At 39.5% G+C, this 71,818-nt stretch overlaps 4 protein-coding genes and 1 pseudogene across 11 annotated transcripts; all 5 read left to right on the forward strand.

The window, feature by feature from the left end:
* The first annotated feature begins 9,786 nt into the window (after positions 1 to 9,786).
* LOC131326963 (uncharacterized) lies at positions 9,787 to 12,162 on the forward strand. The gene is made up of 3 exons (XM_058359894.1): positions 9,787 to 10,211; positions 10,760 to 11,102; positions 11,872 to 12,162. The coding sequence occupies exons 1-3, from the start codon at positions 10,042 to 10,044 to the stop codon at positions 11,935 to 11,937; spliced, it is 579 nt and encodes a 192-aa protein (XP_058215877.1). The 5' UTR covers positions 9,787 to 10,041; the 3' UTR covers positions 11,938 to 12,162.
* Positions 12,163 to 16,695: 4,533 nt separating this feature from the next.
* LOC131326757 (protein NONRESPONDING TO OXYLIPINS 2, mitochondrial-like) lies at positions 16,696 to 24,315 on the forward strand. 4 transcript variants are annotated; one of them, XR_009200111.1, is made up of 4 exons: positions 16,754 to 17,005; positions 17,149 to 17,309; positions 17,508 to 17,577; positions 24,058 to 24,315. XR_009200111.1 is itself a non-coding variant. In XM_058359626.1 (4 exons), exons 1-3 carry the CDS (start codon positions 16,869 to 16,871, stop codon positions 17,528 to 17,530), a joined length of 279 nt encoding a protein of 92 aa, XP_058215609.1. In that variant the 5' UTR covers positions 16,754 to 16,868; the 3' UTR covers positions 17,531 to 17,577; positions 24,058 to 24,315. The 4 variants fall into 4 exon arrangements, 3 of the variants coding, with proteins under 3 accessions (XP_058215610.1, XP_058215609.1, XP_058215608.1); XM_058359626.1 differs by having other exon boundaries at positions 17,149 to 17,267; XM_058359627.1 differs by lacking the exon at positions 17,508 to 17,577 and having other exon boundaries at positions 16,696 to 17,005; positions 17,149 to 17,267.
* A 1,878-nt stretch (positions 24,316 to 26,193) lies between these two features.
* On the forward strand, positions 26,194 to 28,933 carry LOC131326732 (small ribosomal subunit protein uS7m). Of its 5 annotated transcripts, none has more exons than XR_009200097.1 (4): positions 26,194 to 26,413; positions 26,516 to 27,123; positions 28,299 to 28,393; positions 28,655 to 28,933. XR_009200097.1 is itself a non-coding variant. In XM_058359595.1 (3 exons), the coding sequence occupies exons 1-2, from the start codon at positions 26,265 to 26,267 to the stop codon at positions 27,075 to 27,077; spliced, it is 711 nt and encodes a 236-aa protein (XP_058215578.1). In that variant the 5' UTR covers positions 26,194 to 26,264; the 3' UTR covers positions 27,078 to 27,123; positions 28,655 to 28,933. The 5 variants fall into 5 exon arrangements, 3 of the variants coding, with proteins under 3 accessions (XP_058215578.1, XP_058215577.1, XP_058215579.1); XR_009200098.1 differs by having other exon boundaries at positions 28,304 to 28,393; XM_058359595.1 differs by lacking the exon at positions 28,299 to 28,393.
* Positions 28,934 to 48,995: 20,062 nt separating this feature from the next.
* LOC131326791 (cytochrome P450 736A117-like) lies at positions 48,996 to 53,741 on the forward strand (annotated as a pseudogene).
* A 4,250-nt stretch (positions 53,742 to 57,991) lies between these two features.
* Positions 57,992 to 61,361, forward strand: LOC131326790 (cytochrome P450 736A117-like). Its single transcript, XM_058359669.1, has 2 exons — positions 57,992 to 59,092; positions 60,578 to 61,361. Exons 1-2 carry the CDS (start codon positions 58,151 to 58,153, stop codon positions 61,178 to 61,180), a joined length of 1,545 nt encoding a protein of 514 aa, XP_058215652.1. The 5' UTR covers positions 57,992 to 58,150; the 3' UTR covers positions 61,181 to 61,361.
* The last annotated feature ends 10,457 nt before the right edge of the window (positions 61,362 to 71,818 follow it).

Below are 71,818 nucleotides of genomic sequence, written 5' to 3' on the forward strand. Positions count from 1 at the left end.
AATGTAGAGTCGGCTGAGAGTGTCTATTGAATCCGTCATCTGTTTTGGTAAAAAGTGTGCAGATTTAGTTAGACGGTCGACTATCACACAAATGGCAGTGTTTGATTGTGGGAACCTAGGCAGTCCAATCGCGAAATCCATGGTGATATGTTCCCATTTCCATCTTAGTATGGGTAATGGTTGTAGGGTCCCACCGGCTTTTAATGTTGCGCTTTCACTTGTTGGCTTGTCGAAACGTATTCGGCCACGTCTCTCTTTACTCCACCCCACCAGTATTGTCGGCGGAGATCTTGGTACGTCTTGGTGCTTTCTAGGTGGACGGTGATATTGAAATGATAAAACTCCTTAAGTACTGCTTCCCGAAGAGCACCAATGCTTGGTACAAAAATTCTTTCCTCAAAGCGAAGACTTTTTATCAACATGGATTGTCTATCCGGCTGTTGTTTTTTTTCCAGTTAATAGTTGATATCTTCTACGGTTGGCTGCAACTTGAATCCGCTAATGGCTTTCCATCATCTCCCATTCTCTGGTGGCTAAACTAGCCACTTGTCCTCGATTCTTGCAACTCAGTGCATCAGCGACCTCGTTTGCCTTTCCTCGAACTGCTCTCCGTATAGATAATATCGCCAAGATTTTAGGGCGAACACTACTGCTGCTAGCTCCAAATCGTTAGTTGGATAGTTCCTTTCTTGCGGCCTTAATTGTCGGGATTTGTAATACCCGCCCCAAATATTTCGTATTTTAAACTCATATTTTGAATTGAATTAGATGTTTAAGAGGTTGAATTGTATGTAGTAGAACCCCGAGGGCCTTGTATGTGATTTGTGGGTTGGAGAATAAGTTGTATATGGTTTCGCTTGCGTGGAATGATTTTCCCTGTGTTAACAAAATATCCTGGGGAGAAATATCTCCCCCTTGCCCTTATCATTTCACATAGAGAGAGAGAGAGAGAGAGAGAGAGAGAGAGAGAGAGAGAGAGAGAGACGGCAGGAAGAGGGGAAGGAGAGGAAGGAAAGGGGATTTGCTTGGGGATGATCATTTTGTCCTGGAATTGAAGTCCTAACATGGTAATTCATACTTTCTTGTATTTGATTTCATGTTTATTATGTTTAGTTCATATGTTTGGAGGTTGAATTCGTGCCTAGAATACATGGTTTTGGGTTAATTTGGATGTGGGTTGGAGTTCTTGGAGAAATTAAGAACCTAGTCTTAAATCCCTTGAATTTGGTGTTTAGAACTTAATTTGATCCATGGGTTTTGATGTTCTTGAGTAGCTCTTTGTTATGTACGAGTTTGAGCATGATTTTGTGAAGTTTTAGTGGGTTTTAGATGAGATTTGAGTGGAGAAAAGGTTGGGAATCAGAGGATGAACAAACTGAATTTTCGCTGAAAACCCAGTCGGTACCTGTACCACTTTTTGGTGGTACCTATACCGGCAGATCAGAATTGAAACATTTGGGTCGATTTTGGGTGGGTACCTGTACTGAGTTTTTGTGGTACCTGTACCTCTCGGGTAACTTTTCAGCGACTATTGTAAAACTTTGGACGATCATATCTTTTTCATCCAGACTCCTTTCTGGGCAAATTATGTATCGAAATTGATGTACTAAAAATGTACTTTTTAATGGTGGTGGTTTCATGACCTAATTCTAATCCTAAAAGAAGCTATGGTCAAAATATGGTGGAATGGTTATAAGTTCCTATATAGATTTTGGAGATTAGGTGCTACTCTAACTTGATGTATGTTTTGGTACATTTAGAGGTCTTTGAGATGTCATGTTTAAATTCATTGGATACCGTTTAATACCTTGTTAGCTCTATAACTTGATATCAGATGGTTGTAAAATGGATTAGGGGACGTTTGGTGACCTTGTTAATCTTTGGGCATGTGTTAGCATGGTAAAATGTTTTGGAGTGTTATCATACATTTTGTTTGATCATTCCAATGGAGAAGTACGCTAATATGAGTTAGCCTGTGACTAGGTAGCAGGCTGGTCTGATGGGAGGTGTCGAAACCGTAAGTTTGGCATACTCCAGTCGAATCGAAGGTGAGTGTGTCTGATATAGTTCTTCTCAATAAGATATTGCTATGGTGGTGAGTGTATACCTTGCTAATGGTATTTTAGCTTTTGATATGATTATCATTAAACAGATAATGCAGTGAACGGGATTGTATATCAATGATATCATGCTAACCGAGGTTTAGCTATTGATAGGGATATATGTGATGGAGAATGTATATCATGCTATTTGTTGTTTTAGCTAATGGTATGCATGCTTGTTGGATGTTGATTGTACCCGCGAAAGGATTGTGGAGTGAGTCACGCCATGTCGTACGCCATTTCGTCTAATTAACGGAGGTTGGGAGCATGGTTTGCGGGACACAATGCCTTGGGTACATGGGATTGTGGCAGACGTGCCACTGCATGCTTATGCGATTTATAATCATGTTGTTGTTGATTCAATTATTATTATGTGGTTGTTTATGGGATGATATTGCTATGTTTAGAGCATGTGATGGATATAACTGTTGTATACATTCGAGTGTTTCAGTTATGCTGGAGTTGTATATTTATGTCGATATTCCTTCGGGTATTGTGATATCTTATCGAGCACTTCTATGTCTCACACACTCTGGTTTTTCTTTTTGAATTGCCAGATAGCAGGTGGCTTAGAGTGGTCCACTACCGGTCAGCGTGTTGAGGTGTACTCGAGCCTTAGCTTTGGGAGGTGTTGGTGGTCGAGCGTGCTGTAGGTAGTTAGTGAAGGAATTGATTTTTATAAGTGGTAATCAAGTCGTTGGTGGATATGTTGAAGTATAGAACTTAATAATCTTATAGTAGTTGTTGTGGTTTTTAGCTATGCAGGCTTGTGATTGGTTGATCGATACGTTGACTCATTTCTGTTTTATTGTGAGAAGTCTTCCGCTGGGTGTTTATTCCTGATAGATTGTGAAGTGTGGTTTGGTCTTTTGTGTGAAATGCCACGTGGCCGTGCTGACTCGGACCCACTTAGGGTACCGTTTGCAGGGCGGGGCGTGACAGGATCCATAAGCAACTATCTTTCCATTTTGCATGAGTACCGTACTTAATCCATCCTTGGATGTCTCGTAGTACACTGCAAACCCCACATTCCGTTTGGGAATGATTAAATGGGGGCGCTGGTTAATCCGAAAGGCATGACTATGAACTCATAATGTCCGTAACGTGTGCTTCCGCCGTCTTAGATATGTCACAATCGCTGATTCACAATTGGTGGTATCCGGATTTTAGATCAATCTTCGAGAAACAAGTCGACCCTCTCAATTGGTCGAATAAGTCGTCTATTCTCTGTAGAGGGTATCAATTCTTGATTGTGACTTTGTTGAGTTGACGTTAGTCGATACAAAGTCGGAGTGTCCTTTCTTTCTTCTTGACAAATAGGGCAGAGGCTCCTTAGGTGAGGTATTGGGTCAGATAAAACATTTTTCCTAAAAGTTCCTACAGTTGTGTTTTTCAACTCTTGTAGTTTTGCCGGAGTCATCCGATACGGGGCCATGGAAATTGGGTCGTACGAAGTTGTAGTTCGATGGTGAATTCCATTTCTCTTAGTGCGGTAATCCTGGCGATTCCTCAAGGAACACGTCCTCGTATTCGTAGATAATGTGAAGAAGATCCAACTCCATTTGATCTGTTTCTTCCAACATGAAGCTCGCTAACCATCCATAAAGCTTTTTATGCTATCTCATTTTGTGCGTCTTAGGTGCAGAAGGGTTCTGTCTACCCCCTTTAAATGAGTGAGGCTTCTCTTGCGGAAAATGACTTTTCGCTTCTCTTATCACTTTCAATAATAATGCGATCGCTAATAGTCAACCTTTGATGTCAAAGTTAATTCTTATTGTGACCTAAGAATCACAAGCTAAACGTAGGCCAAAACTCCTTCTACTATGATCTATCCATCGAGGGACGTTCGGAGCTTGAGGTTGGAGTTTAGGTGTAGTCGGTAATCGCTCATATGGGTTGCACAACCCAGTTGATACTCTGTATTGAGTCGGAGTTTGAGTTGGCATTGATCTCGGAATTCATGTAATCATTATCGTTGAAGTAGGCAACGTTGTCGTTGGCATCAAGGCTATGTGTATTGTCCTTGCTGGTGGGGTCGACAAAATAACCGTAGAGAATGATGTCGTTGACCTTTGTGACAATCTTGTAACGACCGTTCCAGGAGATTAGGTTTAGGGTCTTGAGGGTTTCTAAATATCTGATTCTCAAAAGGAAGTGCGTGCAACATCGTTTTGTCACCGATCCTACCCTATTTGATCTATTTTCAACCGTTATCTAACTAGAGAAAGGAAATTCTTCTTTGACATGTGCTCTATTTACCGAATAGCCTCCTTATCCTCTATTGTCGATATTTTGTCTCCTTGCCTTCTTTGGACTGGGGTTCTTCGTCTCATTTGATACTTCCACCAATTATAAAAGGAACAGTCCCTTTATCGCGTCCTTCTAATCAGAGTCAACGTTGATTTCATAGCTTCTTGGAGTCTGAGTCGCAACAGGTAAATAAATATTTATATGATATACTTAGGTAAGATATCTCGTGGTTTAGAGAAGTAATGCATACGGTAAACATTTAGCTACTCGAATTTACTCTGTCAAAAGTTGGTCTATCCAATCTACCCAAGGCCGAGTGTTGAACCTATGCTCTGATACCATTTGTAACGCCCTGATTTTTCGGAAGTAAAATAAAATACTTTATTAAGAAAATTTTGCTAAATAACTATAATTTTCAAAAAAAAAATAGAGGTTTAACTATTACAATCCCAAAATAGATCTACTGAATCAAAATACATTAACATCAAAGCCGACTCTAGGCTTGACACGGATCCCAAGTGAACTCGATCTCTATTCTTGGTATTCCTTTTGTGTCCGACTGCTTCTCCATTGAATCCTGCACCCTCTGGCAAATTAATCGCCGAAGCAACCGATTTACCAGGATACAGACGTATCCGTGAGTGATTAATCACCCAGTAGAATAATCCAACCCAACTATCCCTCTTACTTTACAGTTAGCAAACAATAGGATAATATTAATGTGAAGAAGTAAAATAAGAGTTTTTCACCTAAATTGGTTTATTACTATCCATTAACCTATCGTGTGGTCTAAGATCTTATCCGCGAGATCTTTCCTCCCCAACCGCTAGCTATGTTCCGTCCCATGAAATCACTTCCTTTTGCTGTCGCAGATACACCTAAGTTATATACAGAGTGTGCATCCCAATAACTACAACAAAGGGTAAGCTTATCATGCCGTTACATAACTAGGGTTTGCCTATCTTATTCACCATTTCACAATCATCACTGGACTCCCGCAAGTATCAATTCATCACTGGACTCCCGCCGATTTCAATTCATCAATCATCACTGGGCTTACTTTGTCAGTTCCAAATCATCATATCCAACTCATCACATCTCAAAATCACGCCTGCAGGTAATCTAAAAATAAAACTTTTCAATTCATCCATTACTTAGCATCGTGTAGATGAATTCTATTTGCATACCACCCCATGTCTCTAGGGTCCAATCTAGCATATAAATCAAGAGTCGGAGCAATATACAAATAATCGCAATGATAATTGAAATAAATAATAAGCATAGAAATCACGTAACGTTTTATGAATGGGCCGTTGCCCTAATCTTGTATCGCCAAGAAGTAAATTTTATTCACAGAAATCTTTATTTATAAAGAAAAATAATTTTGTATAATTACTAGTAAGTCTAGGCTTAGTTTAGTATCTTTTTAAAGTACTTTCTTATAATACTAATATAATAGATAAGCGTCAAATAATACTTTATATTATAATGACATTATCATTGTTTTTTTTTTTTTTTTTGTTACAAAACCTATTTAACATTTAAGCTGCAAAAATAAAAGTAAAACTATTATCACTATCTAACGCTTTTATACAAATAAGACATTTAACAAATAAATAAATAAACAAAACAAAACAAAACCCTTTTTTTTTTTTTTTTGCTAAAGCATAGAATTTAGTAAATATAGGGGCTTAATCGTAATTTAGTAATGACTTGGAAATTTCTGTTTTGGGCTGAAACACTACACTTAAATAGATAAGGGGATAAACTGTAATTAAAAAAAATGACCACAATGAACAGTGCATTTAAAAAAATGACGGCTATGAATAGTGCATTTACAGGAGAATGAGTTCGCGCGGGGTTTTTGTAAAATCAACGCACGGGTTCGATTCTTTTCACTTCTAAATATTAAAATTAACGTCTTAGGACCTTAATATACTTAGAAGAAGGTATGAGAGGGATTATAATACCCCGAATTTGATCGAAAAATACGGCGAACAGTTTCGGTGAAATTTGGCCAAACGGAGAAGATGACCGGAACGATAGACTTTATTTCGGGACTGACTTCGGACAAGTGGGTGACGTGTGAACCGAATTCGGGTTTAGGTGAACCGGAAACCCACCTCACTTTTTTTTTTTTCTGTCTCAACCTCCATGGGTGGAGCTTGAACTCCCACTAATTTTTTTTTTTTCCTAGTGGTGGTGGTTTGGTGTGTGTTTATTTCTAAAGGGATGAAGAGGTATTTATAGAGGTGGGGTGGAGTAGAGAGCACGGAGGAAGGAGATAAGGGGGGATGGTTTGGGGGATAAGGGGGATGGTTCACTTGGGGAGGAAGGAAGAGAATTAATAGAGAGAGAGAGGGAGAGAGAGAGAGAGAGAGAGAGAGAGAGAGAGAGACAGAGAGAGAGAGAGAGAGAGAGAGAGAGAGAGAATATTTGTTATGGAAAAAGTTAGGGTGCATGTGGGCACATAATACACACATGGAATTTTAAACAATTCGATTTAAACTAATATAAAGTACGTTTTATAATTAATTAACTATCTTAATAAAGAAATAATTTTTTTGTATAAAATTATAATTTAACTTATTAGAATTTTGGTTCATTATAACATATGGGTAAAAAAAAATATTGACATATACTAGTCAGTTTAATTATTTAATAAAATTTAAAATACAAATTTTTATTAAAAAAATTAGGGCAATAATTTGGGTCGTTATAGTGCCAAACATTCAAAATGAAAAAATGGGAATGCAAAAATGGAAAAATTGGGGTTGCCTAGCCTATTTTGTAATCAAACTAGTGCATGTCCGTGCCTGAAGGCATGGTGCAATGTATCTATAGGTACGTTGCTAGTGCATGCATGAAGACACGACTCCATGATCAGCACACTGCAAATAAATACTGGATATTGAACCCAATATATCAATCCATGTCCAAGAGTAAGATTATAAGAACTAACATCTTAAAATTTAAACATACTAACCAATGCTCTACATCAACTAAATCAGTAGGGGATGAAAAATAATAATGGAAACTCTTTTTGGTACTGATTTTTTAAAATTTAAACATACCAACCAATGCTCTACATCAACTAAATCAGTAGGGGATGAAAAATAATAATGGAAACTCTTTTTAGTACTGGTTTTGGCCTTTTGGTTTAATTTATAAAAATGAGAGAGCAATAAAAGTAAGGGACGAAAATTATCATCCTTCTAATTTGGTGTTTTTATACTCGAGAAAAAAATAATGAAACACTCAATCATGAACTATTTGTTCACACACTGCATACGCTTACACATTTTCCAACTTAAATGGATGGCCAATAGCCATTACCTGCTTCCAGAGATTTTTCAAAAACACATACAATTGAATAAAAAGTAGTTTACTTACTATAAAAATCAATTCACTACTGCAGATTCACCGAACATGTGTTGGGCATTCCATCAAACACCTTATTGGCTACATAAAAAAGGTAGCGAGTACATGAGAAGGAAGGAAGTTGGAGATGGGAACCACTAGTTTAAACAGAGCAGTGTCAATGATTTTGCAATGACTTCATAGCCGTGGTCTACTTCGTCGGACCACACTCACCCATTTCTACTGCTTGCGTGGAGAGAGGGAGAGAGAGAGAGAGATAGAGAGAATTTTTTTTAAGATTCCTCCCTCCCTCACTAAAATGCTATTCAAATGTAATGTATTTACCAAAATGTCGTGTTGTAAGATCCAATGGCTGTAACGTATTAAAAACTCAATCTAACGACTTAAAATGTGCTCATGTTTGTATGTGTACATAAATTTTAGAATATTCTCTTAAAATACCGCTCTGTTTTATAGTATAGATGAGCTCTATTTGGGCCCAAAAGGTCCAAATGTACAGTCCACTCGCACTTTTGGGGAACAAACACAAACTAGCCACTATTTCTCTCTCTCTCATTAAAAAACTAAGAAGTCAAGGGCACACACGCATCGCGTGTGCAAATCAGATTTTGATAAAATTTGCCACAATTCGATCAAGCAATAAACGGAAAGCTATTGGACAATTTTTTTTGCCAAAATCTGACTTGCGATGCATGTGTTCCAACCTCTAGTTAATGGTAACAACAATCCGTAAAGAGAAAAGGCCTCTATTTAACGGTAACAACAGTCCGTTAAAGATAAAAGGTTCAAATTTATGGTGAGTTTGGATTGAAAAGTTAAATAACTTTTTTTTTATCTTTATTTAATTTTTTTTTTGCATTTGTTTGTTTTGCGTCAAACTTTTGTGACTTATTGATTAATCTTGATGAGAAGAATCGGAAAAGTAAATTTTTTTTTATTGAAACTCAGAATTTTTTTGAATGAAGACAAAAATAAGTCTAAAAGATAACTTTTTCTTTTACTTTTTTCTGTCATTTTTAAAAAAATTATGAGTTTCGATCAAAATTTTATACTTTTTCGATTACTCTTGCCGAGACGACTCAATAAGTCACAAAAATTTGATACAAAATTAACAAATACGATTTTTCTTTAAATAAAGACAAAATAAATTTGACTTTCCAATCCAAATCCCTTTGTCTTATGAACTTAACTTAAACTTGAAAATTTTGTCCTTATTTGAATTTTTTTTTGCATTTGTTAGTTTTGCGCCAAAATTTTGTGGGTTATCGATTCGTCTCGACGAGAAAAATCAGAAAAGTAATTTTTTTATTTACTTAAATATTTTGAGAAATAACCATTTTTTAGCAAAAAAAATATCATTTTTTGCGCTAAAAAGTGGTTATTTCTCAAAATACTTGGGTAAAAGTAAAAAAAAATTACTTCTCCGATTTCTCTCGTCGAGAAGAATGAATAACCTACAACAATTTGTCGCAAAATTAACAAAATTTTTAAATTTAATTTAAATTTAAGTTAAGTTCATATAAGAACACATAACTCTTCACGCACAGACGCACTCTCTCTTTCCCACAATCGAAATACTACCACGCACTCCACCCTTCTCTCTCTCTCTCTCCCTCTCCCTCTCTTTCTCTCCCACAATCGAAATACTACATCGTACTAATGGACAACCCTAAAAAATCGATCAGCTAAACTCTCCACCTACTTTATTATAATAAAAAAAAACCCACCCCACTAGAGGTGTGCACGGGTCGGGTTTGGTCCCAGACCCGACATGTCGGGTATCAATTTTTTTTGGCCTCGAACCCGAACCGAACAAGTCGGAATAACTGTTCACGTGCCCGATTTTTTTGGTCGGGTCGGGTCCGACCACAACCTAAATCATCTATATAAATTGGTCGGTTTTGGTCCAGTCGGGTCGGGTAAGAAAAACAGCACCCCGAGCCCCGAACCGAAAACTGATTTTTTACAAAAACAAAATAAACTCGTACCCGACCGAACCACATGTTTCAGCTCCGCCCGAGACCCTTCGGATCTGGTCGGGTTCGTCATATCATGGGTTTTTTTGCACACCCGTGCTCTCCACAACTTTCTCTCTCCTCGAACCCAAATATGCACTGACAAACCCCAAAAATGGATCAGTTTTACTCTGCATCCACTTTCTATCAGCACTTTCTCTAACCCTTGCCCCTTTTTTACTCACCACAAAAAATTCGGATACACTACTGTTTTGACAAATTTCTTATTTCTCTCTCTCTCTCTCTCTCTTTCTCTCGAATCTTTTCATATTCTCTCTCTTTTTCATTGAGAGATGGAAAAATCCGGCGAATCAACGGCAGCGGCGGCGGCAGTGAGGCTGAAACCAATCGAAGCAACGGCGGAGACGTTTGGAGAATTCGGGCAGGTGATAGAGGCGTCGGCAGATGGCGAGGAGTTCGGACCTCAAGATGCTCAATTAGACCTCAGTAGAGGAATCCCAAGGTCTTCATTTCCCCTATCTCTATTGGACTACTACTACTCTTAGCCTTTTCTCTCCCCTAGCTTCTTTTTTTTTTTTTTTTTTTCGAATATTTGTTTAAAGAAGAAGCTACGTTTTGATCCTTGGAACGAATTTACCAAATTTGAGTCACTATCAGGTTTTGAACTACCAAAGCTATCTTAATTACTTAAAATTGTTGGTTCCTTGAGTAATCAAGTGCAGTTCTGAATCCAGGAAACTACCCACTCCATCACAACATATCATGTGTTGTTGGGGTAAAAAAGTATATATAGTTGTTTTCCCTAGTGGTTTTGTTTAGTCATCGATTTAAGGCATGGCGTCATGAGTAGACCTTTGGGAGAAAAAACGGGGAAAGAAAAAGAAAAAAGGATTGCATGGTGAGAACACATGTTTTTGTGCTATTTAGGCATCCTGCTAGTAGGTCTATTAATCGCAGACATGTTATGCTAGTGTCGCTTATACCCAGTGCAACCAATTTGATTTCATAGGTTTTTAAGGAGCTCATGTAAATGAATCTCCATTCTTTTAGGTTCTACATTATGCATCTCAACAACCGACCACTCAAGTTTTCGAGCATAACGTACCATGCAAGTGTTACACAGTGCCTTGGTTCAGTTGGTGGCAATGTTTGGTATCTTGGTGTTTCGAAGCCTTCCATAGTGGACTCGAGCGAAATTAATGCAGATGAGGGCTTGAATGTTGTGAAGTCACACTCTGGTCATTTTTATGTGCCCCCTGCTGTCAATGATGTGTGTGTTTTCAGAGTTTCTGGTCCAAAGTTTTTGAAGCTGAATCGTGGTACATGGCATGCTGGGCCATTGTTTAACGCAGCATCGATGGACTTCTATAATTTGGAACTGAGCAATACGAATGTAAGCACTTGTATTCCTTACTCTCCACTGAGTTTTGTGTCAATCTTTTGTTCATTGACTTCTCTAGATTTTCCGTATAATTTGAGTGGACCTTTTGGTATGTTTGCGGTACTCCATCTCGAGAATTTTGACACAATTCAAAGTTTCTTCCTTTTCCTGAGGTAGGAGTATAAAATCTATAACCTTTATAAAAACTGGTTGCAACGGAAGCTGCTGAATATGTGATGTCAAAACTTGTTTTCCCCATCAAGAGCGGCTCAGGAGTCGTGGACTTTTCGTTAAGCATTGCATCAATGTCACAGCATGTTAGGCTGTTGGTGTAATCTGGAATGACATGTAATGAGGTTGACATAACATCATATTGCTTTTTCTTTAGTGCATGGAGCTGTACTAAACTTATTTGAACTAGATAGATGTTTTCCTGTTGAATGCTTAGGAATTCTCTTTTGTACTATAATATATATAGATACAATCACACAAGCACATATGAAGTAGAATAGTAGATTTATGAAGACTTTGGTCTTTGATATAACAAAGAGGTTAAACAGGTTTCATCTAGGAAATTCTGAATTGCTAGTACAAGGCTTCATGGAGTTCAGTGGTTCGCAAAAAACGATTTGGAAGATCTTTACTTGGAAAACTTGTATTTTTGTGGTCCTTGAAAGTTCTGTGCATGTATCTCTGTGTATATGCAAAATTAAGATTGCAGTAGTGTGTTTATCATGAAATTAACAGATAATTATGTGATATGACTTGCTTCTTTCTGTAGGTTGCGGATCACACACTGCATGATTTCAAGAAGAAAGATGGGGTGGTCTTTCTGATCGACGAGTAGTATATTTTCTATTATCCTGTTTTACATGGCCAAATCCATTACAAAAGCTGTTTTATTCTACAAAACTGTACAGCACGTGCGTTATGAAAATGAATGTTGTTAAGAATAACATTTTGAGCATTGGGTGATATGAGCAGCCTGTGACATGTAATGCTGTTTCATGACATTTTTTTTGCTGCTGAACATTGTTGCTTCCGAAGATGGATATGATTCTACTGTTCTCAATCTGCTGTTGGGCGGTGTCTTTGCTGGTGTCGCTCTTGCTGGTGTCGCTCATCATCGGTTGCGAAATTGTCTTTAACATTTGGATATTGCCTAGAAATGACGAAGGAAGAAGAAAGCTTTGCCATCAGACACTGTCTAGGGGAGGTAAACGGCGGACAGTCTTTACCATCGCATTTCTTCACTATTTATGGAGAAATAGACTTTGGGCACTTAACCCGTCCCAGGATTCTGGGATTGAGTAGCTCTTGGTAACACTAGTACTATTTTTTTTTTGAAATAGTAGGGGCATTGGGAAAGAGAAGCTACAACTCGCAATGAGACTTGAACCGCGTCTCATGCATAGTGAAGGAGCACCTCACCCACTAGGCTCCCCCAAAGTCATAATATACCTAAGGGTGTATTTTTGTTATATTATAGGACTACAAGCTAATGTCGTCATATTATTGAACTACAGGCTAATGACAATAGTCAATATATTTTTGTTGCTAAATGGTATTTTACTTCTGATAAACTCACATATGGAAATGAATATTGACTAAGTAATTGCAATAGAACTCAACAGATACTGGACTTTATTAATGGTGATTTTGGTTACTATGGAGTACGAATTACAATGGATGAGAAGAAGAAAAAAATATTACACAGAGAGAGAGAGAGAGAGAGAGAGAGAGAGAGAGAGAGAGAGAGAGAGCAATTCACCAACTGCCCTCCAAGAACTCCCCTATATACGAACATAACTGTTTCCTAACAGCAAGCTTTTTATAACACCTGAACCCCTCCAATTTATAAAGTGGTGAATAGTCCTAGTCAACGCCTCTGTTAGGTAATTTTCCCAATAATATAATTAAGTATTTTATTTTGGGATGTTTCTTAATAAGTGTTTACTTTGAAAAGTAATGAGTAAAATTGTGTACAATTATTATTTTGTCATTTTTAAAAGTTAATGCATAAAGAATTAATGGGAAAAACTAGCGGATAGTTTTGAAAAATGAAAACAAAAGATGATGTGAAATGCGTAATCCCGTAATGATAATGGAGTCCGATTTTCCTCCAATCCCAGTAGGAAAAATTCCTCCAACCAGAGATACATTGCACCTCTTGATTTGCCCAAGTTCCTTCTTTCCCTACCTAACAGCAATTAACTCAAAATCTAACGTTACCTCTAAATCTTGACGTTAGCTCTAAACCACATTCACCGTTAACCAAAAAACACTCCTACTTTTTAGGAAAATTCCTCCACGTAATTAGGAAAACCGGTCTCGGGGTTAAATTTTTGCTATTGCTGTTTCTATACCATACCCTGTATGCTACGTACACGGTTTCAGTAGTTACCTCGCTAACACTGCCATATACCAATTGATGTAGTACTGGTTGTCTACAACTCTTAATTATTAGTCGAGGTATGCATATGATTGTTCGATCAGTCATCAAAAAAATCAAAAAAGAAGTGGTTGTCTACAACTTTCCCTGTAGATGGGTGATATTACGTCGATCACACCGATTTTCTATACCGAATCTCTATGATAGTATGAAAATGAATTCACAGGCAAATACAAATTTCTAGTCCACATTTATTCTTCTTTTTTCTTGATAGGCCATATTTATTCTTATGTACATAATATATGAATTTAAGGGGAGTGCTAAACCAAACCAAATCAAACCGAGTCTTATGTTTCAATCACTTGGGTCTCCTTAAGGTAATTTGAGGGGGTATTTTTTTTTTTTTTTTTGTCATTCGTTAATCCTAATCTACACTATCCTAAGAGATTTGGGGGAGGGGCATGGGGCTTACGAGAATTAAACCCTTTCCATATGCATGAGAGTATGCAAGGGGGACCAACTGCACTCCAACTCCACTCCACGTGCAAGGGAGTACTTCCCATAGCAAGCCAAATATGGTTGTGTATTGTACTATAACTTTCCATGATATTGTGATCGTTAAAGTAATAGTACTGTAGTACTACATAAGAGTTAATTTCTTGATAGTTGACATAATGGAATGGTGAAAATTCTTTGAGCCGGCTCGAATTAGTTGCGACTAAAATTGAGTGACATGGTTTGCTTTAATTTTAGAGATTTCTGTGACTGAATGAGTTTGGTACTTTGCGTTTTTTAGAAGATAAAAATAAAGAAACTGAAATTTCCTAATTACATGGAGGCTAGGAGTTTTCCTAAAAAGTGGGAGTTTGTTTTTTGTTAACGGTGACTGTGGTTTAGTGCTAACGTTAAGATTTAGAGGAGAGTTAATTGTTGTTAGGCAGGGAAAGAATGCTATATATGTCCTTAGTTGGGGGAATTCCTCTTACTGGAGTTGGATGTATTTTTAATAAGTTACTCCCTCCGTCTCAGTTTGTTTGTCCAATTTCGACATACGTGACTTTTAAAAAATTGTTCATATCTCACAATCTATAATGTTTTACATAATTTCGAAAACATCATATTTTAAATCCAATTGGGATCTATCTAACAAGATCCATATTGCATATAAAAAATATTACAAATTAAAACATATATCTATCTAACAAGATCCATATTGCATATAAAAAATATTACAAATTAAAACATATAGACAATTTTATAAGAGGTCTCAAATAGTGAAAAGGGACAAACAAATCGGGACGGAGGGAGTAGAATTATAAGGCAGGACACTTTAAAAAAGACTGAGACGGATCTATACATGGGCATATGGACGCCACGGCCCCACGTTGTTTTGGGGTTTATTTTTTAAAAATTCAATGTTAATATTAGTTGTTTTTTGTTTGTTAAGAACGCCTAGATATTGTATTTTTGTATTGGATGTTATTTAGACATTTAAATACTTTAAGAATGTGTTAATTTTGGGTCCCAAAATCCAATCTCTTTCTCTCTCTGCGTACGGTCTTTCATAAGTTTTTTATTCAATTATTAATCTTATTTCTCTTTATATCTCTCTCCACTTATTACCAAAAAAACTTCCTCAAAACCTAAACCAAACAAACTATTAGATTTCCAAATCTTGAAATTTTAAAATCTTATTGTTCATAATTTGGCCCATGCGTTCTCGGAATCGTGATTTTGTTCCCTGAAGGAGTAGTATCCTTTTTTTTATCCTTGAAGGAGTAGTATCTAATAAGGCGATCCAGGCACGTCGAAACGTATCAACCCCATTGCAACTTCGCTCACCCTCGTGAGTGTGTTCTCATTCTCTTTAAAATATACCTCCACGATCGAAATTGTTTATTTTCATAAAATTCATTTCTTGGAAGATCATGCAAAAATTGAGCTTAATTGAACATCGACAAAATACTCGATTCAAAAGTATATTTTTGACTTTGAAATTCTTTACTCAAGAATTGAATTTGTAAATGAAAAACTGACCAAAAATTGATTGAGTTTAATTTTTGCATGGTCTCCTATAAACTTGCTTTAGTTAAAAAAGTAAGGTCTCGTTCTGCTAAGGTTCTTTATTTTTCGCTTTGCGAGATAAGTTATTCTCTCATAATATATCACCTTTAATTCAACAAATTCAAATAAGTATTTATTTCCTTAGTGGAGTGGAATGGGCCTAAGGGGGTGTTTCCGGTAGTGAAAAATTTATAAATTTTTATTTGTTGTTGAAAAGTTGTTACATATTTTCGGTAGTGAATAAGTTATTGAGAAATGTCATTTTTTTTCTGGTAGAAAAAAAGTTTTTGCTGGGTATGTGAGTGAAAAAGTTATTGAGTTGGTAAAAACTTTTTTGTTAGTGGAAACTAGTTAATAAAATGTGTTAGTAAGTTTTTAGTATTTTTTGTTAATGAAAATGAGATAGTAAAATGCGTAATTTTTTTGTGATTTTTTGTTAGTAGAAACGGGCCCTATTAGGCCTCGTTCCAGAATGCCAAAAAAGTCATTATTTTTTAAGAATGCAATTTCAATTTCAAACTAAAAAATTATGAATTTATTGAAATCTAAAAATATCTAATATAGATCTTGTTTGAAAGATCTCATCGAGATTTTTTATACAATGCAAAAAGAATTAAAAAATTATTTTTTATTTATATTATTTTTTAGTTTGAAAATGTGAAATAAATTGCTTATTTTTTAAGAAGGTTTCTGGAACGGGCCTAAGTATTTTTTAAACAGAGAGTCTACAGTTCCCGATCGGAATCCCGACACCCCACCGGGCACGCTCCGGCCATTGGACGGCCGATCCGAGCCGCCCAAAAATTCTAAAAAAAAACCGAGTGGGCCCATGCAAGAATAAACGGCATCCGACGTGTGTAAGTGGCCGATCCAAGCACTCCATTTTCGGTTGATCCAAACACTTCATTTTTGGCCGATCCAAACACAAAAATGGAGTGCTTGGATCGGCCACTTACGCACGTCGGATGCCGTTTATTCTCGCGAGGGCCCACTCGGTCTTTTTTTTATAGAATTTTTGGACGGTTCGGATCGGCCGTCCGGTGACCGGAGCGTTCCCGGTGGGGGGTCGAGATCCCGATCGGGAAGTGTAGACTTGCTGTTTTTTAAACCTTCTTTAGCATGAGAAATTTTTCATGGGTACGGCTGACAGGCACCGATAGATTCGGACCGTTTAAAACACCTATGGATGATCCAGATGCCGAGCGTACACTAAGTAGTCCTCAACTGAAAAATTTCTCCTCTGGCACACCTTTCATGCGCAAAGTACTGCCCCTTGAACCCTAACCCAACAAAACCTTCAACCTTGCTCTAAGGGAGAGAAAATGGCATGGCGTGGTTCGCTTTCTAGATCCCTCGTATCAACCGCCAGATCATCAACCCTCCGCGCACCGCCACCACTCCCCCGCGTCCGTCCTCCGCCGCTCGCCTCCCCTCGCCGCCTCTCATTCGCTAATCCAAGGTTTAAGACAAAAAAACCCCGCATTTTAGTCTCCAAATACAGTTAATTGATCTTTTTCTTTTGAGTCCTTAGATCCAAACCTTAACCCTTCATTTTCTCTTATTTTCATCTTATTGATATTGGTTGTGATGTGGTTTTCAAAGGAATTTGGGAGAGTTAGGATGTGTTCAATCCCTTCTGCCGCTGTACAGCGTGGTTGCCGGAGTTCGCCTCACTTCGCACTTGGTCGTCGATGCGCGGGCTTGCTGCGAGCTGTATAACGGTACCTCCCGCCGCATTTGTCAGGATCGCTAGTAGTCTCTTTGTGAGTCTTACTGTTTCTAGGTCGAATAACAAATTAAAAATGAAAAGCGTTATCGTTAATTTCTAGTATAAATTCAGTTTCTGATGTTCGGTCGTTGGTTCATTGTGATGATTGATTGAGTTGGGGGTGGACTGATTAAGTGCTTGTTAGTTTTTGGATTATTGTTAATTAATAAGGATTTGGGATTGGGATTTATAGGTAGGAATGGAAAAGATGGTTGATGCACGACGCACTCGGTGATTAAGAGACGGGACAATGATGCCACGTTGTAGGTTCCTATTTCTGTTTCTAGTTAAATTTGTTATGTGCATACATGAGGTCAATCTAGTCATCTTGTTAATGGAAAATGCTCAATCAAAACAATAGAATAATTGCGAGGTTTGGGTTAATTAGTCGTTTTGTTGCACACATTACTGTTGATCCACTTGTGTTCTGCATCCCCTTGCTGTTTATAACTTCTTGCATTGGCTAATAGACTGACAGTAGACAAATTACTCTGTTGGGATCGGTATGTTGAAGTCAAATTTCAATAACTTACAACTTACAAGTAGTTGTTTTTCACACCTAAATCATTGACGTAATGTTTTGGTCTTCTTCACCAAAATGTTGAGCTGCCATGAGTTCACCATTCAACCAAACACATTGCAGATGTGTTTTGACATAAATTTGACCTTGTATGATACTTGATTTGTTTTTTATTGGAAGTTTGAAAGAGCCATTGCCTTAGAATTTGTTGACTTGAGTTATTCTCTTTAAAATGGTCTATAAACCATTGAATTGCATTCTGGAACAACTGAAATTCAATACATGACAGCATGTAATTTCTGTGATTCTTAAAGTGATGCTTTCGCTTTGTTACTATGGACTATGTGGTCCTTCCAAAAAAGGTAAGATTAAAAGAATGATAGTCCATATGGGAGTGGAGAGTGCAATCAGACAATTTATTTACACTAAATTGATAAATGGAAAGTGGGGATCAGATTTGTGCTTGTGCCAGTGCATCAACCAAACAGTTTGTTAGGATCGTCACACACACGCACACGATTTACGAGTATAAAACAGTAAAGAATCAACACAGAGATTTACGTGGTTCCCCAAAAACCGGGTACGTCTACGGGAGCGAGAGCGGCTGCTGTTCTTTATTATCACAGTATATGGTATTAGGGTTTTACATTAGAGAGCCTTTATACTCGAACTATTCCAACCCTAACCCGTTACTTACTGCTGTAGCCCTACATCTGTAGGGCTGTAGAGCTACGCGCGTCCCTGGCCAACAGCTAGTCCCATCTGTAGGCCCTACAGAAATACCCCGTAGCCCTACCGCATTCACTAGCAGTCCTTTTGTCGACTTCTCTCTTCGACATCCAACACGCCTATTCTTGGAACTCCTCGGTACCTCTCATACTTGACATATGAGCCACAGTTCCAACAATCTCCACCTTGGCGAATACACACTCGCCCCTTTAGGAGATAAACCCCCCACTCCCATCCAGTCAACCTGTGGGGGGCATCTCCGATTGCCTAGCACCTGGAGACATTAATCAAGTCCAAACAATACTTGAACTTGTCCACGGTCGCAGTCTTTGTTAACATATCAGCTGCATTCTCAGAAGTATGCACCTTTTCCAATATCACATCACCCATAGCAATCAACTCTCTCACTTTGTGAAATCTCACGTCAATATGCTTGGTCCTTGCATGATACACCTGGTGCTTTGCCAAATAAATGGCATTCTGACTATCACAATACAACTGAACTCCACCTTGATCGATGCCCAGCTCTTTCACAAACCCCTTCAACCACAATGCTTCCTTACCGGCCTCAATCACTGCCATGTATTCAGACTCAGTAGTAGATAACGCCACTAGAGGTTGTACCATGGATCTCCAACAAATCGACCCACCTGCCAATGTAAACACATACCCTGTCGTAGACCTCCTGTCATCCACTCCTCCAGCATAATCCGCATCCACATACCCCACGACTGAAATCTGACCCTGTTGCCTAGCAAACAAAATCCCATGGTCTGAAGTACCTCTCAAGTATCTAAAAATCCACTTGATCGCCTTCCAATACTCTCAGCCTGGATTTGCCATGTACTTACTGATTGTGCTGACTGCATGTGCCAAATCGGGTCTCGTACACACCATCGCATACATCAAGCAAGCAACCAACTGCACTCGCATAAGACACGTTTGACATGTCCTGAATTTCCTCAGCAGACTTTGGACACTGTGCTCTAGACAACCTGAAATGACTAGCCAAAGGAGTGCTGACCGGTTTAGCGTTAGCCATACTAACCTCTCCAACACTTTCATAACATAGCCCTTTTGGGACAACCACAGTTTTCCAACTGACCTATCCCTGCATATCTCCATCCCAAGTATTTTCCTAGCAGCACCCAAATCCTTCATGTCAAACTCCTTACCCAACAAAACCTTCACCTGTTGATTTCAACTATGCTCTTCGCAGCAATAAGCATATCATCAACATAAAGTAACAGAAAAATATAGGAACCATCATCAAGACTCTGAACATAAACACAACAATCATACTCACAGCGTGTGAACTCAATTCGGATCATGAATGAGTCAAACCTCTTGTACCATTGTCTTGGGGACTACTTAAGTTCATAAAGCGACTTATACAACCTACAAACAAGGTGCTCAGTCCCTGGCTGCTTGAACCCCTCAGGCTGCTCCATGTAAATAACTTCCTCCAAATCACCATGGAGAAAGGCTGTTTTCACATCCAGCTGCTCTAACTCCAGATCATATCTAGCCACCAATGCCAAGATTATCCTAATTGAAGTATGCCTCACCACTGGTGAAAAGACTTCATCATAATTGATTCCCTTCCTGTGCGAGTATCCTTTTGCTACCAATCGAGCCTTGAACCTCTCCCTTTCCTTTTCTGATACAGCCTCTTTCTTCCTGTATACCCACTTGCAACCCGCTGTCTTTTTTCCCTCAGGCAGTTCTTTCAACTTCCAAGTCTTGTTCTTCTGTAATGACTCCATCTCCTCCACCATGGCTTCTATCCATCTATCCCTTTCAGGACTAGTGATAGCATCCTGAAAAGTAGACGGATCCCCACTGGTAGTCGATAATGCATAAGAAACCATTTCCTCAAACCCATACCTTACCGGTGGTTTGATAGTGCACCTGGGTCTCCCTGTGGCTATACTTTCCCGCTGTTGCTGATCAAGATGTTCCACTGGCTGCAAGTGTTGGGATTTGTCCCACATTGGTTAATTATCTCCTCCAAAACTAGTATATGAGCCTGGGCGGCCTGTCCACTCTTTGCCAATTGGTTTAGAGTTGGATGCTTTAACATGGTATCAGAGCTAGGGTTTCGGAGAATTTGTTCCCCTTTTTGTGCCATAAGTGCACCGTTGTTTATTGTGATCCAAGTGTTATGGATACTTTGTTTACCTCTCCACGTGCGAGTCAGGGGTCGCACGTACGAGGGAGTGTTGGTATTTGTCCAACATTGGTTTAGAGTTGGATGCTTTAACAGCAAGCCTGTGTCAACACTGTCCATCTCAATCTGTACGCTCTACTGCTTGCTGCTGTTTTCCCCTGTCTCAGTTTTCTGAACACCCTGATGTGCCTTGACCATAAAAGCCTCGTCAAATACCACAACCCTACTGAACACTACCTTTTTTTATTCTGGATCCCAAAGCTTGTATCCCTTAACTCCTTTTTCATATCCAAGAAAGATACATTGTTTGGACTTTGCATCAAGCTTTGACCTTCATCACTGGGAACATGAACATAGGCTGGACACCCAAAGATCTTCAGAACTGAATAGTCTACCTCCTTTTCTGTCCACACCTCTTCTGCTACCTTTCCACCCAGAGTAGTACTCGGCGACCTGTTGATAATGAAACATGCCATACTCACTGCCTCTGCCCAAAACCTTTGGAAGCCCTGCATTCAACCTGATACACCGTGCCCTTTCTGCTATGGTTCTGTTCATCCTTTCTGCCACCCCATTTTGCTGAGGTGTCTTTCGAATTGTAAAGTGTCGCAGAATCCCATGCTCCTCACAAAACTTCAGAAAAGGCTCATTCTTAAACTCTTTATCATTATCTGTTCTGAGGCACTTAAGCTGTTTTCCTGTTTGGTTTTCTACTTCAGCTTTCCACACTCTGAATTTCTCAAAAACTTCAGACTTGTGTCTCATGAAGTACACCCAGACTTTTCTCGAAAAATCATCTATAAAGGTCACAAAATACAGAGATCCTCCTTTAGAAGCTACTCTCACTGGCCCCCAAACATATGAATGTATGTAGTCAAGAATCCCTTTCGTTTTGTTCAAACCCTGCTTGAACTGCACTCTACATTGTTTCCCCAAAACACAACTTGCAGAAATCTAACTTGCACGATTTCACTCCTTTCAGCAAGTCCCTCTTATGTAACTCTAGCATCCCACGTTCCCCCATATGTCCCAACCGCATATGCCACAAGAAAGTATCATCAGTATCCTCAGTTGTGGTGGCAGCAGTAACTCCACCTACAACTGTACTTCCTATCAAACAATAGTTAGTACCCTTCATAATCACCAAAGCACCTTTCGTTACCTTCATGACTCCACCTCCTGTTTTATACTCACAGCCATTAGAGTCTAAGGTTCCCAACGAAATCAAATTTTTCCTCAAATCAGGAACATGCCTAACATCACCTAAGATTCTCACAACACCATCAAACATCTTGATCTTAATTGTGCCTATTCGAATGACTTGTCATGATGCATCATTACCCATTCAAACATTACCACAATTCACTGACCTGTAGGTGTCAAACCATTCTCTGTTAGGCGTCACATGAAACGAACATGCTGAATCCAGAATCCATGAGTCTACCAAGTGATCCGAACTTGCTGAGACCGAAAGCATATCACCATCATCTGACTCCTGCTCCACAACGTTTGCAGAAGTTGATCCATCTTTCCTCTCCCCTGCCTTTCCCTTCTTCCGGTCAGTTCCCTTACCCTTCTGCGGATAGTCTTTCTTCATGTGTCCCGGTTCATGACACCTGTAACATTTGAACTCAAACGTGCCCTCGGACTTGTTCTTTGACTGGACCTCCCACGCCCCGAAACTGATTTACCCCTCTCATTCTTCCTGCCACGATCCCCGTACCCCTTAACCACCAGACTCTCACCCTGCAGCGATTCTGTTTGTTGCTTGCGTCGATTATACGCCAGAAGGGCTGCACTGACTTCCTCCAGTTCTAGGGTTTCTTTCCCCCATAGTAAGGTTGTAACTAGGGTTTCGAGAGAAATCGATAGTGAACACAGTAATATCAGCGCTTGATCTTCCTCCTCAAATTTTACGTCAATCTGTTGCAGGTCGCTCACAACCTGATTGAACGTGTTGATATGCCGAATCAGATCAGCACCCTCAACCATCTTCAACCCAAACAGTTTCCGCTTCAGAAACAGTTTGTTTGTCAACGACTTTGACATATACCTGCTCTCCAGTTTAGTCCAGATCCCAGCCGGCGATTCATCACCCAACACGTGATACATGACTTCGTCTGCAAGACACAAACGAATCGTACTCACCGCCTTCATCTGGAGTTCTTCCCAATCGTCGTTTGACATAGTTTCTGGTTTCGCCTTCAACCCCTTGTACAAGCCCTGCTGCGCCAACAGATAAACCCTCTATTGCCACAATCCGAAATTCGAAGTTCCATCGAACTGCGAAACAGATGAACTCGATGACATCGTTCTTCTGTGTGATCTAAAACCACCTGTTGCTTTGATACCACTTGTTAGGATCGTCACACACACGCACACAATTTACGAGTGTAAAACAATAAAGAATCAGCATAGAGATTTACGTGGTTCCCCAAAACCGGGTACGCCCACGGAAGCGAGAGCGGCTGCTGTTCTTTATTATCACAGTATATGTTATTAGAGTTTTACAATAGAGAGCCTTTATACTCGACCTATTCCAACCCTAACCCGTTACTTACTGCGGTAGCCCTACAGATTAAAGCTGTAGAGCTATGCGCGTCCCTGGCCAATAGCTAGTCCCATCTGTAGGGCTACAGAAACAGAAATACCCCGTAGCCCTACCGCATTCACCAGCAGTCCTTTTGTCGACTTCTCTCGGCGACATTCAACACGCCTATTCTTGGAACTCCTCGGTACCTCTCATACTTGACATATGAGCCACAATTCCAACACAGTTGAAGATATTACACCGAGACACACTCCTTTGTATTGAAAAAGAAAAAAGGTCGTTAGGAGGAGAACGGAAAAAGAGAAGGAAGTTCCATATCAGACAAACACACACACACAATGACACAACGAAGTATGGTTGCTACAGATGTTGCTGCAATTTGTTTTGTCATTAGTCGCTCTTTTCTTTCTGGGTTCTTTTCCTCAACTTAGGCCTTGTATCATAGTAACCTTTTCCTTTAACATATATGATCACATTTTCTTAGTAACAGAAATGCTTTTTTCGCATTATTTTCTTGATTTTTGAAAATGAAAGAACAGCACATCCTTGAAGCTTTGCCTAGATATTGTTGTTTTCATGTTTTGTGATACACGAGTTTACCTCGATTTTGTGCTTCAAGTTGCATCCCTACATCAAACAGGGTAATTATGCACAGTAGATTTTTAGTCTGACCTCCGCTCACTGTGGTTCTAGTCTACGATCCCTTCAACGCCATATTTTGGCGGATTAAAGCTGAAACTGACACAATTTGCGTGATTATTGTATCATTGCAGGTACTTGACCACGAGAGGGATCAGCATGGTGGGTGCTATCCATAAAGTTCGGGCAGTCATAGCAAGTCAGTGTAATCAAGTGGAATGTTTACATTGAGAGTTGGAAAAACTAATAACCTTATTGTCTTTTGCGCTCTAGCCTTATTTTCTTTTGCTCTCTAGCAAACTCAAAATTTCCCAACTTTTGCTTGGTCAACACATGCACATCTCCTTCTTGTGAAAACCTACATCTGTTTTTGTAGTATTCTTTCTGGATTCCATTGGTGTTCTTTGTTTGCACCTCCATGGCTATTAGGTTTTTTGCATAGGCGATTGACAATCTATGACTAGTTATTTTGCCTAATAGCTTCCTTTGAAGAGCCCGTCAGAGTGCTCTAATTTTAATTTATTGCACGTAAATGACTCTTGGGTGCATATATTTATTGGTACGCCCTTGCACTTACGTCACTTGGCCAGTCTCTAAAAAGCCAATTTTTTGATGGAAAGTTTACCAATTTTTTCGGAAGTTCTCTTTCCCTCGTGGATTGAACTTTTTGGTCTAATAATTATGTTGGGTCAAAATGTTTACCGCCTAAATGCGCTGAAGTTGAAAAATTGGGTACCGACAATCAGGAAAAAGTTTTTTTTTCCATTTTTCTGGGTGTTAATTAGCTTCCGTTTTTCTCTTTCATATGCGGTCCGTTTCTTTTACTTGCTTGATTCTGTCAGAGTCAAAAACTGATCAATGACGGGGAAAAGGAGATTGGTGTTCTAAACTTTACTTTACTGCCCTGGATTTTTGAGCTGACTTCTTAATCATCTTGACGCGAAGGATGGAGAAAATGAAATGTAATACGTAATTAAGCTTTGAAAAATGTCCTCTTAAGGCAAAGAAGTCCAGAAAATCTTCCATTTTTGTAAATTGTAATGAATATGCAATAACAACATGAGAAGTGAAATCAACAAAAAGCTCGAAAAAGTTTCGTCGTTCTATATATCTGTCTGGGATGCAATAAAAAATGTTCCTCCCAAAACATTAGTTGTAGGTTCTCATTCAATGACTTATTTGCCCTCTTGTACACTTGTGACCATTCATCATCATTTTACTTTACAAAACTACTCCTAAATGGGTAAATCTCTACGGGATTATTTATCACTTTATTGAAGTTTTCAATTCTTCCTGCTCTAAAACCTTGGAAGGTTCAACACATCTGTCACTCTAATGTCAATATCATTCAGTTTATTTTCTTCACTTTCATAATTAGGTTGGTTGATTCGTCCTCTTGCTCATTAAATCTACATTTTAAAAAGTTTAACTTTTTTTTTTTAATAAAAAATTTCATAATAAAAAAAAATGACTTATAAATAAAACACTTAGATAACACTCTCCATCCTGGTAGAGCAATAAAATTGAGTCGCAATAAACAGTAGAAGAGCAATAAAATTGAAGGAAACTCAAATAAAGAACAAGTGATTCTTGAATGACCGTGTTAATAGATTAATGCATTCCATTCAATCCTTTAATTCTCACATCTTTGAAGTAACGGGATTAAAACTGTGTACAACCCCAAAAAGATAACTAGTGTTTAGAATGTGAAATGAAATTTAAAAACAAGAGAACACGTTAAGCCATAAGGGATTTCAAGGGGCAGCAGATTTGTAAAAATGAAATTTTGATGAAAAGTAAAGGAGGGCAATTAAGTCTTTCAATGAAAAGTACAACTTGGGTTTTGGCAGGAACAATTGGGGTTTTGGCATTATCAGATCCCTATGTAAAGTGAAATTTTTGTGGTGCAAAATTTATTTCTAACATTAACATGGATCAAGGTAACAAAGTATTAAACCACGTAGGTGGGAAAGAATGTGAAACAAATAAAAACTCTTTCCGAAAACATCTTAAACATTTAAAGTTCGAGAAAGTGAGAATTAATAACGAAAATATAAAGCAAAAATTTGAGGCTGAGTTTCCCAACGAGGCTAAATGGGATTATTTCTCTTTGTTTGTAGTTTATGAAGAAAAAGATGCCCGTTTAGCCCATTTCGCAAGTAAACTCGGTTTGAGAACGTGAACGAGGAAGTCCTACAAAATGATAACGAGACAAATAACGTGAGCCCAAAAGGCCCAACAACCTTCAAGTCCATTCCACTCTTGGGAGTCGGGCTGAATCCTCACCCAAACCCTACTCCAAAACCTTCGCCAGAGAGAGAGAGAGACAGAGAGAGAGACAATGGCATGGCGCTGTCCCCTTTCCAGATCACTGATCTCCACCGCTAGGGCTTCAACCACCCGCACACTGCCGCCGCTCCCCCTCCTACGTCCGCCGCCGCTCGCCGCCCCTCACCTCCAATCTCGCCTCCTCTCCTTCGCCAGTCCCAGGTACTCGAAAAGTAAACCGCATTTTGTTTCAAAAAACTATCTCCAAACTCACTTAATTGTATGTTTTTCCCTCATTTTTCTTAAATTGCTCAAATTTACCAGCGTTTTTGGTCTGAATCAAGAGAAATGCTCCACGCCACCGATTTTCGATCACCGCCCTCTTTCAACTCTCTCGTCATCAAAATCAGCTTCCAATAGCTCCGAAATCCTCAGCTACATGGGGGGCATAGACGGTGATCAAAAGCAATTGATTAAAAAACTAGTCAATTTCCGCATGAAGAAAGGCAAAAAAACTAAGGTTCGTTCCATCGTGTACCAGACCTTTCACCGCCTGGCTCGAACCGAACACGATGCTATCAAGGTCATGGCCGACGCGTTGGAGAATGTGAAGCCAGTGTGCGAAGTGGAAAAAGTAGGAATAGCGGGTACTCTGTACGACGTCCCCGGGATTGTGCCCAAGGACCGGCAGCAAACCCTAGCTATTCGTTGGATCCTTGACGCGGCGTTCAAGCGACGAGTTAGTCACAGGACGAGCTTGGAGAAGTGTTTGTATTCTGAGTTGCTGGATGCTTATAGGAAGAGGGGAATCGCGCGTAAGAAGAGAGAGAGTCTTCATGGGCTGGCTTTGACCAATCGAAGTTTTGCACATTTCAGATGGTGGTGAAGTGAGACTATGGAGAGAGATCTTCCTCGTTCAGTCGGTACAATAAGTAAGATATGATCCTTTCAGTTGATTCCATCTTTGATTACGGTCGTGTGAGTAAAACTTTAATGGAATCGTGTGTTGTCAATTATGCTGGGAAATGAGACCATTATAGTCATCGATAACATATAGCAACCCTCTTGGATGAATTGTGGTCTTCTTCTTCTTACTATGGGTTGTGATACCGATTTATATCAATTTGGATGATATAAGATGTGTGCAACTGTTTCTAGGACAAATAAAAAATCGATGATGAAAATATTGAAATTCTATCACCATGCATTGATGCTTCAGGTAGTTTTAGTTCCAAATGGTTGATTATTTGATCACTGTGTCAAATTGGTTGACGCAATAAGGGCTGGACTGATTAAGTGTTTGTGAGTTTGCGGATTGTTGTTAATGAGAAGGAATTTGGATTAATAGGTGGAAATGGAAAAGATGGGTGACGCACAGAACTCTCAGCGATTATAAGGCGGGACCATGATGCCGTATCATCGGTTCTTATTGCTGTTTGTAGTTCTTTTTTCCTTGTTGCATAGATGTGGTCAATCTTGTTCAACGGCATATGCCTTAACAAATGTAAAATAAAAGAGTACTTTGCAATCAAGAGGCATTTAGCGAACATCAAAAATTCGTGCACAAGCTATGATTAAACCCATTGTGCTTTTTTGCCTGTCCCAGAATATGATTCTATGCTGAGTGTCATCTAAAACGTAGTGCTGACCACCTATTTTTGAGCCACTGAATTTGGAAGCTCGAGTGGATTCTTGGTGGGTGATAGTCGAACCGGGACTAAAACAAACCAAACCTTGCATCGAACTGTATCTATTTTGTAGTCTTACATCAAATTCATTATGTCTATTGTTTTATGGATCCCAAAAATGTTGGCTATGTGATCTTTGTCTTATGACTCTTATTTACTTCTTCTCTAGCATGCACAAATATCATCATGCCATTTCAGTTTCACAAAACCTGTCCACATTTAGGGTAACTGAGAATAGATCCACATCTGACTCATATATTCTGCAAAGAATACTATGACTGGTTAATCATTGTATTGTAGAACGTTGGTCTAAAGAAGATGGTTGCAGTGCATTAACATTTTGAATCTCTCTCTAATCTTTGAATACAATAATTTCCATGCCATATGACGTCTGAATGGATACAATATCATCGAATCAGTGCAGGGTACTTGAACATACTTCAGCTCAGCACTCTGGGTGCCATCTATAATTCATTAGACGAGCTTTGGCAATTCTAATGCCTTCATTATGATGGTAATTCATTCATGAAACATCATCTTTTGATTTTGTAATCCTCTCTCTGCTTTTGTTGCTAAAGCTTACGTCTATACTAGTAGTGTACTTGCTGGATTACATTGAGTGTCCTTTTTTGTACCTGCATTTGCAGCTCACATATTATTCCTTCCGCGGTCTATTTATTTGTTTGCCACTTTACAAGGAATTTTTTAGGAGTTATTTGGAGCTAAGTTGCTCTAGTATGTCTAAGTTCTCTTGTTTCATTCCCACTGTTTTCAGAATTTCACAGAGCATTAAAACGTGTTGATGGCGAGCTAGTGGTAACACAGAGAGGAACATATCCATTTTGTTGATGATGCAATCGTCCGGTGGATGAGCATTTCATCTGGGTTTGGTACAAAAGGCAGTGAAACTAGCTAAGCTAGTTCTTTGCATTCCAATGTTTCCGAAAGCTAAAACCTTATTTTATTTTATTTTGAATTGAGTGTATTATCAGATTTATTTGGCAATAATGTTGCTCCCATGGTAAATATAGTTCGTAAGAGAATTTTGGCTGGAGTTTTTATGGGGCCCATCAAGGGGAGGCCAGAAATGACTTGTGCCGCCAAATTTCACGTAGGATTTGGCAAAGTTATACATCGGCTGCAGTAACGTTTAGAGGTGGTTTTATTGTGAGATTGTGCCCAATTTTAGCGCCACTCTTAAATATTACTCCCTCTGTCCTAAATATGTGTCCGGCGCCCAAACTTAGGCCGTGCAAAAGATGCATGTTTTTCGTTAAAAAAGTCTTTTTTTTCCATGGTCTAATAGAAGTATATAGAACTCATTGCTATCTATTCATTAAAATTAATTTTTTTAACGAGACAAATGCATCTTTTTAAAGGCTTAGGTTTACGTGTTAGACACTTGGAACGGAGGGAGTAATGTATTTGCAAGCAAAATGTTTTTTATACTCTGACCAGTAAGTGGCTTTTCTACACATGATTCTGGATGTAGGGCTATTACATCCTCCTAGGTAGCGATGTTTTCCTTTTTGTCGATGGGGATGAAAGAAAGTGTACATGAATGACTTTACCCTGGCAATTTGGGACCACTTGGGATTGATAAAACTATGGGATATACCGATATACGTAGTGGCCAATGGTTGAGAAGGTAACCAAACGAAGAGTATTCATGTGTAGGATATGAACTTTTTTTCAATATCAGTTAAACAACAATGGATTACCGAGATATGTTCTGCCGAGATACAATCTGAGCCGTCCATTGTTGAGCATGAACGGCCCAGATTGGCCCAACACGAGACACCCCAAATTGCAGACTCATGGATGCATGAGCAAATGGACAGACGCAGAGAGTACTATGGTGGTAAAAAGGCACCTTCCCAAGAAATTTTAACAGAACAAAAACCAGCAGCAGCGCCATCAAACTGACGTTTCTTTTGCTACTTTGATTCCGTCCAAAACACTCTTTTTGGTCCCTCTCCCTTAACGCTGTTAGCCCTGATATGATAGGAATAGGATACCTGGGTGCACTGGCCTGCTAGCCCGCCCAACCTAGTTCGTTTTTTTAAGGGTTATGGATGTGTATTTAGGCTCATCAAATTGGGTTGGATTGGGTTTTTTAGCCCGTTTAGTTAACGGGAGAGGCTTAGGAATATCTCTTAAATCAAGTCCGGTCCGGCCCAATAAACTAATGACAATGATGTGCATTATATATACTCCATTAAAAGATATTAAGAAGGAAAGTACATAAAAGGTAATACAATACTTATATGTACACAATACATGTTTTTAACGCATACATGGTTGTAAAATTTAATTTAGAATAGTGGGGATGATTAATCATACTTGGACGCTATAGTTTAGAAAAGATAGATGGGCTAGTTCTATGGGCTTGGGAAGAGCGCCGGACATGTGAATATTAAATGAAACCCGATTACTAGTGGGTCGGGCTTGAGTATGCACAAATCTCATTATTATCTAGTACTAGTACAAGCCCGAATCTGGTCTGAACCAATGTATGTGCAGCCCTAACGGGGAGGAGCTGGCAGGATGCTAAAAACCGCACCGCAGAGCCCCAAATCCTTAAAGAAGATTGTGTGGGTATTTACTTTGTCGCGATCAAATGGGCGGCTGAGGAGGGACCATATGTCCATCCGAACATGGAGATTTCTATGTCTATGTTAGCATAAAAAACCATAAGGGATTACCACATATATGAATCTTGATTCTCAATCAGAAAGCTGAATAGTTTACTGTAGTTCATTCAAGCTGAAAGAATGATGTAACAGTCAGCAAATAGGGGATCCGGCTGACCCTCAAAGGTCAGTATGGGTGTTATCACCTATTTGGATTTGTTCAAAAGTGTTTTGGATAGTCAAGATTTAAATAAACTCTTCCAGAGAAGTCTAACTATTCCCTGGAAGAAATTTTATTAAATCCGGACCATTAATTGTCGAGATGAACGATCTAGATTAGAGAGAGTTAATCAACGAGCGCTTCCTTTGGTGGTCTTAGAGCATTTGCGGAACAATGTTGATGGCATTGGCATATTAAGATCTGTCGTTAGTAGTAGCTTTGGTGTTTAGGGTTTAGGCTTTCCTTTTGTAACCAAAAAAAGAAAAAGAAAAAGAATTAATAGACCAATTTATAGTTTTCCTTATTTAAAGTTCTAAGGCATCAAAAAAAGAATAGACCGATTTATTTTTTGATGGGTTAAGGGGATGAGGAAATGGTACCACTAAGCGATATATGAGTGGGGCAAACCCAAATAACATCAACTGCCACACCAGATACTCACACTACTGGTGAGAATCAAACCCATCAAACCCTCATTTGGGGTGAGGAATTGCCATTGGGCTACAAGCCCATTGGCATGCCTATGATATAGTGAACGTTCAATAACATAAATAAATCTCCTAACGAAGACTGTAAGTGAAAATGTTAAATATGGCAATTTCTTGCTGTTTATGCATATAAGACTAGCTTTAGTGCACCATCAATAACATAAATAAATCTCCTAATGAAGACTGTAAATGAAAATGTTAATAGATTGAAATATGGCAATGTAATTCTTGATTTTGTGATAATACACAGAAACCTGCATATATATCACCCTCTAGTTATTGTCGGGGCAGGATTCCACGGTGATATTCCAATTTGGTATGCAAAGAACTCATGGGGAAAAAGCTGGGGCGAAGATGGGTATATTTTCCTCCCAAAAGACGAGAAGGTTATTCCAACCTCCAGGTTCCCCCCTCCTCCCTCTTTAGCTCTCTCTCTCCCTTCATTCCTTCTTTAGCTATAATTCTATCTCCATAATGATTCATGCGCTCTCTCTATCTTCCAAGGAATTAGAGCTTTGTTTGAGGCCTTCTTCGGCGAGCACTCCATTTTCGCCATGAATTCCAACAAAATTCATTTCCTGTACCTAGAGAGAGAGAAACAGATGAGAACGAAAAGAGAGAAGGATAGAGAGAAGAAAGAGATGGTGCAGCAATAGCTTACCACGAACCTGTGGCGGATCTAGGATTTCGACCCGGGGAGGCACCGTTCAATGGAAATTTATTTACATGGCCTCCTTAAGAGTTCTTTCCAAGAGAGGTTGTTTCTTGGGTACTGTTGCCTGCTTTGGAGGTGGTTTGGTAACAGCCTCTTTGTATGCCCTCTTGAACGGGATTTGCTTTTGGGGTAAAGTCCTTGGAGGAGGCTCAACGATAGCCTCTTCCATAGTCCTTTCCAGAGGCTTGTATACTTTTTTAGCCTTAGGTTTTTCGACCATAGGCTCTTCCACTAGGATCTCCATCTTTATCTTCCCCTTGGGATCATCTACATTCATGAGGTCGTCTTCATTCATGGGATCGTCAAGTAGGTCTGCTTCTTCCTCAGCCCTTCTTGCTGCCTGCCTGAATCGTTGGCGGCGCCTCTTCTAAGATCTGGACAAAGGTGGAGGTTCAGAAGGAAACTTTGGATGTTCAACCCTATGCCATTCATCTGGAGGAGTGACTGGAGTTCTCACAACTCTTGGCTTGTCTTTGGAAGGAGCAGAGATCCTTAGATTGCCCAGCTCATTTCCAATTTCAACCAACCCTGGCTGAATTCGGTTGAACACAGATTCGCGTACAACCCTTCTTCCTTTAGACCTGCGCGGCTCCTTAGGACTTGGCTCAGCCCTTCCCACAATAATGCTTTTCAGGACTGGCATGATGTCCACACTCTGTACACACCATGGAACAAGTTGGTTTCTCTGGTTTCTTCACTCCCGACGGTCTGGACCACCAAGAGTTCAGCTTTTCGAACCTTCTAACCCGCTCAGTCCTGACGTCACCCTCATCATAATAAGGATCCCAATACCTGCCTGGGCTAGACTTATAGACTGCTCTGGAAGGGGCCCCCAAACTTATCTTCTGCCTAGGAACAGTCTTAGGCATGTCCCTCATGTTGACGGAGACCATATTTGTACTCAGTCCTGAAGGAAAGGGATTGCCATCCACCCCCATGGGCTGCTTGTCTTTCTCAGGGAATTTGAACTCTCCCCGCTCAATTTTATCCTAGATATCATTTCTAAATACTATGCAGTTATTAGTAGTATGACTTCAAAAATTGTGATACTTACAATACTCTTTGCCCTTCAGTTCTTCCGGAGTTGGAATCTTGTGACCAAAGGGCAGTTTGAGCAGCTTGCGGCCAAGAGTTGATCAAAGATAGCTTCAGCCCTACCCACGTCGAATGTATAGGTCCTGGTTGACTTATTGAAAGTGCTCTGGGCTGGCTGCTTTGTGGGCTCCATCTTGACAAAGGCCTTGCACACGTATGGCTTTTTGTTGATGATTTCAGCCACTGCCACGTCTGGGTCTGCCTCTGCTTTTACTGCAGCAACCTCGTAATTAGGGTCGCAGTAATACGTCCCTTTGGATGCCGTCTTCCTGTCCTGCTCTTCCGCCAAGAACTTTTCATAATGAGAAGCCTTAGAAGATAATTCGAACAGGTCTCTGAACTCCGTTCCATAAAACTTCTTCTTCATTTCAAAGCCCAGGCCGTTTAGTGCTATATGCACGTATTCGGCCTCAGGAAGGACTATCTTGCATTTGAATCGAGCAGTTTTGGAACGTAAGAGGTAGGACTCCACAGACTCTAGATGGGTTTGACGATAGCATGATAGGTTTGCCAACGTGACTTCTAGTTCTACCCTGTAGAACTGCTGATGGAACATCTCCTCCAACTGTGCCCAGGTCTGCACTGAGTTAGGTGGCAAGTTGATGTACCAAGTGAAGGCCGTCCCAGTAAGAGAATTGGGAAAAAGCCTCAACTTCAATGCATCAATGGTTCCAGCCTCTCCACATTGAACTTGAAACATGGCAATGTGCTCCACCGTTGACTGCATGCTCTCACCATTGAAGGTCTGAAATTCTGGGACTCTATAACCCTTTGGGAAAGGTGTATTGTCCACCTCCTCGGTATGAGGCTTCTTATACATTGGCCTTCCCAAAGGTCTGAAACTAGGTCCTAATTGCTCCTGGAGCAGGTTCAAGACTTGATCCTTTCCCATGACTGGGTCTGGCTCAGGAGGCGGCTGTGGGTGCGCCTCTTGTGCTTGCTGGTTCTGGGCTGGACTTGCCCCCCCGAGTATCAGAGCTTTGAGGAGTATGTGTAACTCCTTGTCCTTTCCAGAGCCCTGGCCTCCTTGCAAAGACCTTCTATCTGTCTTATCAGACTTGTCAAGCTTGTTCTGGTCCTCGACCAAAAGAAACCTTTGATCGTTATTCGGAGGCGTCGAAGCTCCTCCGATCACGACTCCCTTCTCTTTTTGCCCCCCGAGTGCAGAGCTATTAGATGAAGTGGCATGGTAAAATGTCTGAGGAGGGGGAGGAACCCCCAATAAGCCAGCTTGGTCTTGACCGTTGCCAAAGACACCAAACTGTGGAAAGCCCTGCTGTTGAGGAGCGAGCAGTAGCCTCTTTGTAAGCGTAGCAACCATTTTGTTGACTGCTATGGTCAAAGGTTCCAAGGACTGAGTGAACGATTGCAAGATTGATTGTGTAACGTTATTTGAGATCTCATGTCCTGCCATGAACATATAATTTTTGACGCTGTCGGTAGCGTCGCTAAGATCTTGGGCACTGATCTGAGGACCAGCTTCCTCGAGTAATGGCACGTCGACTGCCACTCCCTCAGGACTCTGTGGTGGATCCGGGATGGGTGGATCCGGTTGTTGCTGCGGCTTCCTGACCATGATAAAACCCTTAGACGATTAGGGTCCCACCGGGCGTGCCAAAAAGATGTTCGGCTCCGAAATGGCTCAAGGACTGAGTGGGCATGCCAAGACTTGTCGCGTCTAACGTAAAAGGCTGAGCGTCCCTGTTCTGACTTCTAGATCTGAGAGGGCGATAGTGCTGCAACCTAAGGGCTGGATTGCAGTGAAAGTCCGTGGTTTTGCCTCTTCGTGCGAGGACTTAATAATTTCCTAACCGTGTAGGAAAGAAAGTAACAACGTAGAATTACTTTACTATATCGTAATAATAAAGTAGGGGATGAAGAGAGATATGAATAACTTTATTATGTTTCGTAATAATAAAGTTGGGGTACAAGAGAGATAGAAACCCGAATTACTTGGTGAAGTAATTGAGTGAGGGTGAGAAAATAGAGATAGTTGCTTCGCTGGGAAGGCTTTGGTTTTAAGCGTTGAGCTTGATTGGTGTGGGAACCCTTTTTTCCTCTCGACTTCTAGTATTTATAGGCCACGGCTTCTTGTGAGTTTGCATGGAAATGGATTTCCCGCCATTTCTTCTCGTAATGACAAGTGTCCCATGATTCTTCTCATCGTGGAATCATGGGCGGTTGAAAGGAGTGAATATCAATTTGCCCATGTGTAAATTCTTGATCATGGGCGGTTAAGAGTATAATGGGCCATGTCTTTCTCCTCCACTTCCTATTTCCATGGACAGTTAACAAATAATGGGCCATGTCATCTCTTTTTTCGTGGGCAGCAAAACTCCCAGCCATTTGACTTGGTCAAATGACTTTCACCGGGCAACAACCTCTTTCTTTCCTTCCACTTTTCATGGGCCACTTGGGTAATGTGTCATTTAATTAAATTAAATGGCCTACTAACATATTTAGCCCATATCAACGTTTGGGCCAGCCGAATTCTTTTACAAATTGGCCCAAAACCTCCAAACTCGAGCCCGAACCAAACTAAAATTAATTGGGTCCAATCAACATGGGTTTGGCCCATTAATTTTAACCCAATTCATCTCTATTCTTTGGCCCAATTTAATTAAAAGATAATTAAATAGCCTTCCAACGCTTGCCCAGGACTGAGTGCCAAAAACGGATGTAAACAGAAGGCAATGGAAAAGGAGAGGGGGAGAAGTACTGAGACAGAGGAGAGAAAGAAATTAACTAGTATAATTGCTTTAATACTGTCGTGAGTGATACCGATCCCCATCATGCCTTCGTTCTGAAGTTGGAGCAGGATTTCGATGAAACAATTCTTGTCGGGCTGATCATAATTTTCTTTGTAGCTCCTATGTGCTTCAATGATCTCATCAAGGAAAGCATCCAACAATCCCTCTGAAGTGTCCTTCAGTATCTTGACAAAGCCAGTTAAAACAACCATCCACCCGAGAGAGGGGAAAATGTCCCGAAAGCAGAATTCCCCGAAATGATTCAAGGCAGACCTTGCTAGCTCTCCGAATCTTCTGATATTATCTTGTCCTTCGTATTTTCTACCTAAAGTACATCGAGATATTATGTTGCTGGATAAATGAACAAACAAATGTCCAAGGTTTATAGGGCCACTATCAAGACTTGCGCGACGTATCTTTTCAATCCACTCCATAACTTCTTCTTCTCTAAGTGAATGAAATGAGTGCACCCTGTTGAGGCTCAAAAGCTGCGTAACACAGATCTTCCTCATTTGTCTCCAATACTCTCCGTGGGGAGAAAATGCCAGATCACGGCATCCATACATTATGCTCTTGCCGGCCCTTGTTTGAAATCTATTGGCGAAAGTAACGTCTTGGGTTTTCATGATTTCTTTGGCCATCTCTGCTGATGCGACAACAAGAGTCGGGGCACGGCCCAAGTATACCAACAACAGAGAGCCGTAGGTTTGAGAGAGGGTGTGGAGAGACTTGTAAGGGAGTGTGCCTAGGAGATGCATGTGTCCAATTACAGGAAGCCGCAGCGGAGATGGAGGCAAGTTGAGTTTTTTGCTACCTTTGAAGAAGTTGAGTGCAATTAGGAGCAATATTAAGAGGAGGGATGAGAAGAGAAAGGAACTGATGGATATGGTTTCGTTGAGCTCTTGACACCATTGTTGCAATAGTGGTGTTAGAGCCATTCTTACCGCAATTTCTTTGTGAATGAATCGCCCATGTCTATCTCTTCTAAATATAAGCTACATTCATTATGACATATTTGGCGGAAAATGCTACGATACACAGTTCTAATTAGGTGTGTATGGTAAACGCCTTGAACTCACTTTATATAGAAATTTGTAACATTTGGATAAAAATTCATGGCAGTTGCATAAAACTCCAAAATACTATCTCCATCCCAAAATGTTGTGTCTGTTTTCTTTTTTGGACGTGTCAAAAATTTTTCTATATCTTTTAATGTATAATATTTTATATATTTAATATGGATCTTATTTAATAGATCTCAATTAATTATTTCAAACAAAGGATTTTGAAATTATATAAAAAAAAATAGATTATGAGATATAGACAATTTTTTGTGATGTTCTAAAAAGAAAATAGGCTCAACAAATTGGGATGAATGGTGTATATATCTAAGTGTTACGTATTCAAAGTCGATGTTTACAAACATATGTACAAAATAGTATTTATCATTATACAAAAGTTAATTAATTCGAGACTAAGGTTATAAATTTTCATTCAAAGTGTTACGAATTCAAGAGATTAAAGGAGCGCGCGCATAGCGTACACATGTAAAAAGGGGTGTGTATCATAGCATGTTGTCTCTTTTGATAGTATTGAGTTGGCTATCATGTAGTAACCGATGATTAACAAAGATCCTAATACCGAATGGGAAAGGCTGTGGTGCACCCGTCACACTACACAGTATAGTGCGGCAGATGCAGCCGTCCATCTCTGTCACACCCCAAAATGAGAAGTGACCGGCCATGAACCACAAGACCAAAGCTCGTAGAACATGTAGCCTAAAAAAAAATTTTATAAAAACTCCCAAGCAAAAATCCAACCAAACAGTCAACCATTTTTTTTATCAGAACATCTCCAACCAATAAATTCCACAAAAGAATGGGGTACAAACATCCCATGAACCAAATAAAATCCAGTGATCCAATAGTAATAAAAGAATCCAGATGTTTGACAAAATATTTCAAATGCGGAAGCGATTAATAAAATAAAAATATGATGAGACATCCTAAGGAGGTCAATACAAGAAATCCCCGAGATGCCACCAGAGTCCTTGCCTAATTCCCCAACTTGCCTGAAAAGAAGTTGGAATAAATCCATCAGCTGACGAGCTCAGTAAGAAGTAAAGCATGTATATTAGAATAAAGTTTTGAAATAGGGATCAAAATAATTTTACTATGTCAATATAAATTTGGCATAGAGGTGAACAATAAAAAAATCAATTAATCCAATAAACGATTCATTCGATAAATCTTAATGGTGTTCTCAATCCAATCTCCAACAATAATGGGAAACCACCACCAAAATCAATAGTACCAAATGCCAGTGAATAAATGTCTCATAATTGGATCCAATATTGAAACTTAGAGTCACCACGAGTAGGCAGCCCGTGAAACTTTTCCCTAAGAATGATCCGGTCAATAACAACCGTTGAGCATTAGGGTCACCGGCCTAATCCGGTTTCTTCCCTAATGGCCAGAGTCACCCGCACACAGATGATTAATTTCCCTGGACTTCCAAAATATGTTCCCATCAATATCCACAAAGCTCTCACCAAAAGATTTCTCGAATAACAAATGGTTTCACCAATACCGCATGCCAATTTAATGTAATCCAATATATCAATATGTGTTTCCAATTTCAATCATAAATTTTCCAAAACAAGAATTTAAGGGACACGAGGAAGTTCGAAAGTACGTAACATGTTTAACCACTCACTTGAGCCAAAAAAATAATGCGACTCGAACCATGCAAAACGAGCCTAACCTGAACAAGGCATCATATAGTAATATTATCACCAATTGTATGAAGTATAATATTATCTACGGTAGTTTAAAGCTACCTGAAACTATACTAATCTGAGCCTAAAAAATAATTTAAGACTAATCCTTCCAAAACCATTATCCAATTTCCATTCCCATTGCTATAACCTTCTGTTCAACCACGTACACCCAGACCAAGTGATTTGTTCTCTAACCATTCCACCTGTCCTCTCCTAACCCATTCAAAACCATAAACACGTACCATTCACCACTAGCGTGCGTGCACACATTCATCACGTGCACCCACAAAACACCACAGCACACTAGTCTCCACCGCCAATATTTTCAGTGGAACTTGAGCAAAACTAAAAACAAAATCCGCATTTGTCCCGCATCGACCCCATTGATACGCCACCAAAAACCCAAGTTTTGTTCTCCAGGTTTAACTCAACTATTGTAACGAGGAAAAAGGAAACGAAGGAAAACAGGAACAAAGAATGAATAGGACAAACCACTTACTCGATTGATCAATAATCCGTCAAACCAGTTGATTGTGGTTTCTCTCTTCTCACAACAGTTCTATCAAACTTCTTCTCCCAAAGTTCTCTCCAACTACAACCCTATTCGGTGTATGTATCTCCTATCTCCTAAAAGTACGTTTATAAAACTACCCACTACTATCATACACCCACAATTATAGCCATCTAGTTAAACAAAATATTTAAAATTCTATCTAAGGTAAAAATTAAATTACTATGGTTAATTAAGCTCATACCCTTGTAGTTATAATAACGACAATTGTATTTGTTGTGTACGCAAAAAAAATTAACCAGGACCCAACCATAGCACCCAATTAAATAATGACCATAATAATTAATAAAATAAATTAAAATTCTAAGCCGTAACAATCTCAGCATGGACAACTCGGATTTAATCTCTCTTCTTCTGCTTCACTTCGTTTTTTTCTCCTTTGCTATTAGTATTAATTTTGTAACGTCAATGTCACTTTCCGATTATAGACACAAACTAAAATTAATAGTTGTATTTAAATTCTTTTTTGAAATTTCAACTGTAGAGTTGTTTTCACTTTTCAGAAGGCATTCGGGCAGATCGATCTACGTGGGATATTATTTCGAGATCTCATCGTCATTTCATTGAGGTCATGAAAAACTTGATTTGTAACGAAAAATAGATTGAACTAATATTGTATATAATCGATAGGATTTTCGACGATAGTTATACTTGTAAAATGGATAGCAAGCATGATTCAGAGAATGAAAATTTATCTCGTTGATGTGATTGTTAATGTCACATTAACCTTACTTTTCTTATCATCAAGATGAGATCACAAAGAGCTCAATCTAGGTGCACTGCAACCTTACAAGAACCCCATCTCTTCTACCATTATCTCCTCCTCTATCTCAATCCTATGATGTCACATCGCAAACTTACTAGAACTCTACCAATATTTCCCCCCATGAAATCTGATCTGCAGTCAAATTACAAATCATTGTGCTAATAATTCAAATAACCGTAAAATCATTTGGACCAAAATCCTATTGATCAGATCATCATCATTGATGATTTTGATTTTAGTTATACACAAAAAGTATTGACGATATGTCCAATGTTCTAATATTGTACCCCTTGGGCTATAGCGAAAACTTTGAAATTTTTTTAATGACAAAAAACAAATCGATCGATCGAGCGGCCACTCATTGGTTTTTTTTTTTTTTTATTTGGAAAAAATCAACATAATAATGTCATTCAAGCTGTTGGGTATAGAAGCAGGAAGGGTGCGCGCATAAAGATTTAGGATTGATATTATTGTCTAGTATTAGTGTCATATATGGATTGAGTATATATACTTTTTTTAAAATATTTTTTTTATCATTGTTGCCGGATGGATATTCTGTAAAAGTGCCATATGGCTTTAGAGGAAATTACACATGAGACCACTATATCCAATTAAGTAGCAGAATTGAAGTATGGGTATGTGCCTAAATTGGGAAAGTTTTCAATACACGCTCCTATAAGGTGTGTACCATATGCACCTATTGTGTGGTTCATACTGTGCCACCTCATAAAACATTACTTGTAGGACCGGTCATTCATAACATTTTATTTCGTATCGTAACTTTTCATCAATATGATTCGTAACTTTTAAGCAATAGATTCATAACATTTTGGGAATTATAATATTTTGGTGTGTTTCAATGATGGTGCATATGATACACATCCAAATAAGAAGTGTGTATTGTAGCACTTCTCGCTTAAATTATTAACATTTCGCAAAAGTGTACTTTGTTGAGGATTTGAAGAGGTGCCTAGATGGGATATTTCCCAAATAAAAAATCTAGTTCGTAGCATTATTTTTATTCTTATTTTTGCCCCATTCATTAATGCTTTATTGGATAATTTATATGGGGTGGTGATTGTTTTGCACATGATTTACTTAGTGTGGGATCCAAATATGGTTAGGAGATACCGTGACAAAACAAGCATACAATATCCTGATGGGAGGCTCTTCGAATGTTCCTCTTTAAATGAAGCACTCAGACTATTCATGAATATGTTGTCATTGAAACCGAAATAGGCCCCGTTTCTGCTAATCAAAATTTTGGTTTTTTCCTTATTCAGATTTTTCTCGCGTTTATCAGTTTTGCGCCAAACTTTTATGTATTATTAAATTGTCTCGACGAATGGAATCGGAAAAGTAAAAATTATGACTCTTACACAAGTACTTTTTAAAAATATCCAAGAAAAGGCCCCAAAAATCAACCGATTCCTGTTGTTTTGGCAAAACGAATTAATAATACATAAAAGTTTGGTGAAAAAATAATAAATGCGAAAAAAATTGAATAAGAACAAATCAAAAAGTTGTAGGTAGCATAAACCGTGCCTAAACTCAAGAGTTCTAGTGCCAAAAAGTGGGGGGTAAAAAACTAAACTCCCCAAATAAGAACTCCAAGGCACAAATCTCCACGAGGAGATACAAATCTTAGTTTCAGATAGACCGGCCATTTAACAACATTAACCCCCCACATAGGTAGCAATTGCTTGGATCAAAACTGTGTTGAGATGAACCAGATTCAAGCAAAATCTCTCCCACCAAAAGGAAGAATCACTGCAGCATTAGACATCTTAATTTAATTTGCGCAAATAAAAACCAATATTATTTGAGATCTTATGTAATCACACCCTATGAATTATCTTATTTATACCTCCAGCAATAGGAAATAAGGTATGTTTTGGCTAAATAACTATGGAGCATTAATTTTTGTCTTTAGTTCTTAACATAATTTACTACTTTGAAAACTCTTCTTGTCAAGAGGAATCAATAGTTCACAAATAATGACGTAAAACCAAAAAATGCGTAAAAAAATTGAATAAAGACGAAATAATCCTCCAAAATTATTAAGCGAAAACATGCCTTATTCTTATTCGTCTACTTCATTCTTTTATCCCACTCTAACTAACTATAAATTGTTTTGTTTTATAAATAGTAGCAACAAGCAAGTGATCGTCACATGCATGTATACATGCTATTGATCAAATGATTTCAAGTTTTGGGTGCAAGCCAATTTTGTGGTTTGGAATCTTCAATCATGGGATTTTATTAGTAGTGCATCGCGGGTGCCAACTGTAGAGAGCAATTTGGCACACTCAACTGGAACATACAGGGAGAAAAGCGACATACAGGCCATTCCATGAAGTTACACTCGACCATTGCACGTAACACAATATCTATAAAGTCCATTGGATCGAGCAGGCATTTGTTGGGTGAACAGATGGTTGAAGCCTGGTTTGGAAAAAAATAAAAAATTGATTTTTTTTTTTGGTTTTTCGCAGCTACTAATTTGGGTTTTGCCAACAGGGTTTTGTGTGCGTGTATGAGAGAGAGAGAGAGAGAGAGAGAGAGGGGTGGGTATCGCTGGTGGTGGGATGGTGGTCAGGGCCAGCCCTAGGTGCCCAAAGAAATCTTCGCATAATGTGTGCAAGTATTGTTTTCACTAAGAGCGGTGGTTATCAGTACCACTATGGGTAGCGATGGTGAGAGTACCGATAATGTACCGACGACGTGTGGGGCCCACTTTTGGGTACACACGGTTAATCCGAATTGTTCATGCATTTTGAAATAATTTTTTGAACAGCCCTGCAAAAATCAGCTCAATTGAATATGTATAAGTGGTTGATCCAATTTTCTAAATTTTCATTCAAAGCTTCGCATCCTGAATTTTGAATCGAAAATTAGAAATTTGATCAATCACTTACACATATTAAATTGAGTTGATTTTTTGCAAGGCTACTTGAAAAATTATTTTAAAATATATTAACGAACGGTTCAGATTATCCGCGTGAGACCTAAAAGTGGACTCCACATACGCCGTCGGTGCATTGTCTATACTCTTCTCATCGGTACCTCTAGCATTTTGTCACACTCTTCGCCTTTTATGTCTACCAAATATTATTTTAAAATGGTTCAGTGTTTATTCGTGTGAGACCTAAAAGTGAACCCCACACGCCATTGGTACATTGGTACCTTTAGCATTGTGGGGTTGTTATATCATGTTGCCCCGGCCCTCTTCCTGCCCTTTTATGCCTAGCAAGTATTATTTTTACTCAGTGATTTCAATTATTTTGTGATGTTTGATGAGTGCTCGTAGCCGGTCCAAATTAATGATCATGAGTCACGATATTATAAAATAATTTGGGGAAAAGCCTATCTTTTGTCTTTCTCAGATACATAGTACACTCCGTGAAAAAAAGAAAGATAGTACATAGTACACTATTATATTCATCTTTAGTTAATTAACTCGTTGTTTGATTACAAATGTGTATTTATATATATATGTATATATATATATATATACAGTTATTTTCAAATGATTCTCCCATTTTTCAATCGAATTTCGATGATCTGAGCCGCTCAATGTGTTCAGAACATGATTTTAAGGGTACCCGCGAGAAATTGGCAAAAAAAATGACCAGGAAGGGCTTGATTTGAGTAGTTTTTATTCGAACCGTTTGATAAAAACATAACAAAAACTGCTCGGATGAAGCCCTTCCCAGTTTTTTTTTTACTGATTTCTCGCGGGTACCCTTAAAATCACGTTCTGAACACATTGAGCGGCTCGGATCATCAAAATTTGATCGGGAAAGGGAGGTCCTTAATTATTTTATTAAAATGAGGTAGTCCTTAGGAGAATGAGACTCTCTCTCTCTCTCTCTCTCTCTCTCTATATATATATATATATATATATATATATATATATATATATATATATATATATAATATTTTGGGTAAGTCTTTTTTTTTTTTCTTTGCTTTCTCTGTTCTTGTTGCTCTCATTTTGGTGGAATTTCCAGACGCTGGATCTTAAGCTTTCTCAAAAATTGAGTTGGTAGCACAAACAGCAGAAATACTGCATATTTATCAAATTGCGAAACTACCATGATGCATGGGTGTATCGTAAATGGATTTTGGTGAGGGACTGTATAAAGGTGTAAAGCCCGATTTTTAAAAAAATGCACTTATGTGACGCTAAGCAGGTTACGGTATTTTAAAAGAAATGTGATTGAGGTTAAAGGAATATTTTTAATCGACGTTTTTAGGACACGAGGATAGCATGATATAATTTTAGGGGTTCAGCACTTTTCTTTAAGAAGCGAACGACACCTTAATGATCTACACATTTTAATAAGTCTATGTTGGATTTTTGAGATTTTTAGGAGACTGAAATTCAAACGCGTTCGGATAGAAATTGCAACAAATGGGTGCGCAATGCTACGTGTCACGTTGGGGTGACATAGGAATCACAGGTGTCCTTTGGAAAGGAAAGTAGGGTCCTGTTTCAACTTCAGCCACCGAAATACATGTATATAATTCACCTAGGAGTATAATTAAACTTTACATAAAGCAAAATAAGTTAGAAAAGATAGATATGCAAAAACAGTGGAAGGACTGTTAATACTAAAAATAAAAAGAAAAAAGAAAAAGAGAAGAAACAGCTAGAAGAGAGAAGGGGAACGGTGAAGGAAAAGATAGAGGAGCAGTTCGTGCACCCGTCCTCTGATTCAACCGACTTTCGATTCCTTCTGTGCGCCGCCGGAAATTAGTTGGTAATTAACCTCTCTCCCCGTCTCTCTCTCTCTCTCTCTCTCTCTCTTGTCCCTATGCGGACCACCGCACGCGGCGGCGACCATGGCTGGACCTTTCCATATTTTTCTTCTCCTTCCTTTCCTCGGTTAGAAAAATAACACAAAATACATGAGGTTTAGCGGCGGCAACGCCGCGGCTGTTTAGGTTGTGTGCCGTGTGTGTATGATGCACTCCGTTTTGTGTGAGTGTGATATATGTATTCAGATATTGGATGGTTAGGTACACATGTAGTCCTTAATCAAGCCTTGATTTGCTTAGGCTAAAATAATACAGATAGTCAGTTTTGAGTTCTATTAAATTACTGGTAATGATCATATATGTGTACACGTTGGTAAATCGCCTAATCACTGAAATGAAGTTGAGTTAAATCATTTTTAGGTAACTACCCAACTGTGTTAAATTTCAAAGTATCTGTACTTATGAAACGAGAGTTGGTACGTGTATTCATCAAAGCGTGTAACAACTATTTAACCCTCTAGTCGTCTCTAAATCGAGAAAGGCCAACTCACAAACGAGAAAGCCTAAAGTAACTAGTTAAATTTCGGATATAGGAATCTTAGCTAACATCAAAACATTACTTGTTTAGGTGCAAGTATTGTGAAGTGAGGTGACGCGTGTAAAGTGACCACTACTTCTTTTAGGTGAGTTGCGCATACCTTAGTTACATGTCTTTTTGAAATTTTTGGAATAAAATGCCATTGCTTGAATATGCGCAAAAATGTGGGATTTGAGCTTCTTTCTTGGTTTAATTACTGTTGTTAAATAGAAATATTTGCCATGGCTTGTTTATAAATCTTATGTGTTATGGTTAAGATTACACCATGGCAATATGTTTTGGAAACTAGAATTGTTACTAGTACATGCTTGTGATAATATGATTTATTCGAACGGTGTCCCGAGCGTTAGGAGACGGGTAAAGATACTAATGGCATGAAGTAATAAGGTAAGAGATGCAGCCAGGCATCACCGAGTAATGATATCTTACCATTCTTCAATGGGGTCGCTCCACAACCAACTGACAAAAATACCGTTGAATGATATTATCACTCAAAAGTGCAAAAGTTGAAAGAGAAATGAAATGAAAATGGTCCATCTTTTGGACCGAAAAAATGAGCTTTCGGACAAAATTGCATGTATTGGATAGTCAACGAAATATTTGAATTGTCGCTTTGAACTGTTTTATAATGTGGGGTATTTCCATGGTCAAACTTGTAATTTTGGTATACGTTTCTCACCCGAACTTCGGCTTATGAAAACCTTTTCCAATTTTTCAGGTTAAGGTAGATAGCAAGTTGTGAGCCGAATGAGGTGCTAGAATAACCATGGAGAATCATGTGTAGTCTTATGGTTTGTAATTTTTATACTTGTACAATTAGAAGTTCTGGAATTATGTTATTTATTACACGCTTCCGCATACTTTGCTTATATGGTTTAAATTGACAATGATAAGTGAGAAATCCCTAAACTATAATATGTGAAGGCCTTTGCCGGCTTAACACCTGCTTGGCCGGTCACGACTTCCAAAGTAGGTTTTGGATCGTGACAAAAGGTCATTTGTAGTTCTTTTTAGGGATTACTTTCACAATGATGGAAATTGTACGTTCACTTTTAGAACTCATCGAAAATATTATTCACATCAAATATCATGCCCGGCAAGCAGGGACAGAGGGAAAGGGGGGGCACGCGGGGGCACGTGCTCCCACTTGAAATTAAAATAATTTTGTTATATTTTCGTATATTTTGCATAATTATGAAATTAAGTGTGCTACTATACATAAACACGTGTATATATTTTGAAAATATACATATAAAACTAGTTTTATGTTTCAATTTCGTCATATGGTGCATTTATACTTGTTGATTTTTGAACTATTTATCTATTTGGATTGATTTTTTCTTCATTATACTTATTTTTAACCGTTTAAGAGCAATATTTTAAAATAATATCATTAATAAAACTATATCGATCATTCTAAAATTTGTCGATGTTCATGTAAAACACACCCTTAAATTTTGTTTGAGATTTTTTGCTGATTTTTACATAACTTAAGTGAAAATATGTGTTATATATTTTTGTAGTTTGTAATGCATACCTTAATTGTATACGATCTTATTATGGTTAACTAGAAAAATAATTTTTCACCACTATGATTAATAAGGTACCCCCACTAAACGACATTTCTAAATCCGTCCTTAGTGGTAAGTTGTTGGGATTGTAACCAAGAGAGGGTGAGTCTGAGTCTCCCCCACTCTCACGTGTTTCTTTGTTTTTTCCCTCAAAATCTTGACAGTAACCTTTCTTTGTACAGTAACCTAACCGAGGTTTTCTCCTACACTCCCAACGTCTCCGATTATTTGTGTAGTACAAAATATGCACCCTCACATTGTATTTGTATATTTTTGATCCTCGAAACTTGTACACATAGAGTTAATAATAGAAAAATAAATGGAGAACATGTGATAATTTGTTTTAACGCATATAATCAGGGTGCACAAGTTTGCCCAAGTAGTTGATTATTAAAATACATATATACTTTAAAATTGTAACTTTATTATGAATGCTAAAATTATTTTGGTATGACTGTGCTTAACTAAAACTCATATATTACGGTTATACAAAAAATTGGTGCCCCCATTATGTTACTCCCTCCGTCCCTTTTTTTGTGTCCAGTATTTCATTTTGGGCTGTCCCTTAATAAGTGTCCATTTTGTAAAGTTAGGGGGGGTAAAAGTTGGTGTATTGTCTATTTTGTCCCTAAAAGTATATTTTATTTTGAAAAGTTAGTGAGTAAAAGTGTAATGATGATGGGTAAGTTGGGAAAGTGGAGGAAAAAGTTGATGTGAAAGGTGTAATGATGATGTCTTTTTAATAAGTTGGAGTTACGAAGCAGGATACTTAAAAAGGGACAGAGGGAGTAAATTTTTGGGTTTGCCACTGCCGGCCAGCTCAATTCCCACTTAAACCTCATGCCATGTTATCTCAATAACTTTATATAAGTGGCTTTTATTTGTGAAGTACCGAGACCCAAGTATGCAGAAGATAGGGAGACGGAGGCAGGAAGATGATGACTAGAGGAGCAAGAATATAGGTGGAGGCCAGACGAGGTGGCGACAACGTGGGTGGTAGAGAAGGGTGTGGAACAGTTGTGAGGATTGAGAGAAGGGCACGAATTAGGGTTTTGTGTGTATACTACTAAACCGATGTAGTATTAGTTCCCGAGTAAAAAATTTCTAAGCAAAAGAACATCAATAAAATTATGGGTACACCTTTTGGTGTATACCAAGTGTACGCCATGTTTTGTTGGTACCCATAGTTTTATTGCTCTCTATGAGGACTCCAGATATGCAGTGAACCTTGAGAGAAACCAACTATTCATAGGTTTCTAAATCAATATTGGTTTTCGAAGTCTAACTGCACCAAATCCCACTAAATAAATTATATAGGCAAGTCCAGTACACTCTTCTGATTCGCCTATATATTTTTTTATTAAGCAAAATAATTTGAGGGCCATTATCAAATTTTACCACTTGATTAATTTCTTTATCAATTTTAATTGGTTCTTGACTCATAAGCCCCTTTTTAATTTTTTTTTAATGTAAGTCCCTAAGAAATGCTAACCCCAAGTGCACTCTTCTAATTATCTTATATTTTTTATTAGTACTCTCTCCGTCCCATTTTTATTGTCTATTTTCGTTTTTCGTGCCGTTCTTTTAACGCTTATATCTCCCAATCTACAATGTTTTTTATAATTTGAAAACTTTGTATTATAGATCTAATCGATAACTATCAAACAAGATCCATATTGAATATTTTTGGAGATACATATTGGAAGATATAAGCGTTGAAAGAATAGCACGAAAAACGAAAATGGACAGTAAAAATGGAATGGAGGGAGTAATAATTTGAGGGCCATCATTAAATTTTACCACGTGATTAATTTCTTTATCAATTTTAAGTGATTCATGAATCATAAGCCCCTTTATAATTTTTTTTAATTAAGTCCCTATGAAATGGTAATCGTCTCAGCCGTTAATTAATCAAACTTGAGACGTTAGTGATTAATTAACGCTTGAGACAATTAGGGGTTTGCTCCTTCCTAACGGATCAAGTTTGAAATCTCTCACTATCAAATCTTTTGGGGTCAGCACATACCGAGCATTTGATCCAGCTACAAATGGCGCCCCTACTAGTAGACGGTGAAGTTTGTAACTCTAGGATTAGTCGAGGTGCGTGTAAGTTGGTCTAGACACCCGATTATAAAGAAAAAAGTTCCTATCAAATGCTGAATCATTCACTGTCCGGATACGCGCGGCAATGTCTTAAGGCTTCACATGGCTTTGTGTGGAGTAACTGCACTCTGAGCTTAATGGTATAAAGTGAGTTGTTTTGGAGAGATAACAACACACACTTCAAAGTAGAAACCTCATTGTTAAAGAAATTAAGAAGCTATGTTCTCATTACCTCTCTTATCCTTCTACTCTCTCCCCTTCTTCTTCATCTTCTTCTTCTTCATATTCTACCTTCTCAGGTTCTTCTCCAATAATAGTCAGAATTTCTTTCCACCTTCTCCGCCAAAGCTCCCAATCTTGGGGAACCTCCACCAGCTTGGCCCGTATCCCCACCGCTCCCTCCGTTCACTAGCTCAAAAATACGGACCACTTATGTTGCTTCACTTTGGCAATACACCGGTCCTTGTTGTCTCCTCTTCTTTATCAGCTCGCGAGATCATGAAAACCCATGATCAGGTCTTTTCGAGCAGGCCTAAACTGAGCATTGCTAGAAGACTTCTGTATGACTCAAAAGACGTGGCGTTCAGCCCCTATGGTGACTACTGGAGGCAGCTAAGAAGCATTTGTGTCCTCCATCTTCTCAGTAACAAGAGGGTCCAATCCTTTCGGGGTGTGAGGGAAGAGGAAACAGCTCTTATGGTCGAAAAGATCAGATCTCATTCTCGTTCCTCTTTATCTTCATTGGTGAACATGAATGACATGTTGGTGACGCTCACAAATAACATCGTGTGTAGAGTGGCAATGGGGAGGAAGTACGATGGAGCGGGAGAAGGGAAGAACTTTACGGAGCTTCTGGGGGGAGCTGTGGAGCTATTGGGTTTTTCCAATGTGGGAGACTACATCCCGTGGCTTGCTTGGATTAACAGTATCACTGGATTCGATGCTAAAGTGGACAAAGTTGCCAAAGGGGATGGACGAGTTTCTGGAGGGAGTAGTGGAAGAACGAAGGAATCTCCATAAACGAGAGAACGGTGACAGTGGAAGAGGAAGCCGTGACAGTGAGGAAACACAGGACTTTGTGGATATTCTACTTGAAATTGAAAGAGAGAACGCAGCTGGATGCTCTCCTATTCACAGAGATACTATCAAAGCGCTTATAATGGTAAAAAATGACTTCTGGTTTTTCATTTAAAGTTGATTCTCGGGATTTGTTAGTTGTATAAATCATTTTGTGGCCTGATTTAGCGTTTATTGGTCACAAACACTTGTTGGACATGAAGAAAGGGCCCTAAACTAGCGCGATTCTAACCGGAAAATGGCTTGTGAGTACTGACTAGTGAGCAAACAACAAACAGTACAATCTTTCGTGACAAAACATAATTAAACAATTCTGATAATTAAGAGCGCGAACATAAACACAAGGAGATGGTGGACACACTTCACATGACCTAAAGTGTTCAGCAAAATTTCCATACGAAAAATTACTTCACTTTCATGGACATCATAGTCTTGATCGTCTCTTTCGACTCTCTATCCTGGTATAATTAATCTAAAATCAGGTTTAAACACCCAAACCAAAAGAGGTTGAAGAAAGGCCTGCTTTAGTCTGTTACTCTAACCCCCATCAAAGTACCTTTCTTTAAAGCTAATTAGCAATAGAATAATGAGAAAAACTTTTTTACGGAACCTTCCGTAAAGAAAGTTTTCGGAGTTCAATCTCGGCCGTCCAAAAGTGTATTGAATGATCCGGATTAAAAACAATTTATTACCATTAAGAGATTATCCCTTAGCGGTAATATTTTATTTTCAACAGTCAAGATTGAGCGCCGGCCTCCATAAAGAACCGCTTTACAGCGGCTCCGTAAATAAGTATCCCTCTAGAATAATATACTACCTCCGTCTCAATTTAATTGTCACTTTTGGGAGTTCGTGCTACTTTTCAATTAATTATAACTTGTAATTTATAATGTTTTAGGTGATTTTTTGAAAACATTGTATTATAGAACAAATCGAGATCTATCAAATAAGATCCATATCGGATATAAAATTCATTACCAATTTAAAGATATAACTAATTTTTTTATTCAGTTAGAATAGAACTGAGACAAGTAAATTGGGACAGAGAGAATAATTGTCTAAGTTGTTTATAGGGTGCAGACTCACATAATAGTTGTACACTAGGTGACTGCTTTAGTGTTGATGGTTGACTTCATATTAAAAATCTCTTATTTTTTGTGTCAATAACTTTAGTGAAGTAATTCCTAGTGTTTGGCACAAGATTGAGTTTGTAAGTGTGCTACTTGTCATGCTTCTCATCCGTTGATTGGCTCTTAAGTGTCTTTTTGGGTGTTGCTTGAACTATTAGGCTTTGGGTGGGGTATTTCTTTTTCGGATCTTTGGATGTATCTCTTTAGGTCCCGATTGGATTCTGTTCTAACTGGGTGTATTCCACAATACACCCGGATAAGGGATGATGGGACTGATTTAGCCTGCTTTGGCAACCCAAATTCCACCTGTATTGGACTCTCCCCCTTCTTCGCGTATACACCTCAATCCGGTGTATGAGGTGCTAAATTATTGCTACCCCTTGAGCTCTCCATAATTTAGCCGGCCTAATACACCTGATTTTTGACCAAAACACCCCTCCTCATCCCCTTCCCCAACGGCTCTCTTTCTTTGTTAACAGACAAGAAGAAGAAGAAACTGATCAAAAAAAAAAAAAGAGAGAAGAAGAAGAAGAAGAAGAAGAAGAAGAGGAGATCACCACCACACCTACACAAAAACACACACACAAACCATCAGAACCACCAGAAATTGCCACCACCAGAAACCCCCAATTTCGAATTTCAAACCCTAAATTTTCGAGTGATGAACAGTGAAAAGAAAGAAGAAGAAGAAGAAGAAGAACATGAATAACAGATCGGAGAGAGAGAGAGAGAGAGAGAGAGAGAGAGAGAGAGAGAGAGAGAGAGAGAGAGAGAGGGAGGGATGTTCACCATGATCGGAGAGCAGCAGCAGCAGCTTCTTCTTCCTCTTCTCCCTCGAGCTCTTCTGCCGTTCTTCCTTCTCTCTCTCTCTCTCTCTATCTCTCTCTCTTTTAAAAGGGCGACTCTCTCTCTCTTAAATCGGCGATAAAAACATAGAAGAGAAAAAGGAAAAATGATTTGGTGCATGTGTGAGCCGTGTGCACATGTATAAAAACAAAGAAGAGAAAAATAATTTGGTGCATGTGGGAGTATTGCTTAATTATGAAAAAATAATACTAATAATTGACAAATAAAATAACTTATAACAAAAAATTAATTCAAGTTAACATTTGTACATTTCATATTAAACAAACCACAAATTGAATTAAATACAATTGAAATTGATTTTTTATTATTTATAAATATTAAATTAATGAATAATCTAATTTTATATTGCATAAGGGCAAATGAGTCATTTAACAGCTTTTTACATCATACACCCTTCTTTATACCACCAATTTATCCTTCATCCAAATCAAGTATTACTTTATCCCCCCTCTATAAATGTCACATCAATGTGGGTCATCCCTTCTTAACTAATACCCCTTACTATCTTATCCCCCCTTCATAAATAATACATCCAAAACTTATACGTCATCCAATCGGGCCATTAGGGAGTTGTATTGGGTCATAGGCGTCAGGAGTCTATTTGGGATTGGTGGTGCTCTGTCGTTGTTGGCTTCTTGCCAATTTTGTTTTGTTTTTCCCTCACTTTGGGTCCTTCTTGGCATATGATTGCTGGAGTTTGTTATTTTCCCATGTGGGTTTTCTTTTTCTCCGGCTTGATGCTGCTTAAAGTCCTTTTAATCTTTGTAATTTGTTTTCAAAGATTAATAAATTTTTTCGCCTTCAAAAAAAAAGTGTGCTACTTGTCAAACATATTTCACAATTTACAATCGTTTCTTTCTAGCTCTGAACTATTTTGGTCTTTTCTTTTTATCCTTTCTTTTTCACTTGTTGCCCTTTATTTCTACCAGCTATCCATTTCACCCATGTTGATCCTGTCTTTTTTACTATATACTCCATATTTCATTTTTCATATAGGACATGCTTGGTGGTGGAACTGACACAACAGCCACATCTCTAATCTGGACGATGACTGAGCTCTTAAGACACCCGAAAGTCATGAAGAAGCTGCAGAATGAAGTGAGGGAAATAGCCCGAGGTAAACCAAACGTAACCGAGGAGGAATTGGAAAAAATGCACTACTTGAAAGCAGTGGTCAAAGAAGCACTTAGGATACGTGCTCCCATTCCATTACTCGTTCCGCGTGAATCGATTCAAGATGTCAGGGTAATGGGCTATGACATTGCGGCTGGCACACAAGTGCTAATCAACGCTTGGGCGATCGCGAGAGACCCCTTGACGTGGGAAGATTCCGAGGAGTTTAGGCCAGAGAGGTTCTTGAACAACTCAATAGACTTAAAAGGGCATGATTTTGAGTTTATTCCCTTTGGTGCCAGCCGGAGGGGGTGCCCCAGTACCCTTTTCGCCATCAATGTGAATGAGCTTGCGTTGGCAAATATTGTGCACAGCTTTGATTTGTCATTGCCCAGTGGAGAGGATTTGGACATGACTGAAGTCACAGGTTTAGCTATCCATAGGAAAACACCTCTAATCGTTGTTGTCAGTCCTTCCTCTTTCTAGTGTCAGAAACTTTGCTATGCTGCTATAGCTCTATATGGAAAATATGTTTTGGTCACCAGCGAATGCTAGATCTCTGAATGACCAAAGCTCCTATATGTATGTTAGTGTCTTTTTATGAACAATATTTCTACCCTAATCGAGGCCTGTATTTTTTCATTGATTACTCTTTTGGGCAAGCTTACACGCATATCGACTAACATTCTAAATTAATTGCCGATCAAAAAAAAAAAACACATTCTAAATTAATGAAGGCAAGTATGATGACCTTTTTTTTTATTTTTTATAATAGAATATGATGCATTTCTTGCAAAGCAAATGAGCTATGCTAATTCATCCAGAAAACTAAACTTGGAGATAGAACAACTAATGGACAAAGATTCAGAGCGCGAGCGAAGGGACCTATTGAAGAATTATGTGACTAATGTTCATCTGGTGATGATCCAAAAAATTAAGGCAAAAATTCTACTTTGATATGGTTTTCGAAAGTTTTTATCTTGACCAAAAAAGAAGGTACTGAGTTGGAACCTAGGTATCTGAAACACAAATAAAAGTGAGAAGTTTCCATCATGTGTGGCGTAGAAAGAGTTTGGGGCAGAGGTAATGAACAATTTTTTTTGAAAAGACCTACAAATGGCCTTGATACAGTTGTGGGCATGCGTGCCCCTTTTCTTCTTTCCTAGGAAGGGATTTCGTTTCCCTCCCGAAAGAGAAGAGTACCGGTTCGCGGGAGCGCTTTTAAGCTGGACGACAAGCGCTCACGAAAAATACAGAGTCGCCACTCGGGTTTTTAAGGTCCGACACCCAAGGAACCGTATTCTGAAGCACTTGCCGTGCTTATTTGATTTGAAAAAGTTAAGGAACCAGTCTGTCATAATCATATCTGGGTTCGGGAGCCAGGTTACGAGAGGGGAAGGGTTTTATGGCACCCCTCTCGCCCAATCCGGAGATCGGTCTTTACTTAGGCATTTGCGAAAGATGTTTGTTTGCGATTCTGTTTTATTAATCAATTTTTAGCCAATTAGGGCAGGGGAATAGTTAATCGGAGATTAAAACCGTAACATTTTGCAGAATGTGATAGATAATAGCACGGACGGAGGAAATGGCAAGAAATAAATGAGATGAAACCTAATACTGATATCAGATGCCGAAACAGTGCCTTAGCTTGAGTTTATCGTGAACGACGGCCTGCTTGCATGCATGGAGATTCACACATGTAAGTTTGACCGTCGCGCGACAAACCCAATCCATCGCGCGAGTGTTGCCATCATACCAATAGGTTAGATTTTATCTCCTTCTGGGCTCTGGAATGGACCAGTGCACACCTAGGACAAACCAAACAGTTTATATGTGCTGAAAGTAGATGATTATTACAAACAAGACTTAACAGAAATAATATGCAATCCCTAAACAGTGGGGATATTAAAGCGAAGGCCTGGATCTTAACTGTTGCTGCAAAGGCAACCCCTGGAAACAAGATGAGCATCGCGCGATGGACTCAGTTCATCGCGCGAGTGTCTTGACTGGACTTCCAGGAATTGCTTTGCATGCTTGGGCTCTAAGACATATTCAGAAGCAACCCAAGGGCATTCCAAAGCAAGTAAAGGAATAAGAGAAACAAGCAAAACCACAGATTTAAACATGCACAACAGTGAAACATCATAAATATTCTCCATAGGAAAGCATAAGACTGTAAATGAACAAGGACAAGGATCCCATCCCCACGAGAACCATATTGTGCTGACCCAAACAGTCGCGCGATGCAGTGGGTACCTCGCGCGTGGGAGTGCTTGTCCACGGTAACTTGTAACTTTGCTGGCCTTAGGACCAGAACTGGTATTGATTACCAGCCTTGGCCCTGCTAGCCCCCCTCAGGGGTTTAAACAGTGAGCAGAAAGGTATTATACCTTTGCTTGAGTGTCTTGAAAATGGCCTGAATGAGGTGGTGAGGCTTGGACAGTGATTGTGTGGGAATGGGTGAAGTGTGGAGTGCTTGTACTTGTATTTCCTTCTTCTCCCTTGACATTTTTTGGTAACCCCTTGAAGAATGGATCATGGGGGGGGTACTTATAGAAAGAAATGTTGGTTGGTGGCTAAGCAAGGCAATGCAACTAGCCAACAAGGCTGGTTGCAATTACTTGGTGGAGAAGTGGGGTGCCAAAGGTGATGGGAGAGTGGGGGAAAGGTGGTGCAAGGGTACCCCTGCAGAACGCTGTTTAGTCGACGAAACGGGGTTACATAGGCCTGTAGCCCCCTGATCACCACGCAATCCAGCTAGAAATTGGTGAAAATGACAGGTGTTGACCATCGCGCGAGGGAGTGGCTTCATCGCGCGAGTGTCAAACTAGCCCCGTGAGGGTCAACAGTCAAAACATTGACTTTGACCACCACCTGGCAAGTAAATCATCGCGCGAGGGATCCAGTTGGTTGCGCGACTATCAAAACTGAGATCAGGGTTTGATTTTAAGGGTCTTTAGGGTTAAAGAGGGGTTCCATACACACCAAGCTCAAGCCATTTCATTCTCTCAAAACCGCTTTCGACCTGAATCATCATCGGGGAAACAAGCAATCCGAAAAATGAAGTAAAATGATCAGGAGGTCAGATTGGGGTGTCTACAACAGTCCCTCATCCAAATCCATTTACTATACACCCGTCCATGTAGTTTTGCAATTTGATTAGAAAAAAGAAGAAAAGAATCTTTCTGCTGTTTGTGCTTACCAAATCAAATGCTGAGAAAGCTAAGATCCTCTCTCTCTCTCTCTCTTGTCAAGGAGAGAGCGATAAGAGCAGTGAAAGCAAAGCAAATCAAATATTTGTAGTTAAAATAATCCTAAGGTTCCTTAATTATTTGAATTTATGCTCTGGAATCCAACAAATTAAGTGCTTGACAAGTTAAAATTTTCCAGATCATATTGACAAGTTTAATTTTTAGGTGAAGGGTAAATATTGAAAAGTAAGCAACTTTTAGGTGTAATCATTATGCTCCTTAAATAAATTAGATTCTCAATATTATACCAACAAATTGGGACGAAGGAAGTATTATATATACATAGGACACTCAATTCAAGCTTTCTCAAAAATCGAGTTGGTAGCACAAACAGGAGAAATACTGCATTTTTATCAAATTGCAAAACTACCATGATGCATGGGTGTATCGTAAATGGATTTTGGTGAGGGACTGTATAAAGGCCATTTGTAGGTCTTTTTAGGGATTACTTTCACGATGATGGAAACTGTATGTTTACTTTTAGGGCTCATCGAAAATATTATTCACTTCAAATATCAGGGCTGGCTCGATCCCCACTTAAACCTCACGCCTTATTATCTCAATAACTTTATATATTTGGCTTTGGTTTGTGAAATACCGTGACCCAAGTATGCAGAAGATATGGCGACGGATCAGGCAGGAAGACGATGACTCCAGGAGCAAGAAGATAGGCGGAGGACGAGGTGGCGACAATGTGGGCGGTAGAGAAGGCCAGGGTGAAACAGTCGTGAGAGGATTGAGAGAAGGGAACGAATTAGGGTTTTGTGTGTATACTACTAAACTGACGTAGAATTAGAGCAAGCGTAAAACATTCTAAGGAAAAGAAAATTTTTCTAAGGAAAAGCTATCGGTACACCATTTAGTGTATACCAAATATACACCATATTTTGTTGGTACCATAGTTTTATTGCTCACTATGAGGCCTCCAGATACACAGTGAACCTTGTGAGACACCAATTATTCATAGGTTTCTAAATCAATAATGGTTTCCGTCGTAGAAACCAGTACACTCTTCTAAATTTTAATTTATTTATTTTTGATCTTCTACACTTTCCTAATTATCCTATATTTTTTATTAAGCAATAATTTGAGGGCCATTATTAAATTTTAACCACTTGATAGTCTTTATCAATTTTAAATGATTCTTGAGCCCCTTTTAATTTTTTTTAATGTAAGTCCCTATGAAATGCTAACCCCACGTGCACTCTTCTAATTATCCTCTATTTTTTTTACTAAGCAATAATTTGAGAGCCATTATTGGATTTTACCGTGTGACTAATTTCTTTATCGATTTTATGTGATTCTTGACTCATAAGCCCCTTTTTAAATTTTTTTTAAAGTCCCTAAGAAATGCTAACCCCATGCCAAGTGTTGGTCTAGTGGTTAACGCCTGAGACGATTAGGGGTAATTTGCTCCTTCCTAAGGTCTCAGGTTCAAAACTACTCAGTGATATCAAATCCTTTGGGGCCAATACATACAGAGCATTCGGCCTGGCTTCAAATGGCGCCCCTGCTATTGGATGGTGAAGTTTATAATCCTAGGATATTAGTCGAGGTGCGTGTAATTTGGTCCAGACATCTGGTTATAGAGAAAAAAGTCCCTATCAAATGCTGAATCATTCACTGTCCCCATACGGCAATGTCTTAAGGCTTCACATGGCTTTGTGTGGAGTAGCTGCACTCTGTGCTTTGTGCTTAATGGTATAAAGTGAGATGTTTTGGAGAGATAACAGCACACTCTTCAAAGTAGAAACCTCATTGTTAAAGAAATTAAGAAGCTATGTTCTCATTACCTCTCTTATCCTTCTACTCTCTCCCCTTCTTCTTCATCTTCTTCTTCTTCATATTCTACCTTTTCAGGTTCTTCTCCAATACTAGTCAGAAAAGCTTTCCACCTTCTCCGCCAAAGCTCCCAATCTTGGGGAACCTCCACCAGCTTGGCCCGTATCCGCACCGCTCCCTCCGTTCACTAGCTCAAAAATACGGACCACTTATGTTGCTTCACTTTGGCAATACACCGGTCCTTGTTGTCTCCTCTTCTTTATCAGCTCGCGAGATCATGAAAACCCATTATCAGGTCTTTTCGAGCAGGCCTAAACTGAGCATTGCTAGAAGACTTCTGTATGACTCAAAAGACGTGGCGTTCAGCCCCTATGGTGACTACTGGAGGCAGCTAAGAAGCATTTGTGTCCTCCATCTTCTCAGTAACAAGAGGGTCCAATCCTTTCGGGGTGTGAGGGAAGAGGAAACAGCTCTTATGGTCGAAAAGATCAGATCTCATTCTCGTTCCTCTTTATCTTCATTGGTGAACATGAATGAAATGTTGGTGACGCTCACAAATAACATCGTGTGTAGAGTGGCGATGGGGAGGAAGTATGATGGAGCGGGAGAAGGGAAGAAGTTTACGGAGCTTTTGGGGGGAGCTGTGGAGCTACTGGGTGTTTCCAATGTGGGAGACTACATCCCGTGGCTTGCTTGGATTAACAGTATCACTGGATTCGATGCTAAAGTGGACAAAGCTGCTAAGGGGATGGACGAGTTTCTGGAGGGAGTAGTGGAAGAACGAAGGAATCTCTATAAACGAGAGAACGGTGACAGTGGAAGAGGAAGCCGTGACAGTGAGGAAATACAGGACTTTGTGGATATTCTGCTTGAAATTGAAAGAGAGAACGCAGCTGGATGCTCTCCTCTTCACAGAGATACTATCAAAGCGCTTGTAATGGTAAAAAATGACTTCTGGTTTTTTCATTTAAAGTTGATTCTTGGGCTTTGTTAATTGTTGTATAAATCATTTTGTGGCCTGATTTAGCGTTTATAGCTCACAAACACTTGTTGTTGGACATGAAGAAAGGGCCCTAAACTAGCTAGCGCGATTCTAACTGAAAAATGGCTAGCTAGTGATCACACAACAAACATACAATCTTTTGTGACAAAACATAAATAAACAATTCTGAAAAGAACGGACATAAACACAAGGAGATGGTGGACACACTTCACATGGCCTAGTTTTATTCGCGGATGAACATCCTAGGATAGAACTAATTGTCTGTAATTCTGAGTTATCCCACGTTTAGTTGCTGAAATGACTGTCCCAATATTAACTTTATCCCTATATGGGGGATTATCCCATAGGGGAGGTGAAATTACGTAGGATTAACAAAGAAATGATTGCTTTCAAAAGTATTTCGATGATATTGGGATTGATTTCAACTATTTTTTTTCTCCAAAAAATTTGTTTGCAAAGTTTTTTAAGAAAATCATTTTTTTTTCAAAAATTGATACAAAAAAAAAAAACTTTTCCCAAATTGTTTTGTAATAAAAGTGTTTCCCAAAAATTGTGTTTTAGAAACTGTTTCTTTTTCAAAACATTCTTTTTTTTAAAAATGTTTTCCAAAAATGTTTTTTAAAAAACATTATTTCTTATCCCATAAGTAATCCTACATGAATCAAACATGCATACGATTTTGTGAAATTAGAGATGAAATTAATCCAGAACTGTTAATCTCAGGGACTATTTATCCTAGGACTGTAAATCTCATCTTTTCAGTCCGCCAATCAAAAGAAGCCAAAAGTGTTCAGCAAAATTTCCATATGAAAAATTACTTCACTTTCATGGACATCATAGTCTTGATCGTCTCTTTCGACTCTTTATCCTGGTATAAATCTTAAATCAAGTTCACAAACCCAAACCAAAAGAGTTAATTTGAAGAAAGGCAAATTAAGCTTTAGTCTGTTACTAACCCCATCAAAGTACCTTTCTTTAAATCTAATCAGCAATAGAATAATATACTGTCTGAGTAGTTCATAGAGCTAGCTGCAGACTCACATAATAGTGTTGATGTTTGACGTATAAGTATTTATTTTACATTTTTAAACTCAAAAATAATGTAAATAAAAATTTATTTATTTATTTATTTTGCTCCGTATAAAAAATCTCGATAGGATCTATCAAACAAGATCCATATTACTAGAAAAATTATTTACGTAGACACATTATTTTTGAGTTTGAATTTACCTTCTTAATAAAAAATAAGTACTTAAAATGAGTTCTGGTCAGGGCCATACATATTAAGAATCTCTCTCTCTCTCTCTCTCTCTCTCTCTCTCTCTCTCTTTGTGTGTGTGGCAATAACTTTATTTCTACCAGTTATCCATTTCATCCATGTTGATCCTGTCCTTTTTCCTATATACTCCATATTTCATATAGGACATGCTTGGTGGTGGAACTGACACAACAGTCACAACGCTAGTGTGGACGATGACTGAGCTCGTAAGACACCCGAAAGTCATGAAGAAGCTGCAGGACGAAGTGAGGGAAATAGCCATGGGTAAACCAAACGTAACCGAGGATGACTTGGAAAAAATGCACTACTTGAAAGCAGTGGTCAAAGAAGCACTTAGGATACGTGCTCCCATTCCATTACTCGTTCCGCGTGAATCGATTCAAGACGTCAGGGTAATGGGCTATGACATTGCGGCTGGCACACAAGTGCTAATCAATGCTTGGGCAATCGCGAGAGACCCCTTGACGTGGGAAGATCCCGAAGAGTTTAGGCCAGAGAGGTTCTTGAACAACTCAATAGACTTAAAAGGGCATGATTTCGAGTTTATTCCCTTCGGTGCTGGCCGGAGGGGGTGCCCCGGTACCCTTTTCGCCATCAATGTGAATGAGCATGCATTGGCAAATATTGTGCACAGCTTTGATTTGTCATTGCCCAGTGGAGAGGATTTGGACATGACTGAAGTCACAGGTTTAGCTATCCACAGGAAAACACCTCTAATCGTTGTTGTCAGTCCTTCCTCTTTCTAGTGTCAGAAACTTTGCTATATGCTGCTGTAGCTATTTATGGATAATGGAAAATATGTTTTGGTCACCAGCAAAGGCTAGCTACATCTCTGTGGCTAGAGATCTCTGAATGACCAGAGCTCCTATATGTAAGTGTCTTTTTATGAACAGTATTTCTAGCCTAATCAAGGCCTGTATTTATTCATTGATGACTCTGAGTGTGTTCGGGCCAGCTTACATGTACACCAACTAACGTTTCCAAATTAACCAAGGCAAGCATGATGACCTTTTCTTTCTTTTTTTTTCATATTAGAAGATGACACGTTTTTTGCAAAGTAAATGAGTTATGCTAATTCATCCAGAAAACTAAACTTGGAGATAGAACAAGTAATGGACAAACATCCCAAACTACTAAAATTCGAGAGTGCAATGATTTAGAGTGCGAGCAAAAGAACCTATTGAAGGATTATGTGACTAAGGTCCATCCGACGATGACAAATATTTATTTGTAGAACTGGTCTAGAAAATTAAATAAAGGCAAAAATTCGACATTGATATGGTTTTCGAAAGTATTTATCGTGAACAAAAAAGAAGGTACTGAGTTTTAGCATGTCAGCTGACGCAAGTCATTATAGGTCATACATTATAATGATGCAATATTATAATGTGGGTCCAATGCTCATTCATTCTGCAATATTATAGTGTATGGCCATTTATTACAAATTCTCTCACCAAAAGCGCAGTCAGAAACTCTTAACCAAAACTCTCTCTTAAATCAAGTCTCGCAAAATACTAATTTCCACCAAAAAAAACAACAACATTTACTGGCTTCTCCAATCCAAATGGACGAATTTTCAGTCAAACAAACAAACAAACAAATTAATGAAGTGCAGAGTCTTCCAATATTGGATTTGAGCAAAAAAATTCCTCACACAATCCTTCTCAAGTATGAGAATGACCGTGTGTGAGGATAAGCTCATTCAATGTGCAATTGAGACATTTTGTTTGTTTATTTTAGCAGACTTTCAGTGAAGACGTACCCCTGCAGCCAGCTTTGTTAACAACATATGAGGCCCTTGTTTGCCATCAGCTGATAAAGTGGGGGACCTATTAATTCAGTGGGAAATGAATTTCATTTTCAGTCCTTTTGATTCCCTCGTTCAACAATAAGTTGATAACATTCTCTCATTAGACACCAAACCATCATTCTCAATTAAATGAATCAAAAAACTGAGATCAAGACTATTTGAATAGTACACATACCTACATGTCAGCAGGATAATTCCCAGGTCAAGAAATCCTCCAATAGTAACTTCCGATTTGGTTCTTAATTCTCGATCTCGTGAATGTTATAGTTGGAATGGTCTCGAAAGACAATTTAAGGAATCTATCTCCAACTAATTAATTAAAAGTGACACGAGACACTGAGATATACATGATTATAAAAAGTAAGGAATGTAGCTGTCTCCAAATAATCTTTTCTAATGAACCTAGCTATATTTGAATCAGATTGGTCACTCTTAATCTTGGTTAGCTCATTAGTTTTGGTTGCATAATCTGATAGTCGTCATAGTTATTGATTTGATTGGGTTCAAGCAAAAGTAAAATAAATAAATTAAGAATACCAAAATATCCACGTGGTTGTGTTCCCGAAGCACTAGAAAATCTCTGTACATATAAAGTTCAATAAAAAACTGTTCGGATGAAGCCATTTTTTCGGTCATTTTTTTTGCTGATTTCTAGCGGGTACCTTTAAAATTAAGGGTGAGCAAAAAATTCGTCAATCCGCGAATCCAGTTCAAACCAATCCAAACCGAAAGGTTTGATTTGGTTTTTTAGTAATATGGTTTGGTCATGGTTAAAAAAATTAGAAACCGCGTTATATGGTTTGATTTATGGATTCACGTTTGTGGTTATGGTTCTAATCCGATCCGAACCGTATAATACATGTAGGGAGGTATTCCCGAGCAGATACTTTTAGTTGCCGAACACGAGATATTTGGGAGCACGTGATAAGTATGATAGGACTTATCGCCGGGCGGTATGGTGAACGGCGATATGGACCAATGATATGGGAAGTCATTAATCCAGGCAATCTGATCGGCTAATAAAGGACCAGTTACATGTGAAGTGATTGGTCCAAGCCGTCTGTTCGGCCATGAGATAGCCGAACAAAGAAAGAGCTCCAATCAAGAGTAGGAGCAGAGAGAATACTCTGGAAGATTCCAGAGTAGTCATGTCCCGTAAAGGAATAAAATCTCGAGAATATAGGATCTGGTAAAGATACCCAATGAGAATGGGATGTTCGGCCAGTAATGGAAAAGAATCCTAAAAGGACACTTTTCTAATAAACTGATAAAGGAAACGAGAATCCTTGATATCCTGGGTTTCCTATACGAAACAGGAATCCTAGGGCAACAGGAATGCTTGGGCAGTAAGCATATGCAAATCTATAAATATGAGGTAAACTCAGAGGCAAATGGTACGCAATACACTGCATTCTTATTGCTTTCTTACTGATAATTAGGGTTTGACTGCTAGTACGTGATACTAACCATCGGAGGGCCTTTGCCACGAGAGGCAAAGGTGCACTCACCCACTGTCTATTTTGCAGATTAGGGTTCCGACGACGAATTAGGGTTCCGGTGAAGAGGCACGAATAAACCGTTGCAATCCAATTGATCCGAAGCATCAATTGTTTTCATCCCCCTACAATTGTTGCCGTCTGTGGGAAACGAACAATTTTTTAGAAAAAGAATCATGATGGAAGAAGATCCAGTTACTCCGTTTAGTCCAAAGGACCAGTTGGGTGGGGGAAGAGATAAATCCCCACCAGGTGCTCTGAAAAAGCCCACTGGTAGACATAACGGGGATAACTCCAGAGAAAAAGGAGATAAAACTGCTACTGGCTCCACGAGAAGGAGTAAGTCTCATCGAAGAGATGAGTCAGTAACCCATTCAAGAAGTATATACAATGATAACGATGTCCTTGATAAAAAGAGAAGGGAAATCGAGGAGTATGTTCGTTTAATTAAAAAACGAGAGTATGAGATACAAGAATTACGGTGGGTACGAGAGCACCCAAAAGATTCTGGACTCTCTCGTAGGAATTCCCAGAGGGACGAACGGATTCTGGTAGTTTATAAGCAGACTCATTCACGAAGGAGAACGAGCAGGAGTCCTAACAAAGGGAGATACGAAGCTTCTCCACGAAAAAGGAGAAGCAAAAGTAAGAGCTGAACACCCGAGAGACGGGCTTCTTCGAGAAAAAGGAGGAGCAGAGACCGAAGTTCCACCCCAGAGGAGGAGGAGACCAGGAAACATCATCGAGATAGGTACGAAAGACCAGATGCTGATTGGGCCAAAGCTACGACTCACAAATCTAAGGAGATCGAGGATGGGACAGTGACTGCACGAGAAGCAGCACGCAAGGCCCTAAGTAATATTGTAGCCTCCCCCTTTGCAAAAAGGCTACAAGAGGCTAGGTTGCCGAGCAGAGTCAAGCACGGTACATTCGTACTTTATGAGACAAATACGGATCCCGTGGCTCACATACAGTATTATCAGCAGGCTATGTTCATGCATGAAGGGGATGATGCCATCCTATGCAAGATGTTCCCCTCCAGTCTTGGCAAGGTGGCTTTAGCCTGGTTTCATAAACTGGGTCCGTGATCCATACGAGGATGGAGGCAGTTGGCTGAGGAATTCATTGCTCGGTTCTTGACGAGCAGAAAGGCCCCAAAGACCTTTGAGAGTCTATCCACCATGAAACAGGAGGAGAACGAGCAGATCAGGGATTATGCAAAGACTGGGAAACTTTCAACGAGATTGAAAGTTGCAGTGAGGAGTATACAATTGCCACCTTCAAGACTGGTTTGCCTATTCAGGGAGAGCTGCGTCGTTCATTGAATAAACATCCGGTAGCCACACTGGCTAAATTAATGGAACGGATAGAGCAACATGCCAGAATGGAGGATGACATACTTCGTGAGGATGACAGGACTGTTACCGAACAGCCGAAGGCGCCTGCCAGAAAGGTGGATAAGCCAGAACCCAAAACTTATAGAGAGAGAAGGGAATATGGGCAGGCTAGGAAAGAGCCGTACAAGGATAAGCAAGCTCCTGACCCCAAATCTTTCTTTTCTATCACTACGGTTTGGAAGGAACCAATATACGGGATTCTTTATCGAATAAAGAATCAGCCATATTTTAAATGGCCACCGAGTCTAGGCGGAGACAAGGATGCAAAACATGCTACGAATCAGCACTGCAGTTACCATAAAAATTAGGGCCATATGACTGAGGATTGTGAGATGTACAAGTGACACCTTGATGATTTGGTCTCTCGGGGCTATCTCAAGGAATTTATCCAGGAGGATCCAAAGGAAAAAAGGAAAGCTATGGAACTGGGTTACGAGCAAAACCCTAAAGGAGTAATCCATATGATACATGGGTTGGCCACACCTTATACGAGAAATGAGGTTAGGCTGTTACAAAGGCAAGTCAGGCACGATCAGCATGTGATGCGACTGGGAAATAAGAGAGGGCGAGAGAGTGATGAATGCAAAGAAAGCATAGCATTCACTGATGATGATCTGGGAGAAGTCCAAATACCCCACAACGATGCTTTGGTCGTAACCCTATGAGTTGGGGAATATGACATAGAGAGGATTTTAGTGGACTCAAGAAGTTGTACAGAGGTAATATATTACGATGCATTCAAGAAGCTGGGATTGGCCCAAACAGACTTAGAGCAATCTAAAACACCCCTGATCGGCTTCAGTGCAGGAGCAGTCTGGCCCCTGGGAAAGGTAACACTACCTGTTCGGGCTGGATCAGTGGTGTTAAAGACAGATTTTTTAGTTGTCGATGTTCCTTCCTCCTATAACGCGATTATAGGGAGGACATGGTTGCATAAGATGAGAGCAGTCTCCTCGACTTATCACTAGATGGTGAAATTTTCAGGATCAAATGGGATTGAGGTACTTAGAGGCAATCAGAAAGTGGCCAAACAGTGTTTGATTTCCATTATTAAAAGAGCCCCAAAAGTCCACCACGTTCATACGTTAGAAGTACCAGATCAACCAACTATCGAGGATGTTGGAAGAAGTCCAGCTGAAAAGGTAGTAGAAGGCTTGAAGAAAATCCAGATCAACGAAACTGATCCTGAAAGATATTTCTTGGTAGGGGAATCATTGCCAGCAAAGGAAAAGGCTGAATCAATAAGATTTCTGAAAGAATATGTTGATGTATTTGCATGGGTTCTAGAGGAAATGCCCGGAGTGGATGCAGATGTGATCGTCACCATTTAAACGTTGATCCTCAACATAAGCCGATCATTAGGGCAGCCGTGCACCATGTGGATGCAGTAATTGAGGAGGTCGATCGTTTACTGAAAGCTAAAGCAATACGTGAAGTCTACTACCCGGAATGGTTATCCAACACCGTTGTGGTGAAGAAAAAGAACGGAAAGTGGTGTGTCTGCGTAGACTTCACAGACCTAAATAAAGCGTGTCCAAAAGATAGTTTTCCTCTTCCAAGAATTGACCAATTGGTTGATGCAACCGCCGGTTACGAGCGAATGAGTTTTCTCGATGCATATCGAAGATATCATCAGATTGCTATGTTTGGGCCTGATCAAGAGAAGACTTTGTTTATCACACCACGAGGGTTGTATTGCTATAATGTTATGCCTTTTGGGCTAAAGAATGCTGGGGCAACATACCAAAGACTTACAACCATCATGTTCAAGAAGCTGCTTGGAAAAACTATGGAAGTTTACATAGATGATATGGTGGTAAAAAGCCAAGATAAGCAGGGACAGATAGCTGATTTAAAAGAAGTTTTCGAAATCCTGAGGGAGTATAAATTGAAACTCAACGCCTCGAAATGTGCATTTGGAGTCGGATCAGGAAAGTTCTTGGGCCATTTGGTGACCATGAGAGGGATTGAGGCTAACCCCGATCAAATTGCTGCCCTACAAAGGCTTCAGAGCCCAAAAACCACTAAGGAAATTCAAAGGTTGACTGGAATGGCTGCAACACTTAATAGATTCATCAGCAGGTCAAGTGACAAGTGCAGACCCTTTTTCCAATTGCTGAAAAAGAGGGAGGGATTCGAATGGGGAACAGAGTGCGAACGAGCCTTCTAGGACCTGAAGAAGTATCTGGCCGAGCCCCTGCTTTTGTCAACACCGCAGCCAGGTGAGTCTTTAATTTTGTACTTAGCTGTTTCGAGCATGCAGTAAGTGCAGTCCTGTTGAGGGATTTGAGAATCGAACAAATCCCTATTTATTATGTTAGCAAGACATTGCTGGATGCAGAGACGAGATATCTGCCCTTAGAAAAACTTGTCCTGGCACTTAGGACAGCCACCAGGAAACTGCCACACTACTTCTAAAGCCACAAGGTTGTGGTTTATACTGAATTCCCATTAAAATCACTGCTACGAAAGGCAGACTTCTCTGGAAGGATCTCGACATGGTCCGTCGAACTGTGCCAATACGATATTGATTATCAGCCACACACGGCAATCAAAGGCCAAATACTGGCTGATTTTGTGGCAGAATTCTCGCCTGCAATAGCACCTTTGCCTCCTATGAGAAAGGAGCAGGTAACAGGACCACCAGCAAAGAAGAACTAGGCCCCAGCCAAACAGGATCCCTTGGAATGGAAGCTATTTGTTGATGGATCAGCATGTAACACAGGATTAGGGATTGGGATTGTGCTTTTTCCCCCTGATGGAGTGATGATGGAGCTATCTGTTCGGCTAGGGTTTAGTGCGTCAAACAATGTGGCGGAGTACGAGGCACTCTTAGCTGGCTTGAGGAGTGCAAAGACCCTAAAAGCAGAACGAGTTAGGGTATATAGTGATTCACAGCTTGTGGTTAATCAGCTGTGAAACCCAAAGTGAAAAGTTGGTAGCCTACGTACAGGCAGCCAAAGACCTGCTTGATACCTTCGAAAGGGTATGAACAGATAAGTTCAGGACAGAATGCTCATGCAGATTCATTAGCTTGGTTGGCTGCAGCTGTACCAACTGAGTTCAGAAGGAAGGTGGCAGTAGAGTATCTGAATGAGCCGAGCATTGGGAGGAGTGTGGACTTAGTCTTGGACGTGAACCAAGGACCAAGTTGGATGGACCCAATCATGGAGTTCTTACGAGACGATACACTCCCATCTGACAAAAAGGAGGCTCACAAGATAAGGATCAAATCTGCTAGGTTTTGGCTATCCCCAGAGGGTAAGTTATACAGGAAATCCTTTACAGACCCATATTTGCTATGCGTACATCCTGAGATGGTACAGAAATTTCTTCATGAAATCCACGAGGGAACATGTGGGAGCCATGCTGGAGGCAGATCCATTGCTCACCGAGCAATTACCCAAGGCTACTGGTGGCCACATATGTAGAAAGATGCAAAGGTGTATATGAAGATTTGTGAGAAGTGTCAAAAATTCTCACATATGATTCGAACACCCGCCGAGGATATGGTGCCCTTGACAAGTCCCTGGCCGTTTGCTCAATGGGGAATGGACATCGTGGGTCCATTACACAAAGCAACTGGGAATCGAAAATTCCTGCTAGTAGCTACTGACTATTTTACTAAGTGGATTGAGGCAGAACCACTGGCCAAAATCACTGAACCCATGATAGAAAGGTTTGTGTGGAAGGGCATCATCACTCGTTTCGGAGTCCCTTACTCGTTGATTACAGATAATGGATCCCAATTTCAGAAGAAATTCAAAGCTTTTTGTGTCCTGTATGGAATACGAAATTTTTATTCCACCCCAGCCTACCCACAGAGTAATGGGCAGGCTGAGGCGTCTAATAAAACTATTCTTGACGGAATCAAGAAAAGGCTGGACAAAGCCAAAGGGAAGTGGCCTGACGAATTACCATTGGTGCTGTGAGCTCACCGAACAACACCTAGGAGGTCTACGGGAGAGACCCCCTATTCATTGGCATATGGAACAGAAGCTGTCATACCTCTCGAAGTAGGTCTGCCGACCAACAGGACCATTTTGGTTGAAAGTGGGGGCAATGATAGGGCCTTTGAAATTGAGCTTGATCTCGCCGAGGAGAGGAGAGAAAGGGCCCTAATCCATCTGGCTTCCTACCAGGAGCAGCTAATGAAGAGCTATAATAAGCATGTTCATCCCCGAGAATTTGGTGTTGAGGACCTCGTACTACGAAAAGTGCTCGGCAACACCAAGGTGGCCAATGAAGGCAAGTTGGGGGCCAATTGGGAAGACCCTTATCGAGTAACCGAGATTGTAGGTATAGGGGCCTATAAATTGGTAGATTTGGATGGTAATCCAATTCCAAGGCCTTGGAATGTCCATAATCTACGAAAATTCTTCGTTTAGAAGCATTGAGTTCTGTTTTAGATTTGCACTACGTGATTGTGTGGGAATTACGAATAAAATTTCCTTGTTCTAATTTTATTATTTTCAGTTGCAAGGGGTACGAATAACGCCCTCTTGAGTTTTTCAAATTATGAATACAATCACTTTTTGCAGTATAAAATATTGTGTTATTGGTATTTGTTTTCAAAATATGAACTACGGGCTTGGTTTCCCTCATTCGTATTGGGGAGCAGGGAACGGGCACTTATACACTTAAGTACGTGACACTTAAACGTTAAAACAAGTATGAACACACTTGTACGTTCTTTTTAAGTATGCGAATACTTGTATGACTTGTATGATTGTTTGTAAAATAGTCTGTTGCAACTATTTTAAGTACAAGAAACTTAGAATGTTTTAAAGTACGTGAAACTTAGCGAGTACAAGTATGAAATACTTGTATGGTTTGCCATTCATTTCAAGTACGGGAAACTTAGAAGCATTCAAGTATGAGAAACTTAGACGCATTCAAGTACGATAGCATGCTTAAACACTTGCAGAAAGTACGAAATACTTAAAGGTAAACCTATTTGCATCTGAACACATGCAAATAAAACAAAAGGCACCGAGCGACTTATAAAGTTATGCCATGAAGGGCCGAATACCTGTATCAGACAAACAAATTGAAAGTACTAAGTGCCACGCAGGGCCAATGCTTAAGGTCACGCAGGACCAGTCAAAAACTTTTTATACCAAATACTTACCTGTTAGTCCAGATTCTGAACCTTCGGAGCAGTTTCATCTGGGATCTCTGCACTAACTTCAGCAATAGCAACACTGCCAAATGGATTCTCCTCGAGGTTGATAGGTTCGTTAACTGACTCACGAACAGGAGATTGGATGGGTTGAGATCCATATGGAATATCTTCCTCTATAACAGCAAAATCTTCAATTTGCTGCTCGACATCATCTACTAGCGCCTCATTCTTTTGGGGAGCTGCAGCCCGGTTGCTCGGCAATTCCTTCTCAATCCAGAGATGGGAGTCATCTGCAATGCCAACTCTTGTTAAACATGTCTCCCAGCAAGCAGCCCAGATCTGGTCTTGAATAGCAGGTATCTGTTCGACATAGCTAGCAGTTGTTGCATCAAAGCCCTTCTGGTACCCTTCTTCATAAGCAGCTTTTTTGGTGCTATCAATCTCTGACAAAGCTTGATTTAGGCTCTCCTCGGCAATCTGGAGTTTGCCCTTAGCTCCATCAAAATCAGATTTGGCTTTATCTCTCTCTCTTTCTAAACGTGAAACTGTCCGAAGTAGCCGCGTGTTGTCATTTAGCAGTTTGATCCTTTCGGTCTCAGCTTCTTGGTACTTTTTGCCCAAAGTGACCATCTTTTGAATGAACTGGCAAAACACTGAACAGTAAGTAACGGGTGTAACAGTACATGATATATAGTATACGAAATATACATAAGAACTTACATGTAACTAGAAGAAAAGATCAAATCACACTACCTTGATACCACTGACAAGTCCAGTGGAAACAAGCCGGTCAGGTGCAAATCCGAATTCTTTTTGCATGTCAACTGGGAGCAGCAACCCTTGTGCTAAGGCAAGTGCTGTTTTAGATGAACCAGCACTTTCCCCAACGTGAACGAGACGGTCTCCCCTAGTAAATGGAGGAGTCCACGTCTGAGGAAGGATTTAAGCAGTTGGTGAAGTAGGGTGGTGAGTTTCAGTATCTGCTTGAGAAGCAGAACCAGTTTGGTCATCTACCCTAGGACGTTTGTCTCTATGAACGTCACTAGCCTCTACTGTAGTGTCCACTTCTTGAGGAGAAGATGATGACCGTGCTAATCCCCCCTATTGCGACGTGATCGTGGGGGAGGGGCGCCAGTTGAAGCCACTCGGCCAGCACCATGCCCTCTGGTTGAGACGGTAAGCAGAGAACTTAAATTCAAGGGTTGACGAGACATACTTATTGAGTTTGGGGAAGGAGAATATCCAGAAGAAGATGATTGGCTGGTGTCACAATTCAATGCTGGCTGCTCGGGTTGATGAGGAGAAACGACCTGTCTTAGAGAGGGTTTTCGGAGTCTCAAGCGTGGTAGTGGGACTCCTTCTAATATAGGAACTTCACCCAGCTGCCCGGCTACTGTCACTCCAGCGTTAGCTCTTTGGATCCTTTGCGGGGGAACAGTTGAAGTGGAAGCGGGACTAGTGCTGGGGTGGGCAAGTCTCTTGTCAATGACACCTCTGTACGAAGGGTCGTATCCCAAAAGCACATCAGCGTTTCGGCCCCGTCCTGCTATTCAGGT

This window comes from Rhododendron vialii, chromosome 5a, assembly GCF_030253575.1.
Source record: "Rhododendron vialii isolate Sample 1 chromosome 5a, ASM3025357v1".
Taxonomy (NCBI): Eukaryota; Viridiplantae; Streptophyta; class Magnoliopsida; order Ericales; family Ericaceae; genus Rhododendron; species Rhododendron vialii.

Excerpts from the sequence above, each read along its gene's own strand:
- LOC131326963 (XM_058359894.1), top strand. The coding sequence starts at position 10,042 with ATGGAAAAATCCGGCGAATCAACGGCAGCGGCGGCGGCAGTGAGGCTG. Across the intron at positions 10,212-10,759 it reads CTCAGTAGAGGAATCCCAAG|GTTCTACATTATGCATCTCA; the intron begins GTCTTCATTTCC and ends CCATTCTTTTAG. Across the intron at positions 11,103-11,871 it reads TGGAACTGAGCAATACGAAT|GTTGCGGATCACACACTGCA; the intron begins GTAAGCACTTGT and ends TTCTTTCTGTAG.
- LOC131326757 (XM_058359625.1), top strand. The coding sequence starts at position 16,869 with ATGGCATGGCGTGGTTCGCTTTCTAGATCCCTCGTATCAACCGCCAGA. Across the intron at positions 17,006-17,148 it reads CTCTCATTCGCTAATCCAAG|GAATTTGGGAGAGTTAGGAT; the intron begins GTTTAAGACAAA and ends TGGTTTTCAAAG.
- LOC131326732 (XM_058359595.1), top strand. The coding sequence starts at position 26,265 with ATGGCATGGCGCTGTCCCCTTTCCAGATCACTGATCTCCACCGCTAGG. Across the intron at positions 26,414-26,515 it reads CTCTCCTTCGCCAGTCCCAG|CGTTTTTGGTCTGAATCAAG; the intron begins GTACTCGAAAAG and ends CAAATTTACCAG.
- LOC131326790 (XM_058359669.1), top strand. The coding sequence starts at position 58,151 with ATGTTCTCATTACCTCTCTTATCCTTCTACTCTCTCCCCTTCTTCTTC. Across the intron at positions 59,093-60,577 it reads CTATCAAAGCGCTTGTAATG|GACATGCTTGGTGGTGGAAC; the intron begins GTAAAAAATGAC and ends TATTTCATATAG.